The sequence below is a fragment of the Artibeus jamaicensis genome, unplaced genomic scaffold (assembly GCF_021234435.1).
Source record: "Artibeus jamaicensis isolate MK-2021 breed Jamaican fruit bat unplaced genomic scaffold, CSHL_Jam_final contig_415, whole genome shotgun sequence".
Classification (NCBI taxonomy): Eukaryota; Metazoa; Chordata; class Mammalia; order Chiroptera; family Phyllostomidae; genus Artibeus; species Artibeus jamaicensis.
The window spans coordinates 24,564,146-24,636,234 of NW_026521823.1; the positions used below are offsets into that span (position 1 = coordinate 24,564,146).

General features: G+C 40.2%; 1 protein-coding gene and 1 pseudogene across 1 annotated transcript; both read right to left on the reverse strand.

Annotated features, from left to right (window-relative positions):
* Positions 1–12,260: 12,260 nt before the first annotated feature.
* On the reverse strand, positions 12,261–30,760 carry LOC119049232 (glyceraldehyde-3-phosphate dehydrogenase-like; annotated as a pseudogene).
* A 4,551-nt stretch (positions 30,761–35,311) lies between these two features.
* SPRY2 (sprouty RTK signaling antagonist 2) lies at positions 35,312–40,432 on the reverse strand. The gene is made up of 2 exons (XM_037145174.2): positions 39,964–40,432; positions 35,312–37,099 (listed from the first exon to the last, which is right to left on the reverse strand). Exon 2 carries the CDS (start codon positions 37,046–37,048, stop codon positions 36,101–36,103), a length of 948 nt encoding a protein of 315 aa, XP_037001069.2. The 5' UTR covers positions 37,049–37,099; positions 39,964–40,432; the 3' UTR covers positions 35,312–36,100.
* Between the last annotated feature and the right edge of the window lie 31,657 nt (positions 40,433–72,089).

Sequence of the window (72,089 nt, forward strand, 5' to 3'; positions counted from 1 at the left end):
CAAATAGTGAACTATAAATATGTATGAACATGAACATGTACGTGTATATGTATGTATATGTATATGTATATGTATATGTATATGGTGGGAGATCCTGTTGGGTGCTATAGTGCATGTATATGTGTCAGGGGGAAGAGACAAAATTAATGCTTATCTCATTAATTCATAACAAAATTTAATAAATGGCAGACTGGAAATAGAAAAGGGAAAAGCTGAGGAAGAACAGAATTTGAAAGTCCTTCAACTATTAGAAACAAGTACAAAGCTCCCATGTTCAGTGACAGCTAACAGGGTAGAGAACAGGATTGGGCACAAAAAGGTTATAGAAGAGTAGAAAACAAACAAAAAAATTACAGTCATAAAACATAAACCATAAATGAAAAGTTTTTAGGAAAAGGAGAGGGATTTCGACAGTTCGGTCAACACTTTCCCATAGCTTTTCAGCAGCGACCTGTGGCATGGGAGCCAGAGCAAAGGAAGCGGTTAAAGAAAGTTGCAGAGATAGGGATGGAGGAAAGAACCATTGTCAAAAGTCGAGGAGATGAGAAATGTCAGAATGCCAGTGAAGGTGAGAGAATGCTTATGTACATTTTCATGGTTCAGAGCACTCCGTTTGCCTGAATTACTCACCATCTTGAGGTTTTGCTTAAGGGGAAGCTGCTTTGTGTTTTTGGTAATTCTTTTTTGTGGTGGGGGGACAGGGTGGGAGGTTGGTTTGTCTTTATCTCTGTTAAAGCAGCCAATCTAATATTTTCATTTGATTTATTTCCATTTAATTTATTCTTGCCCCCAGACAAGTGTTGCTTAGGGGAAATGGGATAAAGCTACCTGAAGGAATAGCTGAAAGTACTCAACTATTTTTATTATTTCATAGAAATTGAAGATGAAAGCATTTCATATTAAATGTTTTATAAGTTGAAAACAGGCTTCCTGTGAATCATGGGTAAAGTAGTTGCCAAGAAAACAGTTCAATAGGAATGGAATTGCCAAGTCACAAGAGATTCACAGATCACTCTCAATGGGCTGCTGTGTTGATCTGCGGTCTCCACATCCAGGGGAGAGGATGTGTTGTGTCTGTGGCACGATAGAACACTCCTACCACAACCAGGGTAACCATCTCTCGTCTCTCCTTTCCACCTAAAACTCTAGGGAAGAAAGCTTCAGATGAGGGACAACAGACAGCAACGTAAAGGAAGAAGAATCTGTCGTTCTCAATGCCTCTCCTTTGCCTTGGGTGATGGTTCTCCCTTTCAGCACAACTTCCCCCATTACTGCAAGCTCTGGCATTTTCACACTGACTTACTCCTAGAAGAGAGCCTGGAAAACAAATTCATTCCAATGGAAAGAGAGATTTCAACCCAAAGGAATGACTTAATACAAAGGACTAACCTCAAAACAACAAAGTTTCGACAATGAGTTTTTTGAGGGTTGACTGCTCTCCAAGCCCCCACCCCACTATAAATCATAGCACAAGGGACTATCTGAGCCTAACCTACATGTAAGAGATTATTATTCTCTCAAATCCCTATCAGACTGCCATCTTTTGAGAGCCCTCGTCACAGGTCTGATGGCCCTGGCTTTCTAATCAGGATATCCTGCAGGAGTAGGATGAAACAGATTCTCCACTTAAGGGGCCTCAGTCTAAGAAGAACTGCTTTTGACTTCTACTTGGGAAAATTACACTGACAGAGCCAAATACGAAATTGCTATTGAGAAGAACAGCAAACACAGCCAAGAAGACGAGCCTGGCACTACTGCTCAACTTCTAAAAGTGGTGAATCAAAGAGGAGAGGCTCCAAGACCAGCAGGTGGTACCTCAGCCCACCCACCAGAGCTCTGCTGTAGACGCTAGGGCTCCAGATGAACAAACTAACTGCAGGTACACCCTGACATTGGTTCCCTAGAAAGGAAAAATCCTTCCAAATCAACTAAAAATATTTCGTTAGTGCATTCCTTCCAGGGCATCCCCGGCCTTGATGACTGACTCACTCCCCAGAAGCTACTCCCATTCTCCAACACTTCAGTGTTAAAACTTATTATTAGCATACTTTCCTCAGAGATTATGAGACAGTTCCCCAATAACCCAAGGTAATTTAAACTCTGCCGGACTTCTGAGTTTCCTAAGAAATAACTGTGATTGTTACAGTACTTAGGACTCTTGTCAAAAAAAAAGTTTAAGTGAAAGCTCATTTTAATAAAGACACCATTTCCCACACAGCATTAAATTGTAATTTTGCTTTAAATTTTATTTGATTTTTAAATGTGCATTTTCCCCTAAAATTAATATGTAAAGAAATAATAATCAAATGAGGTTTGGGTCTTTTAATAAATACATTTTAAAACTGCACTTAGAAATTGAGAATTATGCTCAGAAGAAAAATTGTTACATCCTACTAGTACTTGCTGCCAAGGATAAATTTCTAGTAATTACCTCCTTATGGAAATTCCAAAGATATAATTTTCTGTAGAAACTTTTCAAACTTTGAAGGTAGCTGTCAATAATTTAGAAATGACCAAAAATTATTATTTTTATTCAGTAACGCTTAGTTTTTATTGTTTTGTTTCTCACATTAGATACTCATTTCGCTCAGCATGTTTTCCTTGGAAGAGTCCTGATATTGCATATTAGAATTTTGCACTATTTTCTAAGTAGTTATTCATACATTTGATTATGACACTAACATTGTGAAATAAACTAGGATATTTATCTTTATCCCAATAACTTAAAAAAAAAAGCAAAAAGGAAGGGCAGCAAGGATAAAGAGAGAAGGCTAGAAGCACATTACACACTATCACTCAAAAATGATGACTAATCTATTAAATTTGTTAGCAATATAAAATGTTTACTTTTTTCTATTTTTACAATACATTTATAGAGGAAGCCCAACCTACAGCTACCCAGGTGCCAGAATGTGTACATTTTCACTCCCATTGACTCTCTTTCCACTTCGCTATTTGAAAATGAGTACCTAAGAGGGAGTGACAAAAACACGCCATCAGACTGTATCAAAAATTAGTGAAAACCATAAAGACCCAGTTTCCATCTATCACTGGCCCCTTCCCCAGTGCCTACTGGAGGGGGGGACCCCAACAGGCTTGTAAGCACCCAGCTATGGCCACAGAACTGTTTGATTGCTTAAGCCGGCTGGTCAGACAATAGGACCAGAAAGAATGGCCGCTTCCTTCCTTCCTGTTGAGTGTTCTGCCTGAGTGAGAAAATTCAATAGCACTTTGCTTCACAGCAACACCAGGCTCTAGCAAGAGGGAAAGCCAACAAAGAGCCATTCTAGGGCATTTCCAACCCCACCTAAGCCAAGCCTCTGAGCTATAGAACCAGGGGGGAGGGGCCAGCCGGATTCAGGCGCCCTTGGCGGGTGTGCATGAAGGCATGTAAACATGCAGGTTACTGTTTATATTAAGGGCTGCTGTTTGCACTACTCCATGCATCTGTAATTGCCCAGGTTAGTTGTTATCCACTTTCTAATCTATAATCCTGTGAAAAGCTTCAATATTTTCCTCATTGTGACAATAAAGACAAAATTGGTGGGGACAATGGTGAGGATGGCGACTCTGGCATCACCTCCCATGCTCCTCTTGTTAAAAATTAAATATTACCTTACAGAATAGTGTATTACTTGTTTTCCTCACTCTATGTAGACCATCCTCAGAATAAATGATGTCAGTAGTCTGAAATTCTAGAGATGGTCCCCAAGATCCCACACCTTAGCTGCTGGAACCTGGGAATGTGGTGAGACATGATTCCCTTGGTAGTGTTATGTTATATGGTTCAATCGGCCTTAAATAAAGGAGATCGTCCAGGAGGGTCTGACCTAATCACACAAGCCCTTAAAAAGCAAAAGACTTTCTCTAGATGCGCAGAAGAGACAGGAAAAGAGATTCAAAGTGCAAAGAGAATTTGACACACCTTTGTGGGTTTGAAGTTGGAGGAAGCTACCTGAGCAAGAGTGTGGGTATTGGGAGCTCCTGAGGGTGATGACTGGACAAAAACCATGAAGGAAACAGAAAACTTGGTCCCGTGGTTCTACGTGTGCTAGAAACCGGATCCTGCCAATCATCTGAAAGATCGTGCTTAGAAGCCGCTTCACCCCCAGAGCTTCCAAATGTGGGCCCAGCCTTGATAACCTTGATTTTGGCCTTGTGAGACCCTGAGGCCACCCAGATCTGTATCTACCGAACTGTGAGATATTAAAAAGATTTTGTTTTAAGTCAAGTATGTGGTGATTTGTCAGGGCATCAATAAAAAAACCCTTGATACATCTTTCTGTTTGACTATGCTGGATCTTCTCAGTTGCATCTACAACCTTACGGATACGAAAATTTATGTTGTCATCTTTTGTTGTTGATTTGGACATAGTTTCTGCCACTGTGATGTCCATAATGTTTGACTGTTTCTGGCTGTAAAAGTGTATGTGTATTTATAAATGGACATTTCCACAACGGGAGCTTGGCAGCATCCAACACTGTTATTATAGAGGAATTTAAAGTACATGCAACCATAATATGGTTAAACTAAATTATATTACTCATCTGATGGATTTGAACTGGAAAATATCTGGGATTCGAAACTGAAGATGAAAGATAAGATTGTTTATTAAGTGACTAAACAATGTATAATGTTTCATCCTTCAATTTGAAAAATTGCACTCTACTTGCATTCTAATTTGTAATCATTTACACATGAACTGATTAAACCCTTCATTTTATTCCCTAAAAACAAGGAAGGGAAAAAAATTGCTAATGAAGAATGATAAAATTTCCTAAGAGACAGAGACCAGGCGAAAGCCCTTTTTAATTTAAACTTAAAAACAATCTCCTTAACAATTTATGATTCTTACAGCCCTTTCACGGAGAAAGCAACAGCAGCTCAGCGAGGTCACAGGATTTTCCCGAGACAACTGGGATTTGAGCCAAGACAACTTGACAACAGAATTCCAGATCTTATTTTTAGCAGTGTAGAACATGATTTTGTTTCGGGAGAATTTCAAACATGTCTAAGAGTTGCTAGGACAAAACAAAGAACTTTTTTTTTCTGGAGTCATTTGAAAGTAAGTAGCTGGTCTGATGTTCCAGTACCACCAAATACTTAGGCATATATTTGACACAAGTAAAGATAATGTCTTATGTAAGCACAGTATAATCATCAAAATTAGGAATTTAACCCCTATACATTACCTTTATCTAAGCCTCAGACCCAATTTCACACTTACCAATTGACCCCATAATGTTCTTTAAGAGAAATGGACCTAGTTCAGAATCGCACATTTCATTTAGCTGTCAGGTCTTGTTAATCTCCTTCATTCTAGAACAGTTTTTTGAAAATTATAGGCTAGTTATTTTGCACACTGCCCCTCAATTTCCACTTTTCTATTGTCTCCTAATGATTAGACTTCAGTTATGTATCTTTGACAGGCATATCACAAAAATAATACTGTATTCTTCTCATTGTACCATATTTAACAGTATGCCATTATGTATACTTTAATCTGTTTTTTAAAAGACTTTACTTATTTTTAGAGAGAGCAGAAGAGAGGGAAAGAAACATCTGTGTAAGAGAGAAACATGGGTTGGTTGTCTCTCTCAGCCCTTGACCGGGGACCAAACCCACAACCCGAACACACACTATGACTGGGTATCAAACCAGCACCTTTCGCTTTTCAGAACAACACCAAAGCAACTGAGCTACACCAGTCAGGGCTACACTTTAATCTCTTGATTAAAGTGATGTCTGACAGATTTTCATCCTATGAAGTTATTTTTGTTCCTTTATAATTAAAAATATTTTGTGTGGGAAATTATTTTAAGAGATGAAGTACCCTATGACTTATTAAATTTTCAGTTTATTCATGTATTAAGTAATGTCAGTACTATAGATTTCTATTGTACTTTAGTCAGTGACTTCTAATCCATTAACATTATGGGGAGTTAAAAAAGAGTAATACTCTTCCTCCTGCCTTCTAAGTTCTTCTAGCTGGGTTTATAATCAAATGAACAGAGACAGATTAACAGGAGAAAGTCAAATTTTAATACATGTGCATGGGGAATTCTCTTAAGCATGAGCACTCCGGAAGCAGTGAGCCAACATTGGCTACACATGGCATTTGTGGACAAAGGAGGGAGGGGAGTAATGAGGTGTTCGTTTGCAGAAATGAGAATGGGTTTGAGGAGGAGCAACATACATGGCAGTAAAATTTTTGCTGGGAAGTTAGGAACCAATGGGGCACAAGCTTGGAGTCTTCCAGACTAATACTGGGTGAAGCTTCTTAATGTGATTAAGCTCAGGCTCATGTCCTCAAACAGGTTCTGTCTGAATCTCCTGGGCAGGAAATGGGGAAGGGTCAAAGTTTCTTTCTGAGTCTTGTTTTGTAATAAAAAGCTTAAAATCAATATCCTAAAAAGTGCCCCTCCACTCCTGTACCTATGTAATTAAATTTGTTTTTCTCCTGTCAATCTGTCTTATGCTAAGGGTGGCAAAACTTTGGTTCCCTTCAATATCATTACTTATTTTTACCTTTATTTTGGCCAATAGGAACCTATTTAAACCAGCTGCTGTTGTCCATTTAACACCTTAACATTTGTTTTTTGTTCACTTTCTTACTTTCTGGTACTGTTGCTTTCTGGAACAACAGCCCCAGAATCAGCCATTTCTTCAAGGTTCTCTCATTCCTCTGTGTAGAGAACAAAATAGAAGCTCAGATTTGAGTGCTAGATGTGCTTATTGCCATTAGGATATTGTTCGCAGGCCCTTTCAAAAAACTGGGTAATCAATGTAAGAATCTATGACAAGATCTCTCTGGAAAAAGTCCAACAGTTGTTAATATAACTAGAACTGTTTGTGTAACATCCATGTAACCTGGCAGCCAAGGAGAGTGGACTGGAATGCACATGTGTGAACAATGATGACTTCACTGTACTAGTCAGTGGGGGTGGTAGATACTATTGAGTGATCATGTGTACTGTATGGTTGTTATGTTCAAAATGACTGAGTGAGTAGAGCAACAAATCTGCATCAAGTTTTGTGTTAAGCTCGAACATTCCTCTGTGGAAACTATTCAGGTGATTTGGAAGGCCACAGCTATGGGCAACTGGTGATTGGCAGCTTCATCATGACAACATGCCTGCTTGTGCATTTTATCTCATGCGGAGTGTTTTGGTGAAACATCAAATCACCCAGGTGACTCAACACTCCTACAGCCCAGATTTGATGCTCTGAAACTTCTCCGTTTCCCAAAACTAAAATCACCTTTGAAAGGGATGAGATTTCAGACCATGGATGAGATTCAGGAAAATAGGACAGGTCAGCTGATGGCAATTGGAATTGTGTGAGGTCCCAAGGTGCCTACTTTTAAGGGGACTGAGGCATCATTGTCCTGTGTACAATGTTTCTTGTATCTTCTTCGATAAATGTCTCTATTTTTCCTGTTACGTGTATGGATACTTTCTGGACTGACCTTGTACATACACATTAACATCTATTTTATTTCCATTTACACCTCTCTAGGTTGAAATACAGAGTTTATTTCAATACCTCCTATTCCAATCCAATGTCATGGGGTGAATTGGCATTCTATCCTTTTTGTTATTTGTAACTTCCTATGAAAAAGAGATTCAGGGATTGGATGTTCCCCAGAATCATAATTTACATACTGGACTATCTGGGCTGTGAACTTCAGAACATTCTCTGTCAAACTTTCTCTGTCATCTCTAGTTTTGTTTGTTTTTAATTGTTATCTATTCTCTAAACTTCCACAGTTTTTCATACACATCCTTAAGGTTTTGCTTATTACTTACTCTGTAATGGTATTACATATAAGGGATTCAGAACAAATGTCCCAAAAATGTGCCACTTTGGCACGTGGATTATTTGAGCTGAAGACGATCAAGACCCAGCAGATTCAAGAAAATCTCTTGCTTCTCCCTTACCTACCTAAAAGAATCTAGATAGGGGTCCTGGCCCAGAAAGGGAACTGTTACCAGAAATAAATTTTATCTGAATGACCTACCTGTATGTCAGGAGAAACATCTAATTACCAACCATCTGCTCTTGTTATCGTCCTGTGAATTGCTCTTATCCTCTTGGAGCCCTAAGGCCTGGCCCCATTTCTTAGCTCCGATTGGCATGTTAACCTCGATTGCCTGACATGTCCTTGGGTCTCATATTTATTTATGGTGCCCGCCCCCCACATATGTAATTTGTTTTCCATTGTTAATCTGTTTTATGTTCATTTGATTGTTAAACCAGCCACAGAACTCAGAAGGGTAAAAGAAGAAGGTTTTGTCCTCGCCTTGTACGTACCTTCTCTGCTTGACTGTAATGCCATAACTGAATACATCGTCCTGACACAGTGCTTGGCAGAACCTGGGTTAACAAGAATTATCACATGGATAATGGAATGAGTAATAAATAAATAGAATGGCCGTTTTTCAGGTCTTTCAAATGTCAGACCATTGGCCTGATCTGACAGGGAATATCCATTTCAGAGAATCGTTTAGACTCTACTCACAGAGCCGATTGGGATGATTCGAAAAGAAGCACATTTCTTTCTGGTATGCTTGAAGACTGTCAGGTTAACCGAAGACTGGATCTAAGCATCATTTGTTTTCATTCGTTGTGGATTCCTGTATTTGTTTTGTACTGTCTACTGCTACTCAAGATGAGTCTACTAAGCATGTCATAGGGTGAAAATACACACAGCACGGGAGAGCTTCATTACTAGGTTAAATAAATAAAACTGCAGAGGAAATGGGAGTAAATCAGCCGATAACTACTTACACCACTGGAAGAAAAATAATACCCCCTTTTTGACATTTTTAAAGCTATTTCAAATTTTTGGCATTTTTGTTGTTCTGGCTTTTGGAATTAAACTAGTTTTAGAAATAAAAGAACTGAGGCAAAGAGTTCAAGGGCATGCCAAGTCTCCGAGTCAGTGTCTGAAGGGCCTGAACCAGGTGCAAAGTTTAAACATTGACCTCTGATTTCTGATCTTCTGCTTTAGAATTCTGTTCACTAAATTGTGATATCCCGGACGAATGACTTTTTTCCCCCCCTAAACTCTTCTGCATTCTCCCTCAAAGACATTATCGGGAATGCATCTTCATTTTTTAAATGTTGAATGACATAATTTATTTTCATTTTCAAAAAGGGCCACACAGCAACACCTAACGATTACTGATCAAGCAAAGCCAGTGACTTTCCGTGCCTTCGTGAGAATTTTCAATTTGGATAAAGTTAGAGAAAAATAAAAGTTTCCCCTAGCTTGCTGGTTAATAACTGCCCCTCTATTGTGGGTCATGGCAACTTCCTCCAGTGGGTATTTTGGCAACCCTTTTAGTTAATTAAAAGCTGTACTACATGTACTAATTATGCTTTATGGAGCTGTCTTCTTTTCACTGCTGTTTACTCTGTTACTAATATGAAAGTACAGGGTTATGTTGCTTTATAAATGGTAGATCAGAAGTATTTCATTCATTTAGTGGGACTGAATTATGCCCTCAGAAACAGAATGAAACATCAGGTGTAACTAAATGAGGATGTTAATATTTGTAAAATACAAAGATGTCTGATATAATTATTTTAATAAAGTGATTATTTGTGAACATTTTGTTTCTCCATATTCTATTAATAATGGAAAAAATACACTCCTTTTTGGTGAAATATTTAATATTTTCCTTTTTTCTGACAGCCACCCACCCCTGCAAGCTGTAAATCTATCCTTTTCATGCATTATAAGAGCTCTCCTGAGGCATTCATATGCTTTGAAGGTCTTGCACATTATTATTCTTTAGTTATTATTATTCTAACTAATAATTTCCCCAAATCCACATTTGACTTTTGGCTAACCAATTTGGTTCAAATGTGTGTCAACACGGGAGTTTTAACAGGGTGTCCTATTTCTCAAAATCAGGAAGGCTTTGTTAGGACCTCTGGAGGAGGCATTCAAGGTTAAAATTCAGCAGGACTCGGCAAACCCAGCGCTCCCACCCCCACCCCCACCCCAGCGCTGCGGTTTCCTCCTCTCCCCTCCCCCCAAGAAAGGAAGCTCATCAACATTAGCACACAGATGCAAAATAACCAGCCAAGGCCTAGGAATATAAATGAGGGGCAGGTAGTTGAAGAGCTTAGAAAGCTGAAACCAGTCACAATGAAAAGGATGAATAGAAGAGACCGAAAGTGGGGTAGAGTGTTTAGCTTTTGTCATTTAAAGTGACGTCTTTAACTCTTTGCCTTCTAGAGGCTACCCCTCACTGAATAATAGAGCTTGGCAATCAAGAGTTCCCAAGTTAAGGGGGGAAAAGATATCAAGTTTCCTTTTCTAAGGTATAATGATAAAATTAGATATTGTTTTCATTAGGGACTTATGTCTGACAAAAATACAATAGAGAGCCTATGTTATTGAATCATTTACTAACAGACTTTTATTTTTAAAAAAGAGGAAGAGAGATAGGTTCACATTAGCTGAGTAGTCATTTCCTTTTCTTCCTTTTGGTCACTACTTTTAGCCCAATGCAAATCATGTTTTATTGGGTTTACACTTGGCTGAGTTCTGACTTGGCAGGTGAGTTTGGCTGAATTCTTGATTCTTATTTTCTCATTAGCTTTACCTTACCTAGCAATCAATGGCAGAACCTTGCCATAGCTTTTGTAATAAATATGAGATCAATGGCCAAGCTAATCTTTTTCTTGTTTGCTAAAGCTGTGGGTATCCCCAAACTTGGAGTATCTGGAAAGCAACGCTGTGGGTAAACGCCATCACCGATGCGCACACACATACTCTCAGACTAAAAACTGAATATTTAAGCATGGTGCTGCCTCAGTAGTTAGAACTACAGAGTAAGAACATGCCATGGGGCCTTATTATAAGACAACCAAGGGGCACAGAAGTACACAGCTTAACAAATAAAAGTAAGGGCTTATCCTATTACAGCATATTGTGACTTAGAGCTATTTTTTTTGTTTTAATTAAGAGTGTTAGGAGTGTATTTCCTAATTTGGAGAGACCAGTCCTTGCTTTAATGCTGCTAGAGATCATAAGTCATATACTATAATTACATATTAAATACCTTCTCTGTACCCTTCAACCAGACTCATGATCTTATTAGTACTTCACAGACTTCTGTAGAACTACTAATTTTCATTTCAGTTGTGGGCTTTTCTTTCACCACCAATGCATATCATCCTATTTTTAATCTTTCCCAGTTTTTTAGGTGATAAATTACAGCTCATTTTTCATTCTTTCTAATAAGTTGGAACATCTTTCCATATTTTACTTATTTTTTACTTATCTCTTCACATTGTTTGCCTACTTATACTTTTTGTCTCATATTTTGCCTATTTACATGAAAGAATTCTTTCTCTATAGATAGGTAGGTAGGTAAATGGGTAAGTAGAGGTAGATAGACAGCTAGCTAGCTAGGTAGGTAGACAGATGATCTGTCCGTGCTCCCGACTGAGGTCAACATCTTTCTTGCCTTCTAAATCAATCCCTGTCATTGTGTATAGATAATAATTCAAAATCCTTTTCCTGCCTAAACAATTTCTTCTCTCTACTGGGTTATTTTCGGTTTCTGATTCTGTGAGAGTTTTTCTAAGTTTCATTTTTAAATTCTAATATTTATCATTTATTTAGATAGACACTCTTTATAAAATACATTTCTTTTGACTCCCAATTAAATTTGTTATTACAGGTGGATATTGAATTTTACTAAATGCCTTTTCCATAAATATAAAATAATATCAAGCTTTAGCCCTTAAAATATGTCGAACTTGAATTTTGGACAGAAACCCAACATTGTAACGGTTTGTTTGTTTTAATCAGCCATGTTATTTAATTCTCTAATATTATTTTGAAGATTTTTGCATTTATATCCATAACTGAGTTTAATCTATGCTTTTCTTTTTACAAGATATCTTTCTCTAGTTGAGTATTACTATTTTGCTAGTTTCAAAAAATTATCTAGGAAAATTTATTCCTTCATCCCTCAGTTTCCCTGTGTTCTGGAGTGTTTGAGTAATGTAGGAATTATAATTTCTTATTATTATGGTATAAATAGAATAGATTTTTTTTGGCTGGGTGCAGTGAACTTTATTGATGGTACATGACAAGGCAGGGCTCCCTAAGACCCTCGCCTCTTCAGGGGGTCTGGGATGGAAACTGGAGGTCAGAAAATTCTCAGTGTGTTGGGAAATTGATTTGGGGCAAGGACTCCCCAGCAGCTGAGGGTCTCTCTTCCTGTCACTGGGCTCATGGTCCATGGGGCTCTTTCTCCTTGGAGGCCATGTGGACCACAAGGTCCACCACCCTGTTGCTGCAGCCAAATTCATTGTCATACCAGGAAATGAGCTTGACAAAGTGGTCATTGAGGGCAATGCCAGCCCCAGCATCGAAGGTGGAGGAGTGGGTGTCAATGCTAAAGTCTCAGGGGACAACCTGGTCCTCAGTACAGCCCAGGATGCCCTTGAGGGGGCCATGTGATGCCTGCTTCACTACCTTCTTGATGTCATTGTATTTGGCAGCTTACTCCAGGTGGCAGGTCAGATCCACAACTGACACACTGGGGGTGGGGACACAGAAGACCATGCCAGTGAGCTTCCCATTGAGCTCAGGGATGACATCGTCCACAGCCTTGGCAGCGCCAGTGGAAGGAGGGATGATGTTCTGGGCAGCCCCTCAGCCATCACACCACAGTTTCCCTGAGGGCCTATCCACGGTCTTCTGGGTGGCAGTGATGGCGTGGACTGTGGTCATGAGTCCCTCCACAATGCCAAAGTTGTCATGGATGACCTTGGCTAGGGGGGCCAAGCAGTTGGTGGTGCAGGAGGCATTGCTGACAGTCTTCATGGAGTTATCATACTTGTCCTGGTTCATACCCATCACAAACATGGGGGCATCCACAGAAGGGGTGGAGATGATGACCCTCTTGGCTCCACCCTTCAAGTGAGCCCCAGCCTTCTCCATTGGTGAAGACACCAGTGGACTCCACAACATATTCAGCACCAGCATCACCCCATTCGATGATGGCAAGATCTCACTCCTGGAAGATGGAGATGGACTTTCCATTGATGACAAGCTTCCCATTCTCAGCCCTGACTGTGCCTTTGAACTTGCCGTGAGCAGAATCATACTGGAACATGTAGACTATGTAGTTGAGGTCAATGAAAGGGTCATTGATGGCAACAATGTCCACTTTGCCAGAGTAAAAGGCAGCCCTGGTGACCAGGCGCCCAATACGGCCAAATCCGTCCGCTCTGATCTTCGCCACTGTGTCTCAGGGTTGAGGCTCCTGGCGCTGCACAGGAAGATGTGGCTGTCTGTGGAACAGGAGGAGCAGAGAGCCAGATAGAATAGATTTTTAAGTCTATCAGTACTTGATAGCACTTTTAATTAATTAAATTATTTATTTACTAAATTTATTGGGGGTAACATTGGTTAATCGTTTATACAAGTTTCAGGTACACAATGTTATGATACTTCATCTGTATATTGTATTGTGTGTTCACCATCCCGAGTCAAGGTTCCTTCCATCACCTTTTGTGCCTCTTCCTCCTCCACCTCCTCTCACCCTTTCTAACCCCCCCCAAGCCATCACCACATTCTTGTCTATATCCACGAGTTTGTACCCAAAAAAAAGGATTCTGGAGTCATAAGGCCCATAAGAAAAGACATTAAATTAAGTAAAAGAATGATTTTACATGTAATGACGTGTAAAAGTGTGTTTGTGTTGGGGTAGTAGAGAGAGAAAGAGATCTGGAACTATGCCAGGTCATACAGCGTCCTGAATTCCTCATTAGGTTGATAAAATACTTTAATTTTTGAAGCAATAAAGTATTTAATTTGCATTAAATGCTCTGAGTTTCTTTACACAGAAATTATCACAGCAAAAGAGTTGGATTTGTTTCAATTAATTTGGGTTTCATATTTGGATTGATGAGCCTTAAATAATAAAGTTCTCAACATATGTTGAACTCACTTTGGGGGTCATGGGAGCAGCCATCCTCCCATACAACTAGAAATGTGTGACAGCCCTTTAAAAGGAGAGACCTAACGACAAAATGAACAAGTGGAACTGACAAGCCAAACACAGACAGACTCATAGACAGAGAGCAGGCTGACAGCTCTCCTTAGGGGTGGGTGGTGGTGGTTAAGGAGCAGAGGAGTCCAGCAGAAAGGAAAAAAATGAACATGGACAACACTGTAGTGATTGTGGAGGAGGGGGTGGAAGGAGATGAATGCTAATGGAAAAGATACAATAAAAGTAAATTTGAAAAAATAGTATAGACAAAGGATTAAATAGTAAATGTCCCAACTTGCAGACATTGTTTGCAATCAGTCTGTTTCTACAGAGTTTATTTGTTCAATAAAGGCCATTTTTATGTAATGATAGTTAGTAACTCAGTCTTTCAACACCACAGAGTCTAGGCAGTATGAGGGTGAGCACAGTGATGATAATATTATAATAAGAGCTCATATTTGAGGCTTTTTGATAGAGTATTTTTGTGGAATGAATTTTGTCCTAAACCATTATCTGCATTATACTGTTAAATCATCACAAAAATTCCATGAAGTAGCTACTGTTTTTATTCTTTGGTCCTTTAAGGAACTGAAGCGTAAAGAGACGACATCTCTCCCCCAAGGTCCAGGACTCAAATTCTCTCTGACTTTGTAAATGACATTTTCGATGTCGTTCGTGTTGTTGTTTTAGAAAGATAACTTTAGCAATAAGTTGTTGGGAACTGCCCTGCCTGGTTTCAGGGGCTGTAACCCGCCATGGCTAAGTCTGCGTGAGCAACCTTCGGACCATAAGCCACTAAGGAGACAAAGTTCATCTCCCTGGCAGGAGCGCCGCTTCTTCTCCTTTTTTCATAACTGGCCCCTAATGCTTGATTAATTAGCCAATGACAGGTAAGATTTTCCAAGGGGGGAGCGACCTAAGACAGGCACGATCACGTGGAGGCCCCAGAGAAAGACTTGGGGGGGCTATGAAAAAAGGGGGTGATGGACCCTCACCCCCCGGCTTTGATGAAGCCTGACTCTCCTGAGTCTGCAAGACTCCCCTGAGTCTGTGAGAAGTCTCCGAGAATTCCTTGGCTATCTGCATCCTCTGCCTGACTTAAGCCTGAAATGCTGACAGAGGGTGATGCAGCCCTGTGTTGAAAACGGCGGGCTCCCCGGGTGATCTGGCCTAAGAAAAGATATGTAAAATCCTGTGAAACCTGCTTTGCTAGGAATGCTCTTAGTTAAAAGATAAAGGCCTGAGCAGGAAATGAGTTTGTTCCCCAAAGTTGTGGAGCCTTTTAGATAATAGACCCTGACTCAAAAGAAGCCCTAATAATTCTTCGTATGCTATGTACTGTTTGATCCTTACTGCCTGAATATGATTAATAAGTTGTACCTGAATTCCTGTGCAAAAAAAACACCCCAAAACGAATAAAAGCCTGTCTAGGCAAGAGTTTTCGGCACTCTCCCCTAGAGAGAGTGGCCTGCCCTCTTTTTCTCTACAGGACTCACTAGTCCTTGTGAATTTGTCTTGAATTCCATGCATAATGCCGCAGGCACTGCAGGGCAGTGCACGGGTCAGTAAGTGAAAGGCAAAGCAAGCACAGCTAACTAGAAAGAGAAAAACCAGTTAAGAGCCTAGTGCAATGATCCAGGCAAAAAATGTACAAAGTCTGGTGTCACAAACTGGCCAGGAGGATGATGAAAAGGGAACAAATGCCAAAGTTGTTTGTGAGATTATATTGACCAAACTAGGACATTGCACTGGATGTGAAGGATAGGGAAGAGGCAGGAGTAAAAGATGATTCTAGAAAATAGCTCTAGTGACTAGGCGGATGAAGATAGCATCACCCAGCACAGGGCAGGCAGGCAAAGGAGCAGGGGCACTCAAGACAAGTGGCTGGGATTATATTCCAAAGATATAACTTTTGGAATCAGTTCAGTTTCAATAATATCTTTCATTATGGGGATAGATGTTTTGACCCTGGGAGAAAATCTGCAGTAAGATGAGATAAGGAAACAGGCTAGAATCCTGGAAAAAATACCAGGAATACCAGTGGTCAAAACCAGTGCTATGAGAGTTTAAAGAAGGCAGAGTTTAATTCTGGCTGAAGGTATCAGAAGGCACTTTGGAGGATGTGAGCTTCGCAGTGGAATTCAAAGATACACATGAAAGAGTAGTAAAAGATGGGAATTCCCAGCCAAGAAAACAGTTTGAATAATAGTTGATGAAAGTTGTTTCAGGAATTTAGCATGTCCGCAGGAAGTTGGGGTGGGAAGGAGAGAGATTGTTCAGTAGCTGGTAGAGCTGGAGAGTTTGTTGGTGGCATCGGGAATGGCACGAGGTATTAGGACGGTAGAGTCAGCAACAGCTTGTTTTGACAACCTCAATACTTGAGTCCTGGCTAGGAAAGAATTCAGAGACAAGACTCACACTTCAGAGAACCTTTACTTAGAAAGTCACAGAGGAAGAAGAAGTGAGCCGTGGAAGAAATGGGTTCAGGAAACAAGTTACAGAGGCAAAAGAAGGGTCCGTGGAGTTGAGGCGAGAGGAAGGTAATGTTCATAATACACCTGAAGGGAAGATGATGTTGAGGGGAAAGGGTAGGGCATGATGCCTTCTCTGTCCTAGGGGGTTTTAGGGGTGAAGAATTTAGGGAATGCCCCAGGGGAGAATCTCAATACAATATTCATCAACTTTCCAGGTGTGTCCTGTCCTTTCAGGGTCACAGTCTCCACTGATTGGCTGGCTCTGGGGCTGGTGTTCATTAGACAATGCAGCTGGTTCTGAGATCAGCTTGGCATTGCTTGTCCAGTTTTGCTGCTTTTCTGGGCTTGGAGCTGAAATACAACTGAGAATGTAGTTGATAAGGGTCAGAACCTCATTGTCCTGGGAGCTTAATGCTTAAGGACCATTTCCGCCCCCTTTTCTGTTCCCCCTCTAAGGGGTCTGACCCACATGACTAGCTACGTGCCAAGGGAGGGTCCAAACCACAGGACCACTGATGTGCTTGGGGAGAACCGGTGACCTTGAGGACAAGGTCCTTGCTTTCCCAGTTTTGCCCATTAAAGACAGCAGGGGCTTTCTGCCCTGGTGACCTTCCGTACCTGGCGCACCGTCTTTCCTCTGCTCCCATCTGAGTCTACCGTAGTTGAAGGGGTCAACCTGTAGAGGATGTGTACTAGTATGAAAAAATTTTAATTTCTTTTTTTTATTTTTGTTGTTCAAGAACAGCTTTCTGCCTCTTACTCCCATCCCAGGCCATCCCCTCAGCCCTCTCCAGTATGGAAAAATTTTGCGCAGGAGAGTTATATGATCATTTCTGAGTTTCAGGAAGAAAGTTTGTAGAGGGCTCTCCATGGAAAAATAAGCGGCTCTGACCTTTTCCCGGTCAGAGCTCCAAATGACCCCTGTGTTAGGAAACGGAGGAGGGGTGTCTTAGGCAGAAAAGGAGGTAGGAGGATATATTTTCTTTTTCACAAACCTTAGGAAATCTTTAACTCAGACCTCTGTCTGACCCATGAACTAAAGAAACAGACTCATTAATCATATAATTATGAAATATCTGGCTTTTAACTTTAGCAAATTTATAAACTAGTTATGACAGTGTTTCACAAGAAAAATAACTTTCATCATCCCTGTAACTTAAAGAACAGAGTCTTAAATTATGTATTATTTACAGTGCTACTAATTTGGAAATTGTTCAAAAGTTCGCCACTCTGAAGAATAAATTATTTGTGATTTTATAATTATTTATACTTCAGATATGACATACTGGTATTTATTCTTACAAGTGAATAAATTAAATTTGAAAAAGATTTCTGATCTAGGAAGTTACACAGATAGCTTCCTTTATTTACACATCTCAGTAATTTATGAAACATTTTTAAGCTGTATTTTATTTTTTAAAAAATGCTCCAAAAATTGTTGTTATGACTGGAAATAGTTCTGTTTACTCAAGGCTATTGAGTTTTCTTAAAACATTTTAAGAAGGTTCTTCCATTATATTTTGCTTTTATTTCTTATGCATATTTTTTCAGAAATACTAATATTGAACTGCTTTTTTCAGAAACATTAATATTGAAATATGTATTTCCAGGGGTATGTAGAAATGGTTACCAAAAGGGCCACATATGCAAACACAGAGAAAATAAAAAGAACCAGGAAAAATTGCAGTGACATGTAAATAAGGATGTTCAAAATCTCCATGTCCTTTGTTTGCTGTTTTCAGAAAGGGTTAGAGGTTTTGCTAGCTAATGTCGACAGCTGTTTAGAGAAGTTTTTACAGACTGGAAGGAAATGTGGCTTTCCCACGAGGAAAGGGGAACAGCTATACTGCTGGGCTCACTTGAACCTCAGCAGCAGAGGCGGAAATGGGAACTCATTCTTCTGAGAGGCTTAACAGCAGTGTGCTGTACTTTGCAAACTCTCCCTGGAGAGTCTGTTGCTAAATTTGTGCTCGGCAATGTGCATACCCAATTCCTGTTCTGTAACAGAGAGAGAGGTCAAGGGATGTTTAAGTTCATTTATTTTAACAGCCTGAGAATTTGAGTCCCCCTCCCCTCTCTAGGGAAGCCACTGTGCTATCGTGGACTTAGTTGTCTTGGTGTCCTTTCTCCTGTGAAGCGCCACCGTAAGGAGACACACTATGATCAGAATCAGAAGTCACGTAAAGCGTGCGTGTTCTCTGATCATGAACCTAGAACGCTGAGCGTTTGGGTCGACCTGCTTACATTTAAATATTCATGTCAAACAGGTAGCAGAACAAGATAGAGACATAAATGATTAGAAAGGCAGTTTCCCCAAACTGTGTTTTAGATATACATATTAATTCATGTGTTTCTTAAAAAAAATAAAAGTTTATGGGTCGAGTGCATCTGAGAAATGAAGAATTAAGTAAAATTAAACAGGCTTATTTACTTTAGGAAATTTAAACACTATTAACACAATAATTTCTTTTGCAAATCTCCAAAAATAAAAATGAGTATGCAGCATTGCTCAAAGTTATACAGATACCGTTCCAGAAAAGTATATTAGAATGAAGTCTGGGTACTGCTGCTGTAGCAACATGAGTGAACAGATGAATGTGTGAATGAATGAATGAATGAATGGGTATCTAGCGAATGGATATTATGCCTACTATATGTCAAGTCCTTTTAAAAAGATACACACCCATTTAATCCTCACTAAAACCATATGTGTTAGTACTATTATCCCCATCATTCTGATGGGAAACTTGAGACACTGCCCCCAAATTCTCTAGAGTAAATGCCTCTCTCAAGTCATGGTCTAAATCGTTCTCCAACTGAAGGATAACCAAATATATTGGTTCATGAACACATCAGGGAAAGTTTAGAGTGTACTGTTACAAATATATAAGTATTGCTATATTAATGTGCTATGTTCATAATAAAATATAGCAAAAATTAAAAGAGTAGAATAAAAATAGGATAAACTGCTTTTTATAATAATTATTTGTCATATTAACTGCACAAAAATGAACTTGCTCCTACTACAAATAATAAAACTGCTATCATTGAATATATTTAATTTTATTACTAATTTAATGTTTTGCGACACAGTGACTTTAAAATCTGGTTCCAGGTTAGGTGGTTAGGTTTAGTGAATATTAATAATTGGTTTGATAGATGGAAACATTGGGAAAAAGACATGCTACAAAGCAGTATATATAAAATAAACATTTAAGGTGTGTTTGATTGCTAACGTTCGTGAATAGAAGTCCGTATCTTGCGTGCATTTTTTTCTTGGATTTTCTGTGATGACTATTGTTCTTTCCATTGACCTTGACCCATGAAGAACTTAGACTTGCAGTGCCATCATTTTCTTACTGCTCACTTGCATGATCAGAATTAAATTTTTAAGCCTTTGTTTGGGCTTTGACTGTTATATTAGGTTAGTTTAAACTAGATAATATAATGGGCAAATGCACTTAACCCAGAAAACAGAACTGTCAGATATTGGTATAGGCTGAAAGCAAAGTACTGGAGAGAGGGCGACACTCACCCCTCGTCCTTCCTCAGCGTTCTGCTCCCTACCGCCACGTGCCTGCGACATGAGCCACCCTGCTCCCTACCGCCACGTGCGACCTGAGCGGCATTTGGGTGAGACCTTCGAAGTCACGAGAGTGTATCCCTGTATTAAATAGGAAGAAAAAATATTTTTTGTTATTTTTAAAGTAAAACGTAGGTATGCTTTTTCCATAGTCTGGTGGTTCATCATATATACTTCTGGGGAACCTCCACCCCCCTTTGGAGGCTAGTTTTCTAGACCATTCAGGCAAAAAGAGGACATTTGCTTGGAGATATTAGTTTCAATAAAAGCAAAAAACCATGTATTGGTGAGAGAAATGATTTGTTATTCTTTGAAAAGAACATTTTTGAACAGAGAATAACACTTTATTCAAAATAAACTTATTCACTAAGCACAAACTACTCAGTTAAGGAAATTTCCTTTAAATTGACCATCAGCTGTCTTTATGTTTTTTTAAAATCGATTTGGGAGAGAGAGAGAGAAACATCGATTTGTTGTTCAACTTACTGATTAATTCATTGGTTGATTCTTGTATGCTCCCTGACCGGGGAATGAACCTTGGCATGTCAAGGATGATGCTCTAACAAACTGAGCTGCCTGATGATGCTCTAACCAACTGAGCTGCCTAGCCAGGGTTTGTCTTTATCTTTTTTTTTTTTTGTATATACAAATCTAGTGTAATGAACTCCATTGGATATCCATTTATTCTGTGTGGAAAATTTCGTTTCCTGTGTTCAGGAATAACACATTCTCAACGTGGAGGGTGGAGAATGTGGTACTTTTTGGGATGGTAGGAGTGGTGGAAGAAACTGAAGAACTGCTTCTTTGTGACTAGATTAAAAAAAAAGTGATGGCAGAGTGTGGCTTGGGCCAAGGTCTACTTTTCCCTTCACCAGAAGCAGAACCTATTATTTCTGGAAGTGATTTCAGTGATTATGTGTTCCTCCAATTCTCCTACTTCCCAGGAGACAAAACTGGACTAAAAGACTCACTTGCTGCTATACAGTTAGTGACAGTCAGGACCTGAACCCAGTTCTTCTCTCGCTGTTGCTCTGTTCATTCCACTTTTTCTCACTTATGAGAAATGCCTCCCCAACCCCCCGCCCCTGCGCCCCCCGCCCCCGCCCCCCGCCCAGCCCTGTGCAGAGAGATAGCCTTGCAGCCAAGGTGCAAAGCATTTGTGCAAATTATTTACTGCCAATAATTTACTGTGCTTAAACAGATGAACAAGGCATTTTTTTTGAGCAATCAAGCAATTTAAAAAAAGTTCTGTGTTATAAGGCACTTTTCCTGATGTGCAGTGTGCTGTCCTGAAGTTTTACCTGTAAGATTTGTCTCTGCTGAACTGCTTCATGAAACCCTGAGTTTCCCTGAAACCTAACATCCTTATCATTGTCTTTCAATGAGCAATACTTGTAGGTTCTAATTTCTATAGGAGAGAGAGAGAGAATACAGTGACCTTGGGATAGGACTCACTTTAGGAAGTGTTATCTAGTTATTCCCTTTGCTCACGTTACTTCCATATGTCGCCCTATTGGCTGCAGGAGCAATGTGTGTGGGAGGGTGTGAGAACACCAGGAAGGCGAGTGCAGTTGTTGCAGCCTCATCTGAGGTTGGCTATGCAGGCCCACCCTGAGGGTTGGGACCACTGCTTTGCACGCATGGCAGGCCTGGCTGTACTAGATCTCAGCACCGCTCTTCACGGTCCAAAGCAAGGTCCTCTCCCCTGGTATAGGAGGACATGCTATCAGAAGCTACATTTGTTCTCTAAAGACAGAGTGTAATTATGTTGCAGAAAAGAAAGGGTTCCCACCAATTAGATTTTACAGAGACTGCAGAACATTCAGATTGCTGGAGCTTGGAGGGCTTTTTCCACATGGTTATGCTTCAGGTAATGCCAACACCCTAGTGTCTCAAAACATCCTGGCCTCCAGGAGTCCATCCGGAGTTTAGGCTTCCTCCCTCATACACGAACAGCTCAGGGAAAGAAACATCGTGACTCCTCGAAAGCATTGCAACCCTTCCCTGCAAGGACGAGACGTGCACTAGGGCAGGAAGAGAACTAAAAAGCAGCCATTGGGGCACTGTATCTTGGGTAACTACAAATCTGAAGCTGAAACATCAAAGCCACGGGTATCAGGAGAGTCTCGGGCTCTCACGTCAGAGATTGATATGATTAGGAGACATGAAGAGAATTGGAGATAAAATCTAACTAAAACTTATCAGCCACCTTCCAGGAGATGGGTGCTGTGCTTAAAAATGCACATACCTATCTTATCGTGAATTCTTATAAATCTTAAGAGGTAAGTACTACTTTTTCCTTCAAGAAGGATGAAGAAACTCAGAAAGGTTAAACACAGGTTTTGTTTTTTTTTTTTTCTAGCAGAGCAGGGATCAAATTAGGATACTGCAGACTTCAAAGTTCGTGTTCTTTCTGGACACTGCCTCAATGAATAAGTAGAATAAATACATAAACTGTGCTATTTATTTTTGTTAGAAATTACTCCCTTAATACAACAAGCAAATAAACCAGTAAACAAAATGACTCAGAGGAATCTTAGTTACAGAGTGCTTCTCACCAGCACGTATATTCCTTGTAAAAGATCAACCTACCTTGATGACCTTGACTTAATCTACGGCAGCACTGTAGTATGATTTGTCCCAGTTCCACATGGAGAAATAGGAGTGGGGAACAACGGAGTGAAGGAAAGAAGGAGCTGGAACTCAGCACCTGGCCCTTCCTTTTGGCTAAGTTTCGGTTAGGTTTGTTACCTCAAGCTCAGAGGAGTGGGTGCCACAGGGGAATTTTCAGTCTCCTCCTCTCTTGGAGAGATTCCCCCACAATTTATTTGAAAATTTGAAAGTAATTTCTTTTTCGGCTATTATCAGTGGAATAAGGCAGACAGAGAAAGACAAATACCATGGGATTTCACTTACCATGGGATTCACTTCAGTGGAATGTAATGAACGCACTAAAGAAGAAAGATAGAAATAGACTCATAGATACAAAGAGCAGACCGATGGTGGCAGAGGGGATCTGTGGGGGGCTGGGTGAAAGGGGAGGGCTTGAGCCTTCTCAGTTCCCATGTGTCCCCTACACATTGGTAGTTGCAGAATGGTCCTGTCAACTGCGGCATAAAGAATGTAGTCAATGATATCATAATAGCTGTGTATAGGACCAGGCGAGTATCTGAAATATTGGTGGGGGGGGGTGGGAGAGCACTTGTAAAGTACATGATTGGCTAATTACTGTGCCATACGGCTGAAACTGAAATATTGTTGAATGTACACTGTAATTGAAAAAGAAAAATTTATAAAAGCATTCTTTCCTTTCTGGATGTATAGGCTTTGCTTTTCAACTATCCCGATTATTCTACATTAAAAAGTGAATAAATTACAGTCGCTCCCGTATTAAATGTTTTTGTTACCTGCAGAGCAGACATGGGTCCAAGAACCAAAGCAAAGGCTGTAGAACTAGCACTAACTCGTATTAGTGGACAAAGGAACGAAAGAAATGACAAGACTTTCATCTGTTAAACTTTCATAGTTCAGCTTACCAGAAAATTCAGCTACTTTAGAAAAAATTAACTTGATGAATCATGCAATTAATCTTTGAATTGCTAAGACTATCAGGCAGACCAAATCAATTACTCAGTGACTCCACGCCCGTCTCCTTCTTCACTTCTCTGTAGAAATCCTGCCGAGCAGGCTGCAGGCTGTGTGGGCTCTGGGTGCAGAAGGCGAGGAGAAGAGCCTGGCACCCGATACTCAGGCCCCATCTGAATACCACTGGGAGGCAAGAATCTGCATTCTTACAGGCTACTACAGTGGCTGAAGACGGCTTTTTTATGTGTCTAAATGGGACATAAATTGTTAACTGAAAATAGAACATGGTGATTTAGCATGGTTTTAATTGGATTTGGGCAATAAAATTACCCTTTGCTACTGAAAAAGGAATGTAAAATTTGAAAATGAAGGTTATACAACCTCTTTATGGCAAAAGAGCAGTCCTTTGAAAGGTTGTCCTTCTCACGATAGACGCTGGTTTTATATTCTTAATGAGGCATGGGGGACAGAAATCTACTCTTGAAACGTTTCAGCTCTCTTTAGTGTTCTCTATTTAATTAGAATTACTCCCTATACTAATCTCCCCAGCTAGCAATCTAATAGCCATTAGCAGAATTTATTTACTGTTTAAATTGCTACTTAAAGTGTAGGCTTGGTTCCAAGAATATAAGCAGGTAACTAAGAGAAGGTTTGGCCTTTTAAGTCAAATCCATGTCTCATCCCTTCCTACAATGTACGTACAAGTAGAAGAACTTTCCTTGCAAAAATTAAACTTAAAATCTTAGGAAAGAAAATCCGTTTGGGGGGATGAAAAGTGATAGGACAAGCAGATAATTCTTATGTATCCAGATGTACCTGCAAACCTGTTAAACTTGGAAAAACTTTAGAGTTTTTTTTTTTTTTTTGGCTAAGCACATTTGCAGATGTGAATCTTTGAGTTTAATAATATATGCAACAGCCCCTGCCAGTGTGATTCAATTGCTTGGAGCATCGTCCCATATACGGAAAGTTTGGGGGTTCAATTCCTGGTCAGGGCACATATCTAGGTTGTGAGTTCGATCCCCAGTCGGCGCATGTGTGGGAAGCAACCAATCAATGTTTCTCACACCCATGTTTCTCTATCTCTCCCCCTTCCTCTCTCTCTAAAACAAATAAGCACATTTAAATTTTTAATAAATAATATATGAGACACACAATGAACTGAGACAATAAAAATGAAACTATCACATTCAATAGGGCAGTGTGTTTTTCTCTCCTATAGGGGAGAAGAGAAAGCCATGGTCATAACCAGTGTAGAATTTGGGAAGTTCACAGTTTAAACTAGGTATATTTTGAGGGCAACCCTTATTTAACTGTGCTATCAAATTCAAATAAAATACAAAATTTAATGTTTTGTTTTTAAATTAACAACTATTTATAGAGTGGTCTGATCAGGATCACAAAATAATGGCATTCTATAGTTATTAGGATTAGGAAAATCAATTAAAATAAAACGATATGTTTCCACATGATAGCTGACCAGAAAAGTAAATGGAAAATTTTAAGTAAACCATTACCTAAATTGTTCTTAAATGCAAGGACCATGAAAGAACTCTTTCATATTGTTCAGCTTTCTCAGCCCAGGTTCATTAACTGCAACACATAGAGAGGGTAGGAAATATATTTTTGTGGCTTTCTCTTTAGAGAGATTTCCAAATGAAGTATTTATATGTAAAAAATTAAAAAGGCCTGTGTATTTTTTTGTTATTTTATAAGGTTAGAGTTGCTGAGAGTAATTAGATGAAATCTATTACTAATGAACTGATTTCAAAGAATAACAGCAATGGCGATGACAATTTCAACAAACATAGTACCGGGCCCCATAGAAGAAGTGGGCTTGGAGTAGCCTAATATGAAATACCTATGTATTGCCTATGTGTGAAGATGACGGAACAAAAGTGTCATCAATGCAGAATACATTTAAGAGACTGATAGAAACAACTGATATGATACGATCAGAACATAGGACCTGGAATCAAAAGTGTGGGCTTGAAGATATTTTCACTTGCTCACTATACGATTTGGAGCTTTATCATTCTCTCATCTACATAGACTCCAATTCCCTCTAATGGAACATAAGAATATTAATCCCTGTTCTGTAAGCCTCTTGGGGCTGGCTGCGAGGGTCAAAGTCAAACAGGATACTGTGTGAGAGAGCCACAGGACAACAGTAGGGAGCTGTAATGTCATTCATTACCATAGAATGTGTCCCCATAGAATGGGGCCACATAATTTGCACCAATGTGGTCCCAGTTTCCACGTTAAGGTCTCAGTCCAAAAGTCAGGGGGAAAAACAGAGGTAGGGTACATTGCTACATAATGATACTTACTCTAAAATGGTTTTATTTCTTCTCCATCCTACAAGGGGAGTGCAGGAGCTGCCTAACAACCGAAGCTGCTATTCATTAAGTGCTTTGTTTATTGGCAGGCATTCATGCCACAAATATTGTAAATCCAATGCGTGTGTTAGATACTGGAGACAAAATAGCCCTTGCTATTGTCAAGGACTATAAAAACCAACTTAAAAGAAGGCAGTGGTGATGTAACAGTTTTAGTTATGAGACAATTCACAAAAAGAATGGTTTTAATCCCTCTTTTATGTGAGTAAACTGATGCTCAGAGACGTTAAGTAAAGACCCCAGGACCTTCAGCCAGCACGCTGCGGGGCCAACATGAGAGGCCTTCAAGTTCGAGACTTAGTGATTCTGACTGCTGTGTTTGCATTGCTTCGAAATAAAAATTTTGGTGCTTCCCTAGAGACCCACCAAAGCTCTAATAGGTAGTTCAAACATTATATTGTTCTACTATAAAGTTACTTACATACACAGTGTTATTTTAAGCATATCAGTTTTCAGAAAAGAAAGATATTTTGCATTCTCTAATATGGCTTTCTATTTAATATAGGAAGTTGAGTGTCCTGTTTTTCAAAGCCCCATCCTTTTGTTGCCAGGCAGTGAATTTATGATGCATCTGATAAAGCAAATCAGACATAATTATTCTAATTAAGAACCAAGCATTTCCCTAGATCCGTGTTGTTTGTAATGGTGAGTTTTATAATATATGTCAACTTGGCTGAGCCGTGGTACCTGGATACTTGGTCCAACATGTTTCTGTGAAGGTATTTTTTATGCAGATGGTATTACCATTTAAATCTGCAGACTGGCTAAATAGGTTGCTCTCTGTAATGTACGTGAGCCTCATCCAATCAGTTGAAGGTCTTCACAGAACAAAGACCGCCTCCAAGAAAAAAGAAAATTCTGCTCGCAGAGGCCTTTGAACTTCCACAGCCACCTCGGCCCTTTCCTGGGTCTCCAGCCTGCTGGTTCCACCTGCAGCTCAGTCTGATTTTGACTTTCCAGAACACCTCCTCAGTACCTATGGTTAAAGAGCCAGGGAAAATTTCATCTGTCCTCAGTACCCGGATGAATGTTGCCTATTTCTCTAAATTTCACAACTGACTAGCATATTTCTGAAAATTTAAGACACGAGTATTCTTGAACCACAAAGAAAGTGAATACATTCATAACAAAATTTTAATGTTAACTTGTTGAGGTGCATAAGTGGGTCATTGCAGCTGAACATTGCTTTAAATTTCTCTCATCTATTTATCTACTTGTGGGTCTTTGCCTTACTTAGGTCTTATAAAGCACGTATTTGTTTTTTGAAAGAAAAATTAGATTGCAAGAATTTATCCAATAACAAATATTTTTCCTTGACATTAAGCCCAATAAGACAATATTTAATAATCATGCTTTGACATGACAAAAATCTATTAAAATTGATAAGTAAATTCAGTAAAGTAGCTGGATATAAAATTAACATTCAGAAATTGATTGCGTTTTTATATTCTAATAATGAATTATCAGGAAAGGAAATGAATAAAACAATCCCATTTACAATTGTATGAAAAATAAAATACCTAGGAATAAGTTTAACTAAGGATATAAAAGAGTTATACTTGGAAAATTAGAATACAGTGAAAAAGGAAATAGAAGTAAATACAAATAAATGGAAGCATATACCACACTCATGTACAGAAGAATTAACATCATTAAAATATCCATATTACCCAAAGCAATGCATAGATTCAATGTAATTCTTATCAAAATACCCATGGTGTTTTTCACAGAACTAGAATAAATCATCAAAAATTTATGTGGTGCCACAAAAGACCCTGAATAGCCACAAAATCTTGAGAAAGAAGAACGAAGTTAGAGGTATCACACTACCTGATATCAGTCTATACTACAAGGCCACAGTAATCAAAACAGCATGGTACTGGTATAAAAAAAGACATACAGAGCAATGGAAAAGAATAAAGAACCCAGAAATAGACACATGCCTACATGATCAATTAATATAATATGACAAAAAAGGCCAGAACATATCATGGGGTAAAGAAAGTCTATTCAATAAATGGTATTAAAAATACCATTTTTGGTATTTTTACCAAACATGAAACAATACAAGCAAGAAAAAAATAAAACTAGACAACCTTACACCACACCCAAGATGAACTCAAAATGTGTTAAAGACTAAATGTACGAATTGAAACCATGAAACTCCTAGAAAGAAACATAGGCAGTAAAATTTCTGACACTTTCCTAACCAAATTTTTTTTTTTGGTGTTTTTCCTTCGGAAAGAAAGATAATAGAAAAACAAAAACAAAAATAAACGGGACTATATCAAACTAAAAAGTTTTTGCACATCCAAGAAAAGTATCAAAAATGAAAAGATAACTTATTAAATGGAAGAGGATATTTTCCAATGATACATCTGATATGGGGCTAATATCCAAATTTTATATATATAAAAAAATTCAAACATCTCAACACTAAAAAAAATGCAATTAAAAAAATGGACAGAGGATCTGTACAGACATTTCTCCATAGAGGAAAACAAATGGGTAATAGACATATGAAAAGATACTCAACATCACTAGTCATCAGAGAAATGCAAATTGAAATCATAATAAGATATCAACTCACACCTGTCAGAATGGCTCCCATCAATGAATCAACAAACAACAAATGTTGGAGAGGATGTGGAGAAAAGGGACCCCTCATGTACTGTTTGTGGGAATGCAGACTGGTGTAGCCACTGTGGAAAAGAGAATGGAGGTCCCTCAAAAAATTAAAAGTGGAACTGCCTTATGACCCAGCAATTCCACTTTTAGGTATATATCCAAAGAAACCCCAAAACTAAGTCAAAATATGATATGCACCCCTTATGGTCACTGCAGTGTTACTTACAACAGTGAAGATATGGGAGCAACCCAAGTGCTCATCAACAGATGAGTGGTTAAGAAAGCGATGGTGCATCTATGCAATGAAATAATGCTCAGCCACAAGAATGAGGTCTTACCATTGGCAACAGCATGGATGGACCTGGAGGGTATTACGCTAAGTGAAATAAGTCAGTTGGAGAAAGACAAGTACCATATGATTTCACTTATGTGTGGTATCTAAAGAACAAAAATGAACAAAATAAAAAAGATACACAGATACAGAGAACATACTGGTGGTTGCCAGAGGAGAGGGGTATTGGGAGACTGGGTTAAAAAGTTGAAGAGATCGAGGTACAAACTGGTACTTAGAAGATCGTCACAGAAAGTAGAGTCCTGCATAGGAAGCACAGTCAACGCTACTGCAACGACTATTACATGGTCATTACAGTAGTGCCAGGTGGGTACTGGAAATATCAGGGCTACACTTTGTAAATGTATAATTGTCTAAACACTATGATGAATACGTGAAACTAATACAAAATAATACTGAGTGTACGTTGTGATTGAAAAATAAAGTTCTACTTAAAAACACTGTACCTGAGGTTGAGGAAAATCAGCTGATACACAAACTGTGATTACATATTCTCTATGACTTACTTTGTACTGGTCACAAGGGTTGCTATTTCACACATCTCTTCAACCTTCGCCACAGCCTTTGGGCCAGGGATTATGGGCTCTCAGACGAAGACATCAGGCTCAGAGAAGCGACTTTCCTGTGGCTACACAGTCAGTGACAGAGGCGGGCCTTTGCAATGCAGCTTGTCTCCAAAGCTCATGAACTTGAAGTACTGCAGGAAAGCAGGTGTATTGAACGTATATAGATATTTGCAGATGTGGAAGCAAGGCAGAAGCTTAGCATTCCGAAAGAAAGTTCCAAAGTTACGGTTACAGTGATCTCCCCATAGCTTCTGACCTCACTCTCCCCCATACAGCTGACAGCGTTCCTTGCCATGTGCACAGGAGGATGCATTATATTCTCCCCACTACTCCCCCAGTATCCTCCATGGCAGGGTTTCTCACACTCAGCAGTATTGGCATTTTGAGCTAAGCAATTGCTACGGGGTATTGTGGAATGTTTAGCATCTCTGGCCTGTACCTGCCAGAGGCCAGTAGCTCCTCCCTCCCACCCCTAGTAGTGAAAACTAAAAGTGTCGTGAGACCTTGCCAGATGGCCTCATGGAGGATCATACTGTCCAGGGCAGGAATGGGTGATGCTGCTAGTTATAGATTATTAGCTCCCAAAGGCTCTTAGCATCATTCTTGAGTCGCTAGTGCACAGCCACAGATACAGTGAATGCTTTTCCCCCCTCTTACTGTAACATCTTTGACACCCAAGCTACACAATAAATATTAAATCAGTGACAAGTAACTGCATTCTGGGCTTGTCATTTGGTCCATGGCCCATGTGGCAGGGGAGGGACCCTGATGACACATTATTGGGTTATCCCATGAATTCTCACAGATGATTACAATCACACCGGGTCCATAAAAAAATCCATCTCCAGAGTTTAAAGGTACAGTGTTAACACATGTTTGGAACTAATTGATTAGGATCTATCCTAATGGTGTGGGTCAGAACCCAGGTGACATCTAACCTGAATGCAAATATTGACTGTGGTGGCTCGTACTGCTGAATTCGGTTCCTCACCAGCAGAGTGATGATGAGTCAGAGACAAACATCTCTTGGGACATCTAGCCATCAGCTAGCCAACAAAGCGGTTACTAAATGTATCTTGAGGCTCTGTACCTGCTACTGCTGGATGTATGCGAAGCCTCTCAGTCGCAGGCTTTATAATGTCCATCGTGACCATTAGATATACATCCTTAAAAGCTGTTCTAAATTCACAGCGATAACTTTCTAACAGGCATGGCAGGAAGAGTTTTCTGGTACGACCAGCCAGTTAGGAGGGCTGATTTGTGCCTACTTGAGAGCCAGGCTGGGAGACTACAAAGGATGCACTGAATCTATTAAGAACTGGGGGAAATGCAGGATGATATAAATATGTCATTTACCAGAACCTTGCTTTACTGTAAGCCCTATTGATGCAAGTCAATAAACCAGATGCTCTTTAGAACATAAAATCATTTCGAAATGTAAGTTGTATTAACCTAAGAGCTAGAGATGGTCAGTAGGTTTTGAGAATCACATGGACCTAACAGCCAGGGTTCGGGCATTGTTTTTTGGCGAGGACACAATTGCTCCAAAGCTCAACCACTTCCTTTCAGACGATCACACACTTTTTTTCTCAGCTCGATTATGTCCAATTCATTCTTCATAAGCATTCATTGTACTCTAGGTACAGAAGCAGGCTAAAACTGTGGGTTAATGACACGAGGTGAATTCCAGCAAAACTGGAAGAGCAAGAATAGATGGACCTTTCCAGCTTATTTCTTAGTTGAGTATCTTAAAATGTATTTTTTTAACCCATATATTTTAGGGAAAGGTATTAGTGAGTCATGACGGTAGGTAGAAAATAGATAGGGGGAGGGCAAGAATAGTAGGGGAAATATAGAATCTAAAGAACTTGAGACACGTGGTCATAACGTAAAGGGGGGAATGGTGGGGGAGGGGGTGTGCAGGATGGAGGGGAATGAAGGGGGGAATAGAACAACTGTAATGGTATAATCAATAAAATATATTTTTTAAAAAAGAATTAAACATAGCAAAATACAGCTGTCCAAATATTAACCAAACATCTCTACATTTCATCTAGCATTTAGAATATTGGCATGATGAACAGTTTTATTTCGTGAGTAATGTCAATTCTCTTGTATGGCTCCTAGTAAAAACTCTTTGGCTATTTAAATAGCAGTAACCATTGCAGAGACCCGGAGACCAAACCCACATTAAGAATGTATCAGGTGTATTTCCGATATTTGTACTTTCGTGGCACCCAGCTTGTGCCTTCGTTTTAGAAGTCCTGTTGTGCATTACAGTTGCTAGCTCTTTCCTTTTGCATTATGTCAACTAGCACCGTAATTTGTTAGGGGTAGCTATTCAGAAAAATGTGTTAAATTAAAATGCCAAATGATTTTGGTGCCCCAGTTCCATTCCAGGTGGTCCTTGTACTAAGCCAAGTTATTCTTCTCTGTGTATTAGAACTGTTTTGAAAAACAAACTCCTTTATGATATGCTGAAGCCCTATATGCTTCCTCTAGCCAATCCAGAGGCAAAGGCAACAGGCTTCGTGCTAATCTCCTTTAATAGTTTATTTTTTATTTTCTTAGTTGCCAAATAAAACTGGCTTTTAAAATATCAACCCAAATGCAGTTTTAAATAAATATATGAAACAATTTGCCAGCCGTGGATAGAAGTTTAAGTGATATTCTTTTTTTTTTTTTTCTTATTTGCTCTATCCCTGCCTCCCTTTCCTTTTTTGGTTGTAAGTTAAATATTTCAGACTTAATTTTGAGCAGAGGTGCCCTGTCATTAGAGGTATTCACATGGCTGTGTCCCATGAGGTAAGGACAGAGGTGTGGCATCCAAATGAAATCCAACTATAGGATATGTGTGTGTTTTTATGGCAGTCTTTATTCTCCCATGAATGGCCAAACCAGATAAATAGCTTCACTCTGCTGACCAATTAGGCCAAATCAGATAGGCCTTATTTTAAAATTCTGCTCTAGTCCCCAATCAGTGGAAATCCACCTTTGTGGTATGTCACAGAGAAATGAGGCAACTGTCCTAATTAAAATCGCTTTTGCCTTAATGAATAATGAAAACCAAACAATGGCCACTGATACAGTATTGATGTAGCTAATGTTCTGTTTTTATTTTCCTTTAATAGCATAAAATATTCTACACAAGATGACACTCTTGTTTTTGACTTCACTAAACACTAAACCATTTCCAAAGTTGATACCAACATTCTGGTCCTTTTGAACAGCAGAGGAAGGCAAATAAATGGCCATTACGGATCTAACTGAAAGTGAGACTCTGAACCTATGAAACCTTTGAATTCTGACCTATATGCTCAAAAGTTAATAGATTACATCAAACCCCTCAACTGCCACTCGAATACCTCAGAGCACTGTGCGATGGGCTAATACACTGTTCTGACATCATGTGCATCTTATACAGCAGAGAGGCAGGCAGTCCTGAAGCGCATGTATGTTGGAGCAAGGAGTTTTGCAAAAGTTTGGTTGGGAGTACCTGTTCTTAGTTTTTGCTTTCTTCTTTCACAGAAGATCCCCAGAGGGTGCTCCACCGTGGCGAAAATTTGGCAGGGTCTTAAAAAAATTCTCCTCAAAATACGTATGAAATGTTTTAAGTAACAATCAAGTTGTCACTCTTAAATGAACCTCAATATAGAGAATGTGCAAGTCTCTAAAAAAATAAAAATGCAAGAAACCAGAAAAATATAGTTAAAATTTCTGTAAATGTTTAGCAGTCACCGTATCAAAATAATGGGCATTAATTTTCAACTCACTGTAATTATGAATTTTCATGAATTTAGAGATTAAGAACTTGAGGTGGTCATTCCTGCATATCTCAAGTGAGATGACTTACAACACTTTTAACACACTGAAGACCACCACCTGTTTAGACATTTAGTTTTCCATATTCTGGAAACAAATTCCATACTGACTTAGAGATAAACTTGACATTTAATAAGTTGGTTGGAAACTTACTGAAGAATCCAGTGTTCCCATTTATCTTTACATAATTTTCATTAGGACTTCATGAATATTTACACCAAATCCCCTTCTCACTATGTTCTACATTCAACCTAGTGAAATGAATTGTTTTATATTGGACTTCATAAAAAAAACAGAAGGCACTTCCTTAGTCAGTCCTCCAACTGTGTGTGATCACCAGTGGGACTATGAAAAAGGCAGATTTCTGGGCCACACAGTCAGAGGCCCTGATTCAATGCCCATGGTGATGGGTTCTCCACCTCTTCCCTTAACACCCAGTTGCCTCTGATGCTGCAGCTAGAAAATGGCTTCTGCAGTGAAACCCTCTCCTACTTCTTTATCAGTAAATAGGGTGTTTTTGACGAACACAGTGAATGAGTCAGATTTTTTGTGCTTTACAAATCCTGCAAACTATCCAATAAATAAGAAACACTGCCCAATTTTTGAACATTCTAATTCTTCCTAGTCTGTTTTAAGGGTTAAAATGTAAAAGAATTAGAATCGCAATATTCAGTACCCTAAAGTTGAAGCTTAAGAGTAAACCATTTCTAAATTAATTTAACCTTGTGTTTTTTGGAAAAAGTCTAGAGGAAATTGAAGGTCCTTACAGCAACGTGTTGGTTTGGAGGTGACACAGTTCCTTGAAAGCCAGTTAAAAAAATAAATAAGACAACTGCACACTGAGACCTCTTGACTAAAGAGGAGCTTCAGCACAGGAAATGAGAGATTAAACAATAATGACAGGTAAATCATTTCCCAGACTTCCGGCGATTCTTGGCAGCAAAGGTTGTGCTTTTGGAAGAAAAAAAAAGTCATAAGCCACAAAGTGACTAATTAATCAAGTGACTTATTCAAATAAAAAATCCTTGTTATTTGTCAAGATGGGGCTTGTAGCAGCTTGCTGTGTTTGCTCCCTACAGACAACTGCAAACACATACTCATTGTCATGCTGCACCTCTTCCCCGCACCTCCCCCCTGAGTAAAATTTAATAATTTTTCTGGGTAATTTGATTAAATAAAACAGGGCCTTCTCAAGTTATCCTGCTTGAGAGCTTGAATTATTAGGTCAATATATACAGGATGACACTCCCTAATACCCTGGACCCGAATCAAAAACACGCTCTATTTTCTGACTTTCCTAACATAAGGAATTCGGTATCATGGTGATAAAACAAATCTTGAGTCAAACCAGACGGACTGGAAAAAGCATAGCCATGATCAGCCAAGTGAAGAAAACATATCTGCTTCCTTTATAAGCACTTCTCTGTGCACACGGCCTGCCTGACACACAGGAGAGTCAATAAACATAGGTGGAACAGAATTCATTTCCCTGGTCTTCAATTAGCTTCATGGCACTCATTCTTAATACTGGATGTAAATAAAGCCCAATCATGAATCTTTTAGGAAAGTCTCCTTAATGAAGAGTAACAAACAAATAAACTTGCAAAACAAAGGCAAGCCAGCAAGTCTATAAAAGCAGATGGAAGAGTAAGAGCAATGATATAACCAAAATAAGTTCTCATAATTAATACAGATAAGTGTACCCAATGCTCAGGTACTTCTGATTGCTAGAATTATCTCCAAAAAATCACCAAGTCTCCATAGTACTTTAAAGCAGCAACCGTAAGATAAAAATAATCTTGTAGTTAAGTGAAACTATAGACGTGGTTTCTTTCACTTCAAAAAAAGAAAGGTGAAATAAGACAAAACGGCTGTTTAATTTCAAACGTTAATATATTTTCTATTTTATATTGAACATTTGCATCTGTAACCCCTCATTTGCAGCAACTATGACATCCTCATAAAAGGGGTGAAATTTGTAAGATGCCTCTTAAAATAAATATTCTTTTTTTATAAAATAATAAAACTTCAAATAAATATTCTTTACACTAAACAATATGTTGAAAAAATTAGAAAATAAAGGCTGAATTTTACTGTAACTGTACAATATACATGAAGTCCAAAGGGATAGAGTCTTACAATAAAGGCTTTCTGTAAGGCAAAATACAATCTAAAAACATACTGATTGATTCACATTCTTCCGAATGTACAACATATTAGTATAATATTTTGTGACTGTGCCATAGAGCACGGCACAATTTGTTTTTCACAGTTGCAAATATTATTGTATATACAAAAATATAGCACATTATCTCTGGAGAAAACAACTGGGGTGGGGGGAGAAGTCGTTTGCTAATTTACAAATTTTGCGAGGACTATTCACAAACAAAAATTTTGCTTAGGAGTGTCTGTTGCTTTAGCTTGTGCAACACCTAAGTCTCCAGGTTCCGTACCCCACACCTTGAGCTCCATGAACTGAGTTCTAACAAGCGTTATCAGTTAAAATGGCACATGGACAAAAGCATTTCACTGCAAACCGCAAAGAATATCTCAACCTTCTAGTAACAGTGCCAAGATTATAACTGTTTAGTTGGTTGCATACGTGTTAAAAAGAAAGAAAAAAGGAACAATCCTTATTACTGTAACATTCCTGATTAACAATGCTATGTTGGTTTTTCAAAGTTCCTGGGTGGGACAGCGGGAACTTTGCAGCAAACTGTGTTGGAGTTTTTACACCGGCATCCAGGCCTATTAACCCGGTCGTAACACCCCTGGCACAACTTAAGGCAACCCGTGGCTGGAAGGTAACACCATAAACAAGGCAAAAAGAGGGACATGACACCCATGGCCGACCAACGAGTGCACCAGTGGGACTGGCTGCAAGAACACGGGTTGTCGGCACAGTTGTCCTCGTCATCATTAGAACAGTGATAGAAGAGACCTTTCACACAGCACACGCAAGTCCCATAGTCAATCACGTTCTGGGCCGAGCAAAGGCACTGCTTGTCGCAGATCCAGTCTGACGGCAGAGGCCTCGGGTAGGTGCACTCCTTGCACTTGCACTTGCCGCAGTCCTCACACCTGTAGGCATGCAGGCCCAAATCTTCCTTGCTCAGCGGCTTAAGCTCACCTGGCTTGAGCTCAGATTTGGGCTGCACCCGGATTATCCCATCAGCAACTGTCCCCGACGAGAAGGATGGTCCCAACAGTCTGTGTTCAGATGAACTGCTGCTGCTACTTGTCCTCATACTGCTCCGGGACCCTGAGCTGACCGTGCTGATGGACCTGGACAGAGAAGCTCGTGCAGAAGAATGGACCTGCGGGTGCTGGAGCCTGGGGGGCTGGCGGTGCTCGGGCAGACCATGGAGTCTCTCATGTTTGTGCTGAGTGGAGGGGCGGGGGGCAGGCTTGAGGCCAGGTCTCGGGAGCACGGTAGGCCCCTCCGTGTACTCATTGGTGTTCCGTATAGCTCTGATCTGATCCAGAGACAGCACGTGTACCTGCTGGGTGAGGGCTTCTCTAGGGTCGGGCTCCCCACGCTGTCTGCTACTGTCACGGGGTGCCTGCAGCAAGGGCTGTGACCCACTGCCACTCTGAGCTCTGGCCTCCATCGGGTCTTGGAAGTGTGGTCACTCCAGCAGGCTTAGAACACATCTGAATTCCTGCGGAAATGAAGAGGAAAGAGTAGGTTTACACTTCAGGATACTTCCCACTCTCCACCCACCTGAGTTAACTCCTCACTTTCCACTTTGCCTAGAGAAATAGGATTTGTATGCAAATGGCTGTGGAGGGTTAATAGAGTAGCCACACCATATCAATACCTGCATCAAGGCGTACAATTTTGGCTGATTATTTACAATTCTTTAATCCTGTGATGTGTAGTAACACAAAGCTGATCTTCGTTTCAATCACTTAGGTAACAATTCCTCATTCAAATAAACTTTGCAAGGTTCGGGTTCAATGTAAAAATTGCAAGCAAGGAATGCAAAAACATAACCATTGCAACTCACATTTTCAAAAGTTGAACATCTTTTCCAGATTCAAAAAGGTTTAATATTATTGTGGCTATTTGTCTTTAGTGCCAATAAATCAGCCTATAGATTTTTACTTTAAGTCTGTTTTTACATCCAATAACAAACCACGGTTTTCGCCAGCATCCTGTAACTTTATAAAATCCCACATGATGACTATGGCACGCAAAAAGCAGATATATCCCCCCAACTCCCCAAAGTAATAACTGTAAATTTTACAACAGTCATGCACTAGCATTAACTACCTAGTAGGCACAAAGTTTTAGAATTAAAAACAAATCGATTCAAACCCTGTTAGGTGCCAAGAACACATTCAAGCGAATTCACACAACAAGCAACAAGACAGGAACTTATCTGCAGCTTCTCAACTTGAGAAGCCAGATATTTTACAGCCTAATTGTCCAGGAGAACTTAAATTATGTCATAGCCTTAAAATAAAAGTTTCGCCCCTTTCTAAGCTGAGAACATAAACTGGTTGGTGTTAACAGCAAGTATTTTAGAAATTCAAGTGTCACATCTCAAATCTATCATTCTGACAAAGAATCACTTTAATTTCAGTCTCTCTATAATTATAATTCTTCAAAACTCTCACCCCTTTACCAGTAAGTCTGCAATGAAGAAAAACGGGCAAAAGTGGTACTTTATCCAACCTCAGATTTTTAGGAGAGAGACACAGGCAGGTGACACACGCTTCCCAATGCCGCACAAGGCAGAGCTGGAAACCAGCTCTCACTTCCAACAGAAAAGCAGAGAAGACAACGTGGCTCTTGCTTTCACTCTATCGGATTCATCCGCAGCCCAACCCAGTCCCCAGCAGGTGGGACACAGTCGAAGCCCCGAGGGACTCTCCTCCCGGCGGGCTGACTCAGCCCAGGGGCCCGGCTGCCCCCACTACCCCGCACAATCTCCAGAGGCAGAGAAGGCGGGGGGGGGGGGGGGGGGGGGGCGGGCGGTGCGGGCGCCTCGGTAGAGGACGTGCTGTGAAACGCTGGAGCACACTTCCCCCTCCCCTCCCTTTCCAGCTAAAGTCTCCCCCACCCCAGAGAACTGCCTCCAGCTCCAACAGGGAGCCACTCCACCGCCAAGCAGAGGTCACGTAGCCCACAGCAGGGCGTTCCCGCAAAGGCCCTCGAACTTCGGGCACAGGTTTCCAGCCCCGACGCCTGGAGGACGAAAGCCTTGCCTTATACACACAGCCGGGGCACGGAGGTCTAACCCACGCACCCTGGGCGACTCCACCGTGTACTGACCAAAGAGCACTGCCAACCATTTGCACACGCCAAGACATTAACAATATAGGCATAGACACATACGTATTCCTTAAAGTTAAAAAAGGAGAGGTCGCTGTTTAAAGAAACGACCTTTTCCGGGGCCCCACTGCACACGTCGGGCGCACAGGACGCCCCACATCCCGGGACTGGAGACTTTCCGTGTAGATTTACTTGTAGTGGAAAGAAGCCTCTTCGGGGGAAGGGAGATTTTTTAAACATGTTATTTCTGCTGACCCCTGGCCTCCTTCGCAACCCCCCACTCCCTCCTCCTCTGAAACCCCCATTAAGAAGTGTGTGATCAGACTAAGGATTAGGGCGAAAGGACTTCCAACACAAGGGTGGGGCAAACCAACACAGAAACTGCTTTGTAAAAACGCACAAGACTGCGAATTAAAAAAAACAACAATAACAAAAAAGTAGATCAGCCAAATAAAGGAAATAAAAAAAAAAAACCACGACCCTCTTTTGCCACCTATTTTCAGGTAATGGAAACCAATCGCAACCGCTTGATGACTTTCTTCCTGTGTTGGATCAGCCCAATCTTCCAAAAATAAAATAAAGCGTGACCCAGGCTGACCACGGAGAACGGAAAAATGAGAAAGCTGCACTTCTGAACCGCAAGAGACCCGGTGCCAGGCAGCGCGACGCTCCCACCCGCACCCGGTTCTCGGTCCACACGGAACGGAGGCGGGGGGCTCCCTCCACTCGCCCCCTGCCCTTTTTTCACTCGCGGGGTCTCGCTGCCCCCGTGAGGCGAGCGACTCGCGCGCCACCGGTCCCACCGGCACCCCTGCTTGGGGACAGCCTCTCCCAGGACTCGCCTTCCCGGGAGGGGAACAGGTTAGAAATGCGGGAGCCTGCAAAGGAGACCAGGGAACCACAAAGTGTTTTCTCCCGCTCTCAGCTCCAAACTCCGGACCAACACGGGTCTGGGAGTCGACTCCGTGCGAGCCGTCCGCCACCCAACCCCCCCGAGCGCGGGCGCGTGGGACCGTAGGGTCGAGGACACTTCACCAGGCGCGCACTGCAGCTCCAGCCCAGGCAGGCCGAGCCTTGGCAAGGCAGACCCGTGGGCAACTCTCTGGATTCCCGCGGGGAACCTGGGAGTTAGAGAATAGAAGGCCCGAGGAGGGAGACCCCACTTTCGGTCCGGCTGCACCTACTCCATGTTGCCCACAACCGCCGGCCACGGCGCCAGGAGGGGAAGAGCAGAACGCGCCTCACCGTGATCGCGGCTTTGCACCAACCCCTCTCCGTTGGAGTCTCTTCTTCCTGCGTTGTGCAAATAATTCCAGCCCCGATGCAAACTTTTCCCCCCTTCTTTCCAAACTCTGCTTAAGTCCAACTTCCGAGTAATCGGCAGAAGTTAACAAGGAGAGGAAAATCCGGAGCCAGGTCCCTAGCCGATGAACACCCCGGGGTTCGGGGCTGTAGTCGACCCCCCTTTCCAGAAGCGCACGCGGAGTATTTCCTCTTTTTTCTCAATGAACTGGAGGCCGAAGCGCCAACGGCGAGTCTCTTTTCCTGGCAGATTAGCGAATAAGAAAAAAAAAAAACGGCCTTACTGAGAAACTAAACCCAGATGGCCAAATCGTGAGACTGCCACTGCATCGGAGCGGAGGCGGCGCGGGGCCGCGGGCCGGGCGGGCGCGGGGGCCTGGGCGCTGCGCGCTCCGCCGGCCCCTCTCCTCCGCTCGCGCTACTGCGCGCAGCTCTGGGTAGTGCAGACTGGGCGTTGTGGAGGCGCGGCGACGAGGCCGAGGCGGGGGCGGTGGGTGCGGAGGAGGAGGAGGAGGTGGAGGAGGAGGAGGGTCTGGGGCCCGGGCGGGGGGGCTGGTGGTTGGCCTGCGCCCTCGCCTTTCCGGAGGAGGCAGGGAGCTCTGCGGCGGCCGCGGCAGCAGTAAGTGGCGTCATGTGGATCCGAGGCGGAACAGAGCAGTTGTTGTCCCAGAGGATATATCGCATCCGGTCCCAGCTCATTGGCTCCGCGGGGCTACATTCACTCACACTCCAGCGCCCGCCAGCGCTCCGAGCCGCAGGAGGCATTCAAAAGGGCAACCGCGCCGCCCTGCGCGTCCCCAGGCTGGTCCTGCCGCCCGGGCGCCGTCACACGGGGACCCCGCGGGGTCCGGCTGGGCTCGGCGGGGTCAGTTTATCTAGTTTCAAGGAAACACTGACCTTAAGATTTCCCCAGAGGCCATGAGGACGCGCCATAGACTCAGGCTGATTTATGGAACTTTCTCCCCGCCACTAGGAAAAGGGAATGAACATTTAAAACTAATCCGGTCCATGCAATGTTAGCATTTAAAACAAGTTGCAGGTTTTAAGACTTTATTAGGAATCCATTTCAAGCCCACATCTCCCCTTTTCTGATACCCCTCGAGGGGGCGACGGGGAGAGAGAAGGGGGAGGGGAAGGGGAGCGGGAAGTGAGGTGGGAGGGCTATTGGTTTATTCTTTGTCTACTGGATTAACCCGATTATACACCAGGCACCAGCACAAACCGCCTCCCCCACCTCCGAGCTGTGCACTAGAGGAACGGAACGCAGATTCGGTTTCAAGTGCCTTCTGCTCTGGCCGGGACTTGCTTTTGATTGTGTCGGTTTGTATTTTTCCGATTTAATGTTAGATTTTATTTTTAAAAGGTCACTTGGCTACATAGACGGAGGCTTTCTGAATATCTTTTTCTCTCTTTTGACACACCAGCTGAAGGAAATGGTCCAGTCTTTAAAAAAATTAGTTAATCCAGTAATATACACATACACGATTACTGAAGGACACATCACGAGCTTCTGAAGTGGGAGGAGGGCTCACTCCAGATTCCCTTTTCCATGTACCCAAAAGAATCATCTTTCACTTCTTACTCTCCTTCCCACCTGGAACGTTTCTCAGTAAGCCCCCACTGTCCACTTTGACAACAAGGACTGCATTTTCCTACTTAAAAACAGAAATGTTAAGATAGACATGCATACATATGCACTGCTCTAACGGCCGTTCAGTTAGTGAGAAGCAGGTTTGCACGTGAGAGCACCAGTGAGAAATGAACACCTCCCTCCCCCCACTCCCGCACACACTCTGCTAATACTGGATTCGAGTGATTTACAGGTTTTCACTTTACAGAGAAGTACGGTTAGTACTCCCGAGTAGCACCTGCGAGCTCAGAGTTCTTGAGTCAGTGCTAAGAAAACGTGGTGGTGCTCGACTCCACGGGTCGAGCTCCGGTCCACATCCGTTTGCAGCTACCCTGGCGCTCGCTGCCTTCTCCCGAGCTCTCGCTCTAGAATATCCCGGGTGGATGCCCAGCCGCGCTGCGTTCTCGCCCTCCCTTCTCCATGTTTCTCTGTGGCTCTCCCCCCTCGCCCGGGGTTGGGAACCAGAGATGGCAGGGGAAGTGGCATGCGTTATTTCCGGGCGCTGGCCTACCTCCTCCCACCCCTCGGGTGAGAGTGGATGAGGCTCTGCGAGCCGCTTCCGCGGCGTCCCGGGGGCTGCAGGCGCGTATCTGCCGCGCCCCCCCTTGCCCACCCGGGCCGCTCGCCCGACGCCTGAGTTCTTAGAGCCTCGGGGTGAAGGCGGGCGCCGCCGCACTTCTGGCGCGTCCTGCCACCAGAGGGCGCCCGCCCGGCGCGGGGCTGGGGCTGCCTTCTCTCCCAGTACAGGACGGGGGCCAACGAGGTTCTTTTTACTCCCGAAACGTGCTTTAGGCCGGCTAGTTCAAAATGAGAAAAAAAAAAAAAGTCACTTATATCCTAAATGCCACAGCAGGTAGCTTTTCCTACCACCTCCTCCTGGGATGAGAAATGGGGGACCTGGGATCAGAAGAACTCCTGCTCTTACCAGGGTGGAGGAGTTGGGGGCCAGAGCCAGGTTGTGCGAGGCTGGTCGGGACGCGCTGTCCTTACTCGGGCAGCAAGTCTCCAGCAGAACAGGTGAAAGGAAAGATTTCTCTTCGCGTCTTCAAACCTCTGCACCCGATGGCTGCTTCTTAGGGCACATTTATTCCCCTACTGTTCTCCCAGCGCTGTAGGATCTCTGCGAAGACACGTTGCTCTGGATCGAGGCATAAAATGGAATTTAAAAAGAGGAGCTTCCGGCTGCTTAGAGCCCCGTATATTTTTTATTGAGTCAATAGGGAAGACGCTAGGAATGTATATTTATCTTTCATGAGCTAGAAGGAATCCTGTGTAATCTAGCTCTCTCCCCTCCCCCCCCAGCCTCAAGCTTGCTGGCTGGGAAAACATTTAACCTATAATTTAAGCACGAGGTAAAAACAGGAATCTGTCGGATTCTTTCTAATTTACTCCTTACTATTTATTTTATTTAGTGCAATTATTATTCTTCAGACGTGGTGTATAAAGCAGTATATTGTGCCTTCAAAGTTTACTTAGGGTGTAATGATCCCTAGGAGGGATGATGGCGAGGTGAGTGCGTGTGCACGTACACACACAGTGAAGTGTTTGGTGCAGCTCCTGAATGTGTTTCCAAACTGATTCTCGTGCCGCTTTTCACAACTACAACTGGGATTAATTTTGGAAGAGTTTTCACCACGATGGAAGAATGTTGTTTAAAACTTGACAGTGAAGTCCATTTGGAAACATGTTGCAGAGAGTTCTAGAGAGGCAGCCCCGCTGTCTGAATAGGTGGTGTCATTTGCCCAATGTTGAAAAGCACCGGTTCCACGGAAACTCGTGCTGCACCAAACACTTAGCTCTAAAGGCCGGGGCGACCCACCGGGTAACATGCCTGCTTAGTCCTAATAGCTGAACAGGACTGTGTGTTGGACATTCGGGATGTCAGATCTTCATTTTATTTTCTGTATTCATTTACTTGGACTTACTTCATTTTATAAATATAATTATTCTCAATTTCTTTTTAAAATGAGGCAGTGTATAAGCCTATGTGAATTTTGCCTATTTTGATTTTTGGTAGAAAGCATCAATATGGGCAATATATACATGGTTTTCTTACCAGTAGGTATGTGGACCAAGTTAAGCCAGATATTTTGAAGCTAGCACTTGCCTAAGCTTCTGATTTATGTGTAGTAATGGGTGGACGTAGCTTTAAACAATGCTAGTTCTGGTTTCTTTGCTAGTTCAGTCAGGTTGACTGAACCACATGGCCTTACTGGATTCAGACCCGGCTTTTCATTTTTAAAGATTTTATTTATTTATTTAGAGACAGGGGAAGGGAAGGAGAAACATCAATTGGTTGCCCCTTATCTGTTCCCAACCAGAGGCCTGGCCAGTAACCCAGGCATCATTCCCTGACCGGGAATGGAACTGGTGACCTTTTGGTTTGCGGAGTGACTACCAACCCCTTGCGACACACCTGTCAGGGCCAGACCCAGTTTCAATAACCAAGGAGAAATCTTGCTGTGATGTGATGTGTTCTCGAGACAAAGAAGAACTAACAGCTATTGATTATTTGATTACTTGGTTATTTTGTTAGATTTACAGTCAAGACAGTTTATTTGCGTATTCCCATTTCACGCAGGCCCAGAACACACCAGCGTATGTCTCTTCCAAGAATAAGAATTTAGGTCTTTCAACCATTATTTTTCCGCACATCCCAGTTGCAATAATAAACTTAATTTAAGCAGGGATTCTTCTGGGAGGGACCCTCCTCAGTTAAAGGGCTTTGCAAGAATAGACCTTTCCACTTGGCTGGTGAAATGACCTCCTCATGGCTGGTCATTTCACTTTGTGAATTGCTTTGATTTTCCAAAGTCTATTGAGTTTTCCTCTAGGAGGCAATGGGGAGTGGCTGCCCTGAAAAATGCAAAGGAATTAAAAAAATAGACCTTGAGTTCTTATCTAGGTAGCTTGGAGAACTGGTAACAATCTATCTCTGCATCTAACCTTCTTTGGTGATGGCCTTTATTCCTAACTAAACTGGAGGAAAGATCTGGAGTTATCCCAGGTTAAGAGTAGTCTTGGCGAGGTAACCTTGCACTGGAGGTTCCTGTGGGTCTGGTCTTTTTCAGATCTTATATTCAACCTCACAGTTCCCATTGGTTAATCAACTTTCCTGCCAGATCTATGCATGTTATCACTGCTATTTATGCAAAATCAGTTGTAGGGCCAAGTTCTTTAACAAGGCAAAGCAATATTTTTCTGTAGGCCAACATGAGTTTTCTTACTATATTTCCACTATATGAGGTATTTGTCCCTTGACTGAAGGCCAAGCTTCTTCCTTTGTGGGACTGATGTAGGCAGAGATAGTTTAATCAGCGAAATCTGTGCTGTTGCTTTGTCTCCCCGGTCCCCAAACAATAGCCCTGGATTTGCTTATTTTTCTGTTTGTTGCAAATATGTAATTTCTTTTGTTCTATACTCTTTTTTAACCCAGATGATAAAGCTTCATATAAGTGAAAATCGTAAGTTGAAACGAATATTTGGACATTGCGGGCCACGTTCAATAGCAAGAGGAAGATTTTTAGCCTCTAAATAAACAGGAAGTTTTGGTTTCATACCTCTCATCCTGTGGACACTTGATTAAAAAAGCATAGGAAGATCAACCTGTTCTCTGAGGAAGATGTAGTCAAACAGATTCCACTAAAGCATTCCTATGGTCCAGATGCCGCAATAATATCCAGGATGCCAGGCAGCCCCAAATCAATCTCATTAACAGTTCAGATGTCAAAATGTTCTATTTGGTCAGGGAAATGAGTACATGCAGACTTTGGACAGGAAGTGTTTTGAAGTTACAGTAAATAGTGAATCATTTAAGAATATTGTGGGGTTACAGAAAATCGCTTTTCTATACATACTCAGTTTTGAGTGTAACTCTTTAAAAAGATAGACTATTCCAAGGACCTGGAGAGTACATATAAGGACTGCTTTGGACTTTATTAGGGTCCTGCAATGGAAATAGGTTCTTCACCACCTCGCTCTTAAAAAAAGGAACTACTCCAATTTCTGTAAACATTAGATACTCAATAAGTCCTTTCTAGTAAAGGAAACTAATAAATGTAGTTAAAATAAGGAAATATTTCACATCTTAATCTTGTAACAAGTTAAGGGATTTTGATTTTTTTAAAGATTTTATTTATTTAGAGGGGAAGGGAAGAAGAGAGGGAGAGAAATATCAATGTGTGGTTGCCTCTCATGCGTCCCTGGCTGGGAACTAGCCTGCAACCCAGGCATGTGCCCTGACTGGGAATCGAACCATGATCCTTTGGTTCTCAGGCCCACACTCAATCCACTGAGCTACACCAGCCAGGGCTGAGATTTTGAATTGTTTAATGACAGAATTTAAGAGTTATTTCACTAGCTTGGAAATTATCATTGGGTTTTGCATAACTATCAGGAACTGACTGAAACAAGTTTGTTGAGGCCATGATATTTAATTGCTTAAATAGTACATATTATAAAGTTCAAAAGTAAGTCTTTTTTAAAAATTAAAAAAAATATTTTTCAATTACAGTTTACATTCGATATTATTTTGTATTAGAGTTTTATGTAATAGAAAGGAAGCCCATAGGGAACACGTATTCTTAAAGTATGTGATCAAGAAATTATCAAACATGCTGGTGGAGGGTGGCTAAAGAATGTAGGTAAAAGTAAACTCTTATGGATTTCTGACTTTGAAAAGTCCATTTGGCAAATATAGTACTATAGTAATGAAAATTAAGTATGAACCTCTAATTTCAAATGAAGGAGTTAGCAACTTTGCTCACTTTCAAGAATGCATTTTGAAAACAGCTGCGAGGAAGCCACCTCACAGTGAATCATTTTGCGTTTCATGTTCTGGTGAAAATCTCCGTGCCATTCTGAGAAATAATCTCACGCTGGTTCCGTGGTGCAGACACGTACTTGTACTATGACCTAAAATAGCTCAACATCACACACTTGCAAATTAGAAATCAAACCTTCAAAATGATCATTCTTTATTTTGTTTAATGATAATTCCTAAAAGAAAATGGCACTGAAGTTTTGACACTGAAATATCCCGCTGGGTTCTGAAGTCTAAGACACATTGGGCAAACTTGAAGCGTTTAAGCAGCCTTGGATTCTGATTATTCCTAGGATAAAGGTTCAAGTCCTTAACCCAACTTCAAGGTCCTCTAGCCAGCACCTCTCTTCTCACCCTCTTGTCACACCACATTCTTCCACTTTCTGCTCCAGAGCTGTGACCAGCTACTTTTGGTTGCTCAAAGAACCTCTTTCTGCAGACACTTTGTTGTATCTGCTATTCCCCACCCCTCCTGGGGTTTTCTGGCCTTTTATGTTTAATTTATATTTATCTTTCAAATCTCTGTTGTCATTTTCTCAGAAAGCTTCTTCTGACCTCTATGACTAGATCAAATCTTTTTCCTCCCTTGACCAATTCTGCTACAAAAATTAAGTAATCATTTCATTAATAACTGTCTCCGTCACTGTATTCTAAGGTCCGTGAGGTCTGGAATCTGAGTCAGATTTTGCCTGATGTTTTATCCCCAGCACTGTAGTGTCTGCCACGTTTAAGAAACTGAAACATTATTTTTAAATAGGATGAATGAGTGGATAAATGAAATAACTAACCATAGTTCCCATCTATAAAAAGGTTGCTGTGAGGATTGGATGATAGAAAATATCTACAAAGCCTAGCATATGGGAAGCTATCAATAAGTAACAGTGATAATTTCAATTAAATTTTGTTTAGTAGTTTATTTGGTAAAATTTGCTATTTTGCCTCCATATTTTCAAAAACTTAAAAAAAATTAGTAAGCATAGCCCTGGCTGGTGTGGGTCAGTTGGTTGGGGGTCATCCTGTAGACTAAAGGGTTGTGGGTTTGTTTCCAGTCAGGGCACATGCATGGCTTGTGGGTTCAGTTCCCATGGGGTCCTGTGCAGGAGGCAACTAACCAATCAGTGTTTCTCTCTTACATCAATATTTTTTGCTCCCTTTCTCTCTCTTTTCCCCTCTCTGGGATCATTTTTTTTTAAAGATCTTATTTATTTTTATAAACAGAGAGGAAGGGAGGGAAAAAGTGAAGGAGAGAAACATCAATGTGTGGTTGCCTCTTGCACGCCCCCTGCTGGGGACCTGGTAGCAACCCAAGCATGTGCCCTGAGGGGGAATTGAACCAGCGGCCCTTTGGTTCGTGGGCCCAAGCTCAATCCATTGAGTTACAACAGCCACGTCCTAGAATCAATATTTTTTTTTAATCTTAAGAAAATAAAATAAAATTAGCTTAATTTTATTTTAGGTACCTTATTGTGTGTGTCAGAATAAAATCTGAGACTTAGAAAAAGTTTTGATGACTGTTATTAGCTATTTGTAGTTATTAATAGTATTTCTAAAGAAACCTTAACCTTACATTGGTTTTTGTTTTCATGTGTTAACCTTCTTAAAGTAGGTAGAGCGCTTTAGGGAAAAAGGGACCAGCCTATTTGGCAGATGTGGTCGTTTCTGAATGGAATGCCTACTCATTGAATTGCCTGTTCAAGAAATCCGGAAGCTTTAGAAATGTGAGTTTCTCCTGCTTTCAGAGTGGCTTCCACATTTGGGCTTTTATCCAGCACTGAACTTAACTGTGTTTGGGGGGATGGAGCCGTGTGTCTGCAACGGCATTGAAGAGCTCCATTTCCTGTTAGGAGGAGGATGCGTAGTCACTTACACCAAATGATCTGTGGCAGAGAGAGGTATTTGTTGTACAATCAAATTCTATATTTCATTGTTCTAAATTCTTTAGGCTATTATGGCTGTATAAAGGTGAATTGGCACATGGCTCAGAATGATGGTCATCAAACAGAATTCTTAGGTTTAGAGCCTCCCACTGGGTAACAAGCTCTCATCTCCAGCATTTGGGTGGGGAACACACATTGAGGACTCTTGCTTATTTATATCACTATGGTGTGGCCTTATAGGGGCAAAATTCTTGTCTTCTTGGCCTTAGCCTGGGAGCTACAGTTCTATCGCTTTGCTCACTGAGTTTCAGATGAGATCTAGCTAATTTCTGACAGCAAGGCACTGACAATCTGAATTGGGAGGTGAGGCAAATAGCCATGAAAATGCTAGAGAGCCACTGGAGGGAACCCACTAAGGCAGTTCCCAATTGGGTGCCCTTGGTGCTTGAGGGGTTTTGGCCCAGTGGAGTTAAGGAGGTTCATGAAAGAGGTAGTCTCCGGGAGGGCAGTCGTTTGAATTCTTTGCGCCCCAATATACGAATCTGTCATCCTCTCATTTTAGCAATACAGATTTTAAGTGGTTTATTAAGAACCTAAAATTCTCTGAATATATACTGAGGGTGTGGGTGCAAAATATTCTTATATTTTTAGTACTGTAACTCCGTAATAGCATGCCACTAAGACAGTTCTAGACAGAAGCCACAATACTGAATTTGAATGTCACTAAAGAATCTTGTAAGCATATTTAAGACATCACAAGGGCATTTCAACCTAAGGCAGGGCCAGAGTTTGAGACAATAGACAAATGATTGTCTTCGAATATTTGCCAGCCTTTTCCCAAGAACTTCATACAATTAATAAAATCAGTTGTTTTCATGCTCTACCTTCTTGACTCCTTTCCAAATTATTAGTGGATCATGATATTTCTGTAATCTAAGAAAATACCAAGTATCCTGGGCCCACAGTGTGTACCTGAGGAGCAAAGGTATCTTCCATATGGTGATGATTAACATTATAGCCCAGAAGTTATTATAAATCAAATCAACTGTGGTTTAGCATGCATTCATCAATAGAGTGGGGATTTTACCAAAAATCTCTAGTATATTATGATGATCACTTCTCATCAATTTTCACTGAGTGCTTCACATTCCAGAATTATCTTTAGATAACTGACTTTACTTTTCCTGCTATCACGACTTCTGAAATGACAAATGAGTTACTTTTATTTTTTTCCTGAATTACATGCTCACTTACTATAAGAAAAAGTACCAAACAATTCAGAACATTTTAAAGAAGTAAAACTACCATTACAGTTAATAGGTGCTGATATTTATTTTACAGATCTTTCATTCCTGCTCATTAGACTCCCTGCTTGTGAGGGCGTGAGGACAAGTCGATTTGCTAGAATAAATAACGCTGTGATGAGCATTCTTTTTCACATGTATTTGCACATTTGTCTTACCTTCCTGGGTTATGTTGAATGACAAAATGAAGGCAGTTCAGTAATGGGTTTGCTGTCCTTTATTCTGGGGCAAACAGTTCCTGGATTGTGGGAGGGCTGTGCCTCCTAAGCTATGGAATGCTCTTCCTGGTGGATACATTCAACAAAATAGAATTTGAGACAAATTTGTGCCTATTAAAATTTAATAATATTACTAATAAGCTCACTAAAATATTCCAGCATGCATTTTCATTCTCCGTTTAGGACAGGGACTGTTTTTCTAAAACTCTCACCAGTAGTGAGTTTTGTCAAACACTATAATCTGCTGTCTGATGGGTGAATTGTGACATCTTGTTGTTTCCTTTTGATTTCTTTGTTCACTTCTGAAGTTCAGCAAATTTTCTTATATTTACTTGACATTTGCCCTTTTTCCTGTGAATTCAATTTCATAGCATTTGTCTATTTTTAAATTGGGGTCCTTGTTTTCTGTTCATTTTGGTCTTTCTTACTTTAAAATGCAAATATCCCACCCCATTTTCCATTTATCTTTCAAACTTACTTTTAATATTTTGTTTTGTTTTTGTTTTGTCTTTTGCCATAGAGACAATTTCCAATTTGTATGTTAACACACGCCTATCAGTCTTTTCATTTATGGTTTCTGGCTGTGTTGAATAGCTCAGAAGAGCTTCCTGGCATTCAATTCATAAAGATATTGACATTGTAGTAAATATATAGTTTACTTATTTATTAAATCATACTTTATTGTTTATGCTATTACAGTTGTCCCAACTTTCCCCCTTTGTCCCCCCTGCACCCAGCCCACCCTCACTCCCCTCAGGCAATTCCCACACCATTGTCTACATCCATGGGTCATTCATATATGTTCTTTGGCTACTCTGTTCCCTATGTTGTGTTTTGCATCCCCATGACAACTCTGTAACTACCAGTTTGTACTTGTACCAAAGTACAAATTTTGAACATCAAAATGTTCTCTGTATCTATGATTCTGTTTCTGTTCTGTTTATTTTGTTTTTTAGATTCAAATGTTCATAGATATGTATTTATTGCCATTTCGTTCATTTTGTTTTCTTCTTCCTCTTCTTCAACCCTTTAACATTTCATATAATATTGGTCTGCTGTGATGAGCTCCTTTAGCTTTTTCTTGTCTGGGAATCTTTTTATCTGCCCTTCATTCTAAATGATAGCTTTGCTGGATAGAGTAATCTTGGTTGTAATTCCTTGCTTTTCATCACTTTGAATATTTCTTGTCATTCCTTCTAGCCTGCAAAATTTCTTTTAAGAAATCAGTCTTATAGGAGCTCCCTTGTAGGCATTAACTGTTTTTCTCTTGCTGCTTTTAAGGTTCTCTGTTTGTATTAACTTTTGGCATTTTAATTATGATGTGTCTTGTGGGCCTGTTTGCATTCATCTTGTTTAGGACTCTCTGTGCTTCCTGGACTTGTATGTGTATTTCCTTTACCCAGTTAGGAAAGTTTTCTGTCATTATTATTTTTTCCAAAGAGATTTCCAATTTCTTACCGTCTTTCTTCTCTTTCAGTTACCTCCATGTTGTGAATGTTGGGATGCTTGAAGTTGTCCCAGAGGCCCCTTCCACTATCCTTATTTATTTATTTTTTTGGCGGGGGGATTCTTTTTTTCTTCTTGCTGTTCTGATTGGTTGGTTTTTGCTTTCTTGTATCCCAAATTGCGGATTTGATTCTTGGCTTCATCCACTCTAATGTTAATTCAATTAGTTTGTTTTTTATTTCAATTAGTGTATCCTTTGTTTCTGACTATCCAGTTTTTTATGCTGTTCAGGTTCTCACTAAGTTTATTGACCATTCTTATCACCAGTGTTTTGAACTCTGCATCTGATAGATTGCTTATCTCTATTTTGTTTAGTTCATTTTCTGAAGTTTTGTTCTGTTTTTTTCATTTGGGCCATTTTCTTTGTCTCTTCATTTCAACAGTCTCCCTGTATTTCTTTCTGTGTATTAAGTAGGGCTGCTACATCTCCCTTGCTTGGTAGAGTGGCCCAGGTATTGTAGGGTCCAGTGGCTCAGCTTCTCTTATTAACCAAGCTGGGTAATCAAGTTGCACCTGCTGTGTGGGCTGTGTCTACCTTCCTGCTGTAGTTGAGCCTTTATTGCTGTTGGCACATCCAAGCTCAGCCACCTCCTGTGTTCTGTCCAGGAGCACACAACACGAGCTACAAAGTGATCTGCAGATGGCTGCTACTTTTGTGGCCTGAGGCAACTTAGTGAGAGTTATGGGTCTTGCTGAAGCCAGATGTTGTTTGTTGAGAGAATTTAAGAAAATCTGAAGCATGGGCCAAGACAAGCCATTCTTGTGGGAAAGCCACTATAAACAGCTTGGGAGGGGCCAGAGTTGGGTGGGACCCAAAAGTTGTCTCAGGGAACTGCGGGAACTCATTGATCCTCAGGGAATCAGGAGGGTGAGACAAATAGTATGAGCCAGGTCGATGGAGTCTCAGATATGGCGCCTGCCTGCTGGCTCTGTGGCTGTGTGAGGGGAGGGCTCAGAAAAGGATCAATGGCCCCTGCCAGCACTTTTATCTGGGAGAAAGCTGCCCCAGCTTTTGCCCTAACGCTGGCCAATTCAGTTCTTTCCTGTATGTCTGTGATGCCTTTCAATCTGCTGCCCTACACTGGAGCTCAGATGGAGTGAGTTCAAGTAAGATCGTGCATGGGCCCTTTAAGAGGAACTGACTAGGATTCAGAAATTTCTGTCTTCCACAGCGTCAATCCCAGCTGGTTTTTGCAGCCAGAAGTTATGCAGACTTTTCTTCCTGGCACTGGGCCTCTGGTCTGGGGGGCCTGGTGTGGGGCTGGGGCCCCTTGCTCCTGAGATATCCCTCCTGATTTTAATCCACCAATCCTGGGTTTGGGACCAGCCTATTCCGCATTTCTTCCTCTCTTACCAGTCTCGATGTGGTTTCTCCTTTAATTCCATAGTTGTAGGACTTCCATTCAGCTCAATTTCTAATGGTTCTGATGGTAATTCTATAGTTTAGTTGTAATTTTGATGTGGTTGTCTGAGGAGGTTAGCCGTGTTTACCTATGCCACCATCTTGACTGGGAGTTTCTATACTTTAATATCAAGGACCCAAATCATTTGAAGTTAATTCAGTAAGTAAGTGAATAATAAAGCCATGTTGTTCACTGGCATAATAAGACCAAATGTGGAGTATGGAAAAGTTTGGATGGTGAGAAGTGATGAAGGAAGATAATAGTTAAGTTTTGATTCAAAGCATAAAAATCCTAGCCTCAAATTAAGGTAGGGTTGCCGATTCAACACATAGAAATACAGGGCACTCGGTTACTTGCATTTCAGATATATAACAAATAGTTTGTTTTATAAGTATTATGTATCTCATGACTCTAAAGTAAGTAAATTTAAGTAAATAACAATATCAGAATATTTGAAATTAAAGCTAGATAGTCATTTCACAATCTACTACCTTACTTAGTGAGATATTTACATTCAGAACAGTTTTTAGAAAAACGGTATCACATCCTGAAGATTGTTAGCATTTTCACTTTACTCATCTCTAAAGAGGTTTTTCCACGTGTGGTGTGTATGTCTGCACAACAAAATAGAAGTGTGAGTTGAGCTCTATCCCAGATCTAACACACACATAGCCACCTTCCATTAGAAAGTTATTATATATTTCTTCAAATAGCAAGTGTTCCTGCTTTGTTTCCTGGATCGGTGGTTCTTAAACCCTGGCTGCACATTAAAATTACATGGGAAGAGCAGAAAAATCAGATGATGTGATCCTCCACGAAGAGTCTGATCTGCGTTGATCTGCATGGGGGCCTCACATAAATTTAAAAAAAAGTGTGGGCGGTATTTCTTTCCATGACCACTTTACCCCCTTGTACCCACTCCCCTTAGCAATCACCACACTGTTGTCCATGTCCACCAGTCCTTTTCCCTTTCTGCTCCGTCCTTCTACTTCGTATCTGCCTGCCCGCCCCTGCAATAGCTGTCTGTCTTCCTGCTCTCTATCTGTGAGTCTGTCTCTGTTTTGCTTGTTCGTTCAGTTAGTTCATTCGATGCCACATATGAGTGAAATCGTATGGTACTTGCCTTTCTCTGACTGGCTTATTTCACTGAGCATAATGTTCTTCAGGTCCAACTATGCTGTTGCACGAGGTAAATTTTCTTCTTTTTTTACAGCTAAATAGTATTTCATTGTATAAATACCCAAAGTTGCTTTATCCACTCATCCACTGACGGACACCTGGACCGATGATATAGCTTGGTGATTGTAAATAATGCTGCAGTGAACATGGGGTGCTATGTTCCTTCGAATTACTGTTTTGGATTTCTTCACCTACATTCCCAGAAGTGAATTTTTAATCTCCAACTGCCATAGTTTCCTCATGCATAGATAGAGGTAAAAATATTCCTTTTGAGCATCAGTGTGAGGATTACATAACTAATACATATTGAGCTCTAGAGGAGGTCTGATTTGTAATAAATCTTCAATAAATGAAAATTATGACATGATTATAATGAAAACATAATAGAGGTTCACAGCTCTCTGAGAACAAGAACAGAAAATGAAGCAGAAAAACACCAACAATATATGGATAGATGAACATGTGACACCTGTCTCTTGTTTGGAAGAGCTGATTATGGACATCTTGTTTCACTTCCACATTTAGTAATATTATTACACTTGCAAATCAGCCTTGGCAAGTTTATTTACAACGCAGGAATCACCAAATCCTGAGGTTGAGGTTGTTTTGTACTCCAGAGAACCAGTTATTAACATTTACCTCCACGTGAGAGGATAAAGGCTGCTGAAAGGGAAGTCTGGGCTGAAAAACCACAGACACTTACTTCAGGGTTTGGCCAGGGCACCGGCCTGGCCAGTCGTGGCATCTGTTTGTTATTCATGGAACTGGAGGTTGAGCTTTGGGTCCCGGGGGAAGGGAGATGGGAGAGCACAGTGGTCCTCACTTGTGCTTTTAAATCTAGACTCCCCGGGATGTGATTGAACTCTCAATTAAACACTTATTCTACGTCTTGGGCCAAGTTACTTAATGCTGTTCTCAAAAAACTAAAGATTTCAACTCTTGGAACAGGGTGTAGAATGGTAGCTGCCAGAGGCTAAAGGATAGGGAAAATAGGAAGAGATTGGTCAAAGGATACAAACGTTCAGTTATAGAATGAAAAAGTTCTGAGAATCTAACGTACTGCATGATGACTATAGTTAATACTACTATATCCTACACTTGAAATTTGCTAAGAGATCTTAAGTGTTCTTGCACACACACACACACACACACACACAAGGAACTATGTCAGGTGATGGACGTGTTAATTTGTTTTGGAAATAATTTCAAAATGTACACATATATCAAATCATCACCTCAATAAAGCTGGGGGAAAAAAACCTAAGGATTTGTGGAGACATACTAGGGGACCCAGGAAGCTACAAGATAAACACGGTCCACTAAACTATTTCAATCCGCTTACATTCTTAAAGCACAAGCCAGCAACAACAATAACAATGAAGAAGAAGAAGAAGAAAGAAGAAGAAGGAGAAGAAATTCCCTGAGACTTCTAGGTTCGTTTTGGAACACTGCAGGGATTTGTTCTCTGTCCTTTGCCTTTATTGACTATTCAGGTGGAAATAGATGGAAAGTATCGAAGTGTCTCCATGCCTCAGTTTCCTCACGGCTCAGAACAGAGTGGTTGTCACACTGCAGTGAGAGTGTGGATTTTAACTGGATAATGGTTGCAGTTCGCTCCTCGTTTTTTAAAGAATGCTGGTTGTGTCAGTCTATGACCTAGGAAAACGGAGCTAAGTAAACACCCAGCCACAGCATGAACTTTGACCTTGGGCCTCAGTAGCCCTAAGTGCTTCTAAAGACCAATAGTCCTAATTGATTCAATCAAGGTAGAGCTAACAAATCCATTGCCTGACAATTTATTTTTGCCTGACTCTACATGAATCAGCATTCATTATAGTTCAATTTAACCTTTATTTGACTTGCTTTAACAATAAACATAGTAAAAATCTTCCTATATTAATTGAGACATTCTTCACTTATGGAAAATATTTTGAAAAAGGCAGTTTGTATCCTTCTGATCATTTGCCATAGATTAAAAATGTGCAGCAAGATTATTTTGGATTATTTTTATAAGTCTGTGTAAAATCATGCATTAAAATTTTCAATATGATATGTTAAATTTACTAAATAAAAACTCCAAAGCATAATTTTTATTATTCTAGCAAGAAAAATAAATCTCATAGTACTTTGCTATGCAGTTAAATTCAACCAGAAAGGTACATTTTTTACACATTCTCCTTGGATACAGGAAGTATGTAAAATTATTGTATATTGTATTTATGCTGCATGCAAATAAAATTGCCTAGAGACCCCCAAAGTAAGCTTTTTGGAACCCAGACTTGATTGTTAAGCTGAATACCCTGGAAAACAAACTCTCTTTGTCTGAACATATGAGAGGTAGCAAAAGAGAGTGAAAACCAGTTTTACCTTTTTTTTTTTTTTAACTTTTTTGTTTTTGTAGGAGAACCAGCAGTGGAAGAAAAGATCACTTCCTCTGTAGACACTTTATGGGTTTCGGATTCTGTAAACTCTGCCATGTAACTTGACCCCAAAGCTAATGAAATCCTGTTAGACTTTCCCTGCCCTCTTTTCTGTTTCCATCTTTCTGAGGGTCTCACCTTTTAAAAACTCTGTATTTGTCTACATGTGTGATCCTCATATCATTGTTTGGCTTTTTACCCAGCACTTTTCACCTCGTCCCCCTTCTTCCCTCCTTTGGCAGCTGGTTGGGCTTCTTCCTGCCTTGAATACCACGTTGCCTAGTTATTCAAGCTCAGTCATTAGCACCCTGTCCCCCTACTAAAATTATGAATGAAAAGCCTTGTTGTTCTTTACAAATAACTCAGGCTTCCTCAGTCAGTCAAATTCGGGATGGAAGTGACTGCTGGACAAAGGGGTGGGATGATGGACAGTCCTCGGAGCAAGTCATCAATGCCCACAGGAAGTTTTTTTAAGGCCACAATATAGGTAGAGAGGGCTGGGCGGTCCCGGAGGACAAGCCTCCAGAAGGGGCTGGGAGCGGGGCGCTCTTTGTGCCTGTTTGGGTTTTAGAAAGAAAAGAAAAAAACACCCACAAAGCCCAGAGATAACAATGTACAGAGTCAATTTTGCCCCATCAAGAACTTAGAAATCCTTCCACGAGGACATCTACCTTGCAGGAATTCTGGTTTAAACTGACACACACAGACAAAAGTGAAGACACCGACCATTTACTCGGTTTTGAATGCTGAACGGCGCAAGCGTGGGTTACGCACTCGGAGCTGCACAGCTCCCTGCTGAGAAGTTGCATTGTCTTGGGCCCCTTTTTCACAACAGGGGAAAAGGTAATTGACAGCCCGATTGTTTGGCCGAGACCCCCGCTGTTTTAAAATCCTGGAAGGCCCCAGTCACACGTTGTCAATAATAGTCGTCGGAGGTGCGGAGTGAAGAAGGGCTGTTCAGGAAACAGTTTGAGCCCTTCAAGTGGACAGGCCTCAGTGACTTTTCTTGCACTCTGGCCGCCACAAGCAGCTTATTCAAAAATAACCTTAAAGTAATAAATCAAACTTGTTTCCTGAACTATACAAGGAACAGCTGGTTATTTTTCCTCACTTTTTTTTTCTCCAAAGACAAAAAAAAGGAGAGAGAGAGAGAGAGAGATTTTTACTACAGGAAATCAAGCATGTCAAAATTTGGCAAAGCAATTTGGATGATTTAACAGCTAAACACTTCTCTTTTTAATGTTATTCTTTCATCAGTCTTTTTTATTTAGGCTTTTCATTTTTGCTTTCTCTCTGCTGCCGTGAGTGGCCCTTGTCTGGTCTCCCCACTTTTGGAAAGGAAAGTGAGTTCAGTGCCTCATCCTTAGAATATTTTTCATGTTCTCTCTAATTTATTGGTCGCATTGCTCAGTTTATGGTGCAGCTAAAATTTGTTTTCTTCCACAGAGAGGTTGGATTCAGAGGTGCAGCTTCCACATATCTGTTTCTCAAGAGACCCATATATTTTGGAATTCTGATGACAAGGCAGTTTTTCTTCAGTTGTTGACTTAAGAACCCCAACCCAGAGCGTATGCCCCACTGAAGTAGTCTGGTATTTTAAGGAAGTACAGTTTGGACTTCTGTCTTTTTGTGTCTCTCTTTGTGCTTGTCTTGGTGTTTTTCTTTGAGTGTATCCTTCCCTCCTTGAATATGTTGGCCATCCAAGTTCTGGAAAAATCTGCCCACCTCTGATTGGCCTTACCAATAATTAGAAATGTAAGTATATGTAAATAATATAAAACAATTCCCTTTTGTGATCATTGCTGCTCCTCTTTACTTAATAGATGTCTGGCATTCAAATAGAAATCCATACTAAGTGAAAATATTTTGTGATCTATCAGAGTATTTAGTTTAAGACATTAGCTTTTCACAACTTGTGGACTTTTAGAATTAAAAAAGGAATGTATTAGAGGGTCTGTTAGATTTTAATGCACTATGTCTCACTCAATCTATTTAAATATGATTACACAATGAGGTTAAGGTTAGATATTAACATTATATAAAACATCTCTTTCACAGGATAGTTTGATCACTATTTAATAAAAAAAAGAATGGCTGGTACGATAAATTTATTTTTCTCATTCATTTTGTTATAGAGATTATCCATTTGTAATAAAATTCTTGCCATGAAAGTTATGTTTACAGAAAGATAATGATGAAATTTTATGTGCAGTAGAATTAGGTCATGTCCACTATTTTCCTGTCTCTATTCTTTTCTTTTTCCACTGCATTTGCAGTAAATGACAATGCCATCATAACACAAAGAAATCAGTCTTTTGCTGTACAGCTAGACTAACTTGCTTTGTATGTCTATCATGTCTTGGCTGATACAATTGTGAATTCAGCATAGGTGTGGTTTTCATAGAAATGTTTCTTCCGTATATGGTTGATTTTCATACCGAACCTGTTTTAATGTAACACTTCTTCACTTTCAGCATTTCAGCTGCAAACATGTAAGACGTGACTGGATGGATCTCCTTGAGAATTGTATTAACACGTCTCAAGGAGTTCAAATCTGAGGTCAGTGCCATGTTAGAAAACAGTGTTCACTGAAAATTTGCACAGTAATTTTATGCATGGTTCATAAACGATTTTATAATCGGTAAGCGAATATACATATAAATGCATTTAAATAATGTAAAAGGGCTGGTTCTGCAGGTGGTGGCATCTTTCTCACGGAGTCACAGCCTTCTGTGTTGCTAAGGGATGGTCAGGAACTGATGAGTTAAGTGGACTTTGGACCTGCTGGTGTCCTCACGCAGCCTCGCAACCCCTCCCCCTGGCCCTGTGGACTCTGGCCACCGTAGGGGCGAGATAGCAAGTGTGGACTGAGAGTGCTCTGTACAGACTTGCTTTCTGGCCTCCGGTTCAGCTGCCAGTGTCACAGCTTGCCCCGAGAATGGACTTCCTGTGCTGTCATTTACACTCAGTCTCACACTAAGCACTCTTTGTCACTCAGCCTTTGAGAAAGCAGGGGGCGAGATAACAAATCTAGACTGCTTGTGTTGACTTTGTGGATAAGGTGAAGGGCTGGAGTCAAGAACCCTGGGTCTTATCCGAACTTTGCAACTGCCTTTCCTGTGACTTTGAGCCAGGCTTCTGACCTCTCCCCTCCTCAGTTTTCCTCGTCTATCAAATGAAGATCACTATGCGGTGTTCTCTCATTTTATCACGAAGGTGTGGTTAGTGAAAGGTATTTTAATGCTGGAAGCCCTTAGCAAAAGGAAATAAAGAAATCAGAAAGAATGACCTATTTTGGGAGATGGGAAGGAAGCCACAGCTGACTAATTATTCCCCACTCCCAGAAATAATTCTCTCGATAATGCTCTATTGAGGGAGTTTCCCCTTCTGTCCTGGCGAGTTTTTTCCTCCCCCTTTCCTTTTGGTCTTTTCCTCTTTCTCTCTCTGTCTGCCTCTTCCTTTCCATCTCTCCCTGCAGTGTTTCCTACCTAACCACATGCTACCAGATCAAGGTGCACAGAGATTGGCAGAGGTGAAGAACATCTCTGATAGGTTGTGTACAAAGTGGGTAGACAGAGAGGAAAAAGGAAGGCACTTCGAGTTGAGTAGATGGGCAGTGACGGGCCTGTGGAAGCTTCTGCCCATTTATTGGGTTCAGAAAGATAAACCGTCAGAGAGAGCTACCAGCTGGTTAGATGGCTGTTGGTCCTGGGACCTCTCATTTAGAAGGCTCCCTTGGCCACGAGGAGATGGGGCTGGATTAAGAGTAGGAACCTATAGTGAAATTCAGGGATTCTCTCCACAGGATGGGGTAGAGCGCCTCTTCTGGTCATCTCTGACTATACCCTTTTTCTTTTTCAGTTAAATGATGCAGTAGAGGGTAGTTTTGAGGGGAAAGCAATTTGTCCACTACTTCTTCAATTAGATTATGTAAAATATTGTGAATTTTGAAGCATGTATTTTAATACATTTCACTTTTTAAGAACATTGACTGGTTGAGTTTTATTGCTGTTGTCTTTTTTTTCCATTGTTTTTTTTGTTTGTTTGTTTTGTGAAGAGATCAATAATACAAATTGCTAACCAGAAACTAATTTATGTAGTACTCTCTTTGGCATCTTAAGACAGGCAGTGCATATGCTGGCTTGCTTATTGGTTTTTCCATATCCACACATCCATTAATATGTGTTTAGATTCTTTTCACTCAGCAGGCAGTGATATCATTTCTGTGTTATGTGCTTTTGATCTTCTGCATGTACATGGTTTTATATGGTGTGACATTGTGTTTGTCTGATATTTCTTATTGAATCCACTGTATATTCATGGATGTTTTATGTCACTTTGTTACCTACAGGTGGGCTTTTTTAGTATGACCCTATTTAAGAAAAAACAAGTGAGTGAAAAACTACATGGGGGATATTCATTAAAAAAAATAGGAATTATTACAATACAAGGCTGTTAGGGGAGGCAGTAGCTTATTAACTTTTTAACTTTATTTCTAATTTGTTTCACTTTGTACAACAAACATGTGTTACTTTCTTAATTAAAACATTAAGAAAGAAAATGTTTCAATACTGATTTAATATAAACAGTTAATGAGAAAATTTAGCAGTCACAACGAATATTTGTACTTTACAAAGATTTTGCCAATCTTGATAACGTGTCTAAACATCCATGAAGGACAGACAGTCCCTTTTGTTTTTAAGAGCACATACGAAAAAAACAATGGTTTGGTGCTCCCTCTGCTGGTTTTTCTGAAACAATTAGCTGGCCAAACCAGGGAGGATGAACAGAAAATTATGATGATTCTTCTATCTTCAAAAACTCTTTCTACGTACAAGTTTTATTGCCAATCGGCAGCAAGTGTCCATGTAGTTTGTGAAAATGGATGTTTTCCAACAATTAGTAGTGACTCTGAGGTTAAGTTGGATAATTATCATTTTTAAAGTGAATTTCTTCTTTCTCATTTCATAAAGTAGGACAGGAAACACAAGTATTTTTAAAGTATTTTGTGAGTAGGAAATAACTTATATAACTAAATCTCAGTAACTTGATCTAGTTGTCAGTTGGCTATTTGCACATCACACTAGTGAACAAAACTGATGGGGTGTGAAATTACCCTGGACAATTACATTTTTCTTAATCACCCTTTTTAAAGATCATCATTGAAATCTACGCCTTCTTATATAAAAGATGTTTGGAAATTGCTGGATTTAATTAATATTGATATCTAAACTATGAAGATTTTTAGAATGTATTGAATTCATCAATTTGTTTTCTGCAAATCCTAACTTTCAGGGATCAAAATATACTGAGCCATTTGAGTCAGTTATCAAATACTAATCCTAAATCACTCCTAAATCTTTATCATACTCTGTATTATGTACTATATTCTGTCTCAAAGGTGTTGAATGTGAAATTCTGTGAGTACATATGCAACTTTTACTACTAGCTTTGCCTTTAGTAGATATTAATTATGGTACTGATAGAAAAAAAATGAACTCTTTCCCCCAGGGATGTATGCCTTTAGCAGGGAGCTCTGGAGAATCTATAAGCTTTCAAAGGAGGTACTTTTATGGTAGATTTCAGGGAGAGGACTTACAGTAAAATAAAACAGACCAGAGAAGAGTCAGCTCCAGAAAATGGACAGGCCCATGGAAATGGAGAGGAGAGTTAAACAGAGCTCCAAGCAATTAGGCATAAAGAACGGGAGGTGCCATCCAGCAGGGAGGGCCGGATAAGCACCTCCCTGTATTTCCTTGATGGAGAACCGCTCTGCTCTCAAAGATCATCTGTGTGAGGGGTGAGTGGGGAAGGAGAGAGAAAATAACAGGGTAGAAAGGCAGGTCTCATAAACCTATTTTACCTGTCATTGACAGGCCAGGTACCATAGTTAGACCATCCTAACACCTTGGAAAACACTAGGCAGAGTTTTAGGCAAGTGACAGTATTAGGGCGAAGCAGTTTCAAACAGCAGAGATCCAGTCACAGCCATTGGAGTTTAGGGATAGGATTCCCAGGCTATGGAGAGCATGGGGAAAGAGATGAGTTTCGGTGGGGGGGGGTGGCCCTATGAGGGGTGCACAAATTTTAGGGCCCCAGTGCTGGAGGGCTTGGAATATTTGAGAATGAATCAAAGTCCAGACAAGACTCAATTCTTACAGCTGGGCTCTGAGGTCAGGAGGATTCATGGCAGGATGGCTGTTAAGGATTGTGGAATATGAGCAATCAAGGTCAAGGCTGATTTGACACTGACCCCAAAGTAATGCAACATTCCTTCACCCTGCAGAGGGTGTACACATGAGTGCATGTTCAGTTACAACCTACAAGCCAGGCAGATAAATGCCCCAAAGTAGGATTTTTAGGAGATACGATTGGATGGGGGGGGGGAGGGTCATGCCCTTTGCTACTCAAACCATGATATATGTGCTAATCCTTACTTAGTCTACTTATAAAGTCAGTCTGCATCAAAGGTTAAGGATTAAACAGACCAGAACACTCCTTCTTTAAACAACTTTCACACTCGCCAGCAATCTCCCATAATTGTTCCCTAATTTTTTATTTATTGGTTTTTAGTTTGATCTCTTCAGAGATATATTTTAAGTTTCTTAAATGTAAGACTGCTCCCCCGACCAGATCTTTTGCATTTCCCCAAATACTTAATTTTGTACACATATTATTCTCAATGACAGAGCTGTGAAAAGGTATTTTTCCCATAATGCTCTGTGTAGCTGTAGCGAATCCAATGAGTTATTTCATGAGGGTGGGGGAAGGAAGGGAGCTTTGATTCTGACACATTTGCCTTTTATATACTATTTCTTCTGAAGAAAGAATTGACCTAAAATTTCTCAGAAAACTGTGATTCTTTTTCTGCTGCTGATTAAATTGATACTTAGAAGCCACTGAATGTGGGGACTTTTCACTGAAGGCCTGCATGTCTACAATGGTTCTTTATGAATTGGTTTCTTTATGAATACACGCTCGATGAATTGTTGTTCTTATATGAATCAATGTGAAATTAAATATGTGTTTTCCCTTGTTTTGTTTGTGAAAGCTGTTTTCAAAACCATGCTTGATATTGTTAGAACTACAAGTCAAAACAGTGCTCGCGTGCTCATAGTCCAGAAGTTCCGAGAAGGGAAGTTCCCTTTACATTTCCCAGGAGTTCCACTGGGAATAGATTATGTGTTTAGACGGGTACACATTTTCCCCGCCCTTGGACTGAATCAAATCCTGACACTAAGCAAGACATTAATCTAAATCAGGCTAGGAAACATGTAAGGGCTGGTGGATTTATTTCAGGTCTTCTTTAACCAAAGCTATCTTTTAGACTTGTTTACATTATCTGAGAAAAAAATGTGAACTGGAATATTCTTTTCTGCCTTCTACCCTCTTCTGGTCAGAGGGATACAATCCTTTAGACCTGCACAGATATTGGTAGCAATTAGCCGCGTATGACTGAATCACAGTGCACAGCAGATTTCAAGGGCTTGGTCCAAAAAATAGGCTGTGAAATATTTATATTTTTTGCATTGATTATATGTTGAAATGATGACAGTTGGGTTAAATAAAACATTATTAAAATTATTTTCTTTCAACTTTCCTTTTTTTACTTTTTTGGTACTCAGAAATGTTGTGACAGATATGCTTTATTTTCTGTTGAACAGAACTCCCTTAGACCAACAGTTTTTGTATTTATTTTAATTTTTTCTTTTTTTTTTAACTTTTGGTTTTTATTATTTCCTTTAATTTTTTTATTCTATTGGGGTTACATTGGTTAATAAAATCATATAGGTTTCAGGTGTACACTTCCATGACACATCATCTGTACATTGTATTATGTGTAGACTGATTCCAAGTCCAATATCCTTCCATCACAGTTTATCCCCCCTTTACCCTCTTCTACCGCCCCACATACACCTTTCCCTTTGGTGAGCACCATACTGTTGTCTGTGGCTATGAGATTTTTTTTCTTAATCCCTTCATCTTTTTCACCCAGCCTCCCAATCCCCTCAGTCTGTTCTCTGTATCTATGAGTCTGTTTCTGTTTTGTTTGTTAGTTCAGTTTGTTCATTACATTCCACATATGAGTGGAATCATATGCTATTTGTCTTTCCGTAAGTGACTTATTTCACTTACCATGACGTTCTCCAGGTCCATCCATGCTGTCACAAAGGGTAAGATTTTCTTCTTTTTTACAGTTGAGTAGTATTCCATTGTGTAAATGTACCATGGCTTTTTTTATCTGCTTATCTACTGATGGGCACTTGGGCTGCTTCCAAATCTTGGCTATGGTAAATAATGCTGCAGTGAACATAGGGGTGCATATATTCTTTTGAATTAGTGTTTCAGGTTCATTCAGATAAATTCCCAGAAGTGGAGTCATTGGGTCATAAGGTAGTTCTATTTTTAGTTTTTTGAGGTAACTTTATACTTGCATTGAATCTATAGATTTCTTTGCATAGTATGGACATTTTAATAATATTAAGTCTTTGTATTAATGAGCACAGTATATGCTTCCACTTATTTGTATCTTCTTCAGTTTCTTTCTTTAGTGTTTTATAATTTTCCAAGTACAGTTGTTTTACATCTTTGGTTAAATTTATCCTAAGTATTTTATTTTATTTTTGATGCAATTGTAAATGGGTTGTTTTCTTAGTTTGCATGTCCCATAGTTCATTATTGGTGTATGAAAATGCAACTGATTTCTGGATATTTATTCTGTATTCTGCTCCATTACTAAATTCATTTATCACTTCAAGTAGTTTTTTGGTGGAATCTTTAGGTTGCTGAATATACACTATCATGTCCTCTACAAATAATGACAGCTTTAATTTTTCCTTTCCAGTTTGGATGTCTTTTATTTATTCCTTTTGTCTGATTGCTGTGGCTAGGGCTTCCAGTACTATATTGAATAAGAGTGGTGAAAGTGGACACCCCTGTCTTGATCCTGATCTTAAGGGGAACACTTAGTTTTTCCCCATCTGTATGAAGTTTTTTGTCGGTTTATCACATACAAACTTTATTTCACTGACGTATGTTTCCACTATTCTTACTTTGCTCAGAGTGTTTATTATAAATGGGTGCTGGATCTTATCAAATGCTTTTTTCACTTATTGATATGATCATTTCATGTTTATTCTTCATTTTGTTTATGTGGTGTATCACATTTATTGATTTGCAGGTATTTTACCTACCTTGCACCCCTGAAATAAACCCAGTTGATCATGGTGTATGATTTTTTAAAAATATTGCTGGATCCAGTTTGCCAATGTTCTGTTAAAGATTTTAGTATCTATGTTCATCAGAGATATTGACCTATAGTTTTCTATCTTTGTAAAGTGTTTGTCAGGTTTTGTAATTAGGATAAGACTGGTCTTGTAAAATGAGCTTGGGAGTCTTCCTTCCTCCTGAAATTTTTGGAATAGTTTGAGAAGGATAGGTGTTAGTTCTTTTTTTGAATGTTTATTGAAATTCACCTGTGAAGCTGTCTGGTCCAGGACTTTTGTGTGTTAGGAGTGTTTTGATTGCTGTGTTAATTTCATTAGTTATTGTTGGTCTATTGTGATTTTCTGATTTTTCTTGATTCAGTTTTGCAAGATTGTATGTTTCCAAAAATTTATCCATTTCATCTAGATTGACCAGTTTGTTGGCATATAGTTGTTTATAATATTTTCTTACAATCCTTTGTATTTCTTTGGTGTCTGTTATTACTTCTTATTTATTTCTGATTTAATTTATTTGACTCATCTCTGTTTTTCTTGATGAATCTTGTTAAAGGCTTATCAATCTTGTTTATCTTTTCAAAGAATCAGATCTTGGTTTCTTTGATCTTTTGTATTATTTTTTAGACTCTATTTCATTTATTTCTGCTCAGATATTTATTATTATTTTTTGTTTGTGTCTACTTAGGGCATTGTTTGCTGTTCTTCTGGTTCCTTTAATGGTAAAATTAGATTGTAATTTTGAGATTTTTCTTTTTTTCTTTAGATAGACCTTTATTGCTATGAATTTCCCTCTTAGAACTGCTTTCTCCATATCCCACAACTTTCGGGTTTTTGTGTTTTCATTTTCATTTGTTTCAAGGTATCTTATAATTTTTCCCTTGATTTCATTGTTAACCCATTTATTGTTTAGTAACATGCTAATTAGCCTCCATGGCTTTGTGTGTTTTTCAATTATTTTCATGTGATTGATTTCTAGTTTAATACCATTATGGTCAGGGAAGATGCTTGATATGCATTTCAATCTTTCTAAATTTACTGAGACTTGTTTTGTGTCCCAGCCTGTGGTCTATCTTAGAAAGTGTTCCATGTGCACCAGAAAAGAATGCGTATTCTGCTGCTTTGTAATGAAATGCTCTGAAGATATCACTTAAATCCATTTGATCGAGTGTGTCACTTAAGACCACTGGCTTTTTAAAAAATTTTCTGTCTGGAAGATCTATTCACTGATGTCACTCGGGTGTTAAAATCCCCTACAATGACTGTATTACTGTCTCTATCTCCCTTGATGCCCATCAGATTTGTTTTACATATTTAGGTGCTTCTATGTTGGGTGCATAAATTTTTACAAGAGTTATATCCTCTTGTTGAATTGCTCTCTTTATCATTTTGTAGAGTCTTTCTTTGTTACCATAGCCTTGTTTTAGAGTGCTTTTTTTCAGATGTAAGTATTTCTGCCCTAGCTTTTTTCATTTCCATTTGCATGCAATATCTTTTTGATTCCTTTACTTGTGGTCTGTGTATACCTTTTGTTCTGAGGTTAGTTTCTTATAGACAGTATATACATGGGTTTTGTATTCTTATCTATTTAGCTACCCTATGTCTTTCGATTGGAGAATTTAAGCCATTTACATTTAAAGTGATTAATGATATGTACGTATTCATTGCTATTTTTTAGACTATGTTCCTCTGTTTTTCTCTTCCTCCTCCTCCTTCTTCTTTTAGAGGACACTTTAACATTCCTTGTAATACTGTTTTGGTGGTAATGAACTCCATTAGTTTGCTCCTGTCTGAGAAGCTCTTTATTTTTCCAATTTTAAATGATAGTGTTGCTGGGTAAAGTAGTTAGACCAACAATTTTTAAACTGTTTTGAATAGTAACAAATTCTTTTGAGAATCTAATAAAAGCTCAATAAATTGGAGATAGATAGGTACAAAATAGTAGTGCAGTTTTAACCATGGTAAATGGTGAATGAATGTATAAATATTATAATAAATAGGGCACTCGATCTTGAAAAACTTCTCACTTGTCTGCAGGAGTAGGTGCTCCAACAATTGTTCTCCATTCACAATCTCCCTATTCCCATGGATGTCACCATGTGGTCCAGAGGAAGAGAACAATAGACGTACAGAAAAAGAGTGAGGGAAGGAGACATAAAGAGAAAAAATACCAGAGAACAACAAAGAAAAATACAAAATAGGCTGAGAGAAAAGGGGCGGGGGAGAAAAAGAGGGCAGTGCATGGAGTCAGGTGGCTGGTCCGCAGGGTTGTAGTGTTGGGGTTATTGGAAGGTCACCGGAAATGAGATGGAAAGTTGGAACAGCAGAGGTAGAGCTCAGTGTCCTTGACAGCTGTGTGCACTCATTCATGTGTCTTGTTGATTGGTGTGTGGCTCAGTTCAGCTGCGTGCAGATTTCTGTGTTGGCCTCCTGGTGAAATTGGCATAAGCAAACGTGAAATTGGTGTTGTGCTAAAATTTTCTCTAAGTTTTCAGTCACCATGGGAGTAAAGTTGCGTCTTCAGAGCAAGCATTATAGCAGAAATGAGTGTAGATATACACACTGCAATAGGGTGTGAAGCACGGCCCACCTCCAGATTGGAGGCTTGTCGGAGCATGCAGAACATTAGGGAGCATCAAAGCTGGCATGCCAGTATTGTTTTTTTGAATCTTATTTCATTGTTTTTTAAATAAATTAAAAAAATTTAATTACAGTTGATACCCAACATTATATTTGTTTCGGGTATGTAGTATATAGTTAGACACCTACATAATCCTTGGGTGTAGCCTAAAGAGTGAATGTGTTATCTGGGTGGATCTATAGAGGTAGAGGAGATGTGTTGGATTTTGGGGACCAAAACTTTTGATTCCCTTTTTCAATCTTTCTTTTTTATTGAATTTATTAGGGTGACACTGGTTAAAACAGCTATATCGGTTTCGGGTGTACAGTTCCACAACACATCATCTGTACACTGTGTTGTGTGTTCTCCTCTCCATGCCAAGCCCCCTTCCATCACCAGTTGTCCCCGCTAGTCCCATTTTCCTCTCCCTCAAACCATCCCACCCCGGCAATCACCACACCATCGTCTGTGTCCATGAGTTTCTTCTCTCTTTTTTCCTTTTTTGCCCAATCTCTCCAACTCCTTCTGTCCAGCCCCCCAACTGCTTCCCTGATGACAGCTGTCAGTCTGTTCTCCATCTTTGAGCCTGTCTCTCTTTTGTTCATTAGATTTCACAAATGAGTGAAATCATATGGTACTCGTCTTTCTCTGACTGGCTTACTAACTTACTTAGGATAATGTTCTCCAGGCCCATCCCGTACCATTGCAAAGGGAGATTCCTTTTAGATACCGAGAGGGATCTAGATACATAAGCCTTTTCTAATCTATGACAAAGTTGTCCAGGAAAATCCATCTGTGGATAGGACTATCAAATTTGTTCTCAGTGACAGTAAATAAATGCTTGGTGAACAGAGTTTTCAATGGGTAGCAGAGAAAAAGAGCAGCTGCTTCCTTACTTTTATGCTTCTACATATTCTGGGACTTTGTGACGATTTACAGAGTTTGAGTCCTGTGAATTTGCAAAAGTAAGCCTAAGTATCTAAAGGAAGTAAATTGAGAGGAACTTTAGGTCACTAAAAATAGTGAAGTAGCCCTGACAAGTGCGGCTCTGTTGGTTGGTTGTCATCCCACAAAATCAAAGGCCACTGGTTTGATTCCCAGTCAGGGCATATGTGTCGGTTTCAGGTTGGGGCGCAAACAAGAGACAATCTGTCAATGTCTGTAACATCAACATTTCTCTTTTTCTCTTTCTCCCTATCTTTCCCTCTCTCTTAAAAAAACAGTGAAGTAACTTTGAAAATTGGAACAAACCACTGAAGTGGTTGCCGATTAAACATGATGATGGCGATGATGATGATGACAAACTAATATTTGTTAGGCTCTTGTATATGGAAACTGTATTCGTATTTTATTTGGATTGTTTTATTTCATGTTCCCAACATTTTGAAATAAGTTTTATATTATATCTTTTTCTAGATGAAAATAACTCAGCCAATATCACACTCAGCTGGGACTTGAATGAAAGCACCTAAAAGCCAGTGTTTCCAAGGAGACCACCCAACCATTTGGCCTTATGAATGGTGTTGCCGGGGCTTTTCATTGTCTACTGCTGCATTGTCTGATATTGTTTTAAATTTGTGTATTGGAATTCTATTGCTTAGATTATCTTTAAAACAGAAGGAAAAACACACATAAAAGACTTAAAAGAGAAAGCTTACAAAAAGAAATACAATAACAATTTTAAAAAGTGAAAATCAACAAAAGGAACTATATACAATTAAAAAGTTTTTGCATACCTAAGGAAACCATGAATAAAACAAAAAAACAAACTACTAAGTGGGAGAACGTATTTGCCAATGATACATCTGATAAGGAGTTAATATCCAAAATTGATAAAGAACTTAATGTAAAAAAAATCCAACTTTCAAAAAGTGGTCTGAGAACCTTAGTAAAGACTTCTCCAAAGGAGATGTACAAATGGCCAATAGTTGAGAAAATGCTCAATGTCACTAATCATTAGAGAAATGCAAGTTAAAACCACTATGAGATGTCACCTTAGACTTGACAGAATGGCTATCATTAATAAATCAGCAAACAACAAGTGTTGGCGAGGATGTGGAGAAAAGGGAACCTTTGTGCACTGTTGGTGGGAATGTAGACTGGTGCAGCCACTATGAAAAAGAGGAGGGCGTTTCCTCAAAAAGTTAAAACTGGAAGTGCTTTATGACCCAGCAATTCCACTTTTGGGGATATATTCAAGAAACCCATAGCACTAATTGAAAGAATATAGGCACACTTATATTTACTGCAGTGTTATAATGGCTAAGGTATGTGAAGTAAGTGAGTCAGAGAAAGACAATATCTTATGATTTCACTTATATGTAGAATATAAGAACAAAATAAATGCACAGACTTATGGACATAGAAGGCAGACTTGTGGTTGCCAGAGGGGGACTGGAAGAAAGAGGTGAATGGATTAAGAAGTACAGACTGAAAATAGTCATGGGGATGTAAAGTACAGCATAGAAAATGTAGTCAGTAATATTGTGACAACTTTGTATGGTGCCACTTGGGTACTGGTAATATCTGGGATGAAGGGAAGGAACAGTATGTAAAGTGTTTGATTGTTTATTATGCTGTACCTCTGAAACTGAACAAAATACTATTTAAGGTTAAAAAAAGTAGAAATTAACTTTTAAATTCCACATCCAACATTTTATAACACATGGGCAGCGTGACTTAAAAGTGCTTTTATTTTAGATGTGGGCAATGGGGGTTGTTTACCCATGTATAAGCTTAACAGGGGGTTTTCTTTGCTATCAAATATATACAGAATTGCCAACTATAAATTATAGCATTGGGAAAATTTCAATTGCTGCTGTTTTATAGAAGAAATAATTATTATTAGGCTATGAAAATGTTAACATATGCCATTTATTATTTTTCAGAAATGGGTAAAATTAGTCACTTTTCACATGTCCAGTTAGATTTTCTTATGTGTCTGATGCTACATCAAAGGTAACATATTATTCTAAAACCAAAATTGCATCTTAAAATCATTTTCCATTTTATTATCTTCACTCTAGAGTCTAATTTATAACAAGTATATAGTAATATATTTCATGTTTAAACCTATTCTATTTTTAAAGTAAGTTTTTTCTTCTGCAAGTAGCAACAGGTAATACCTCACTTTATTCCCTTTGTTTTGTAAATTTATTGTTTTTCCAGATACATGGCTCTTGCTGTTGGATTAGCAATGGGAGACTCTAGAAACCTGAGTGGAAGACCATGCCTCCTTTTCTGCCCTCCGCATCCTTAGTGTCATATGCTGCGTGACTTGGGGCATGCCACTGAACAAACTCTGTCCTCTGTGCTCTGTTGTGTGAGAGGAAATACGAATGCGTGTTGGAAAATGAGATTTCCTGAAGGAAACTTTAGTCAATGTCCAGGGAGGCAATCTCTCTGCCTTGCTTCTTTGGATTCCTCCTCAGGGGTCCCAGGAGAAGAGCCGGATACCTGGCCTGCTCTCACATCACCTCACCTGGCTCTGCACAAATGTTCTTGGCCGTGCTGACCAGAAAGATGGTCTGTCTGGGGCTGCTCGGGGAGAGCTGGGCGCTGCAGCTGCTCTCCCTCCAGTACTGGCCCCTGCTCAGCTCCCCGAAGGGAATATTCGTACTTGGCTGCACAGCGCTGTAACTGTGCGCTCCTGCCAGCAGCCTGGGCCAAGGGCCAGAGGAGAGGGAGGAGGGGCGGGAGTCTCCTCTACCGCCCCAGACGTACTTTCTGTCCTGAGGGCCCCCAGAGGATCTAGTTCATCCCAGAGTGTGATGAATGAGAAATCAGAGTGGCAGGTGGGAGCTGATCTTTAATAAAGGAATGAGCTTTTCTGAAAAAAAAAAAAATGATACTGATAATTTGTGATAAAG

What these genes read in the sequence shown, in the direction of transcription:
- SPRY2 (XM_037145174.2), bottom strand. Translation starts at nt 37,048, where the DNA reads ATGGAGGCCAGAGCTCAGAGTGGCAGTGGGTCACAGCCCTTGCTGCAG.